This window comes from Panthera pardus, unplaced genomic scaffold (assembly GCF_024362965.1).
Source record: "Panthera pardus isolate Hobbes unplaced genomic scaffold, ASM2436296v1 HiC_scaffold_13, whole genome shotgun sequence".
Taxonomy (NCBI): Eukaryota; Metazoa; Chordata; class Mammalia; order Carnivora; family Felidae; genus Panthera; species Panthera pardus.
In genome coordinates, this window is record NW_026526688.1 from 169,772,200 (window position 1) to 169,828,865 (window position 56,666).

General features: G+C 38.9%; 1 protein-coding gene and 1 long non-coding RNA gene across 4 annotated transcripts; one reads left to right on the top strand and one right to left on the bottom strand.

The window, feature by feature from the left end:
- Positions 1 to 689: 689 nt before the first annotated feature.
- On the bottom strand, positions 690 to 21,336 carry TMEM33 (transmembrane protein 33). 3 transcript variants are annotated; one of them, XM_019413229.2, is made up of 8 exons: positions 21,212 to 21,336; positions 20,955 to 21,027; positions 17,315 to 17,409; positions 16,653 to 16,840; positions 13,029 to 13,096; positions 11,460 to 11,593; positions 7,240 to 7,323; positions 690 to 2,162 (listed from the first exon to the last, which is right to left on the bottom strand). In XM_019413229.2, exons 2-8 carry the CDS (start codon positions 20,997 to 20,999, stop codon positions 2,033 to 2,035), a joined length of 744 nt encoding a protein of 247 aa, XP_019268774.1. In that variant the 5' UTR covers positions 21,000 to 21,027; positions 21,212 to 21,336; the 3' UTR covers positions 690 to 2,032. The 3 variants fall into 3 exon arrangements, with proteins under 3 accessions (XP_019268774.1, XP_019268780.1, XP_019268790.1); XM_019413235.2 differs by having other exon boundaries at positions 21,137 to 21,251; XM_019413245.2 differs by lacking the exon at positions 21,212 to 21,336 and adding an exon at positions 18,549 to 18,705.
- On the top strand, positions 21,264 to 35,181 carry LOC109245761 (uncharacterized). The gene is made up of 3 exons (XR_008421791.1): positions 21,264 to 21,378; positions 29,696 to 29,789; positions 34,731 to 35,181. It is a non-coding gene; the product is annotated as an uncharacterized LOC109245761 (long non-coding RNA).
- The last annotated feature ends 21,485 nt before the right edge of the window (positions 35,182 to 56,666 follow it).

Below are 56,666 nucleotides of genomic sequence, written 5' to 3' on the forward strand. Positions count from 1 at the left end.
CATTTCCTTTAGAGAAATCTTTTTCACCAACAGTAATTTCCAAACTGAAGAGCAAAAACTCAAAGGCATACTTATTGGTCATTAAAAGTAAAAGACAATCAGAGTAAAAACAGCTCATTAAAAGAAAATTAATAAATGGAAAAAATAGTGAAATCTGATGAGTTCTATACTTTAATGGTATTGCTCCAAGGCTAATTTCTTAGTTCTGATAAATGTTGTAAGATTTAGGATAAGGGGAAGCTGAGTGAAAGGTAGACAAGAACTCTCTGTACTATTTTTTTAACTCTTCTATAAATCTAAAATTATCTCCAGATTAAAAAAAAATTGTAGACAAAAAACTAGTAACTTAAAAATAAATATACCTTCAGCTGCCAAAATTTCTTGATATAATTCAAGACTTAATTTTTAAAGACATCATTAGAAATCATAATATACTGTTTACTTAACATTATAGCCACTTTATTGCTCTAGAAAATTAGTTCTTAAAACCATCAGATTATATATATATAATGATAATGAGGCTAGCCACACACCCACCCACCCATCCACTCAATCAACTGTATTTCATGAGGCTGCTTTTCTAACTTAGTAGATAAATATTACAAAAATACAAAAAAAGTTGGCTACAGTTGAGCTATCAAGTAGATCTCACATTTCCAGAGATAGGAAAGCTGAAAAACTGAAAACTGTTACTGACAAGTTACTAATGAATTTATCTGAGAAATCCAATTACGTGCAGACAGAAGAAAACTGGTTACAAAAACCATTACATTACTGTGTACTAAAATTTTTGCAGTGTTTTAAACATTCCCAATCATGCAACAGTAATAAAGATCAGAATGAATTTTATAAAGAAGTTGACGGCAGCTCAACAAACAGGATTTAACATATTATACTCCCAATTTTACCTATGCGTTATGAAATTAAAATACACACTATTCCCTCCCCCCCCCCCCAAGTCCTCTCCAGCCCCATCCCCAACCAATTATCTTACCTATAAACCTCTCCATCTAACCTTTTAAATCAGATTTCATGGGTAAGTATGTAGTCTACAGGATAATCTTCATTATTATTTCAGAACAGACACCAGGCACAGGCATATGTTCAATCTCCAGTTACATTCCTTTCAAAACACATCTGAACTGCTGCCACTGCCTGTTAAATTCAAGCCTAAGAAACCGAGAGAACTGGCAGTCAAGAGTCTCATCTAGGTAATTCTAGAAACTATATCGATGCTAATATTCTACATGTCCACATTTGTAAAAGTGTTTCCTATTTGAGAAAGGTGACTTTACGGATCTCTGCAAGGAAAGCTGTGGAACTACTGCTTTCCAATGTAAAACAGTTGTGACCCCAGATATTTACCCAGTTGGCTAATAAGCTTAACAGTTCAGCCTTTCTAAAAAATATTCAAAGCCACATTAAGTAATTATGGAAATAAAATTCTGGAAGGTCAGAGCATAAGATGCATGCAGAATTTCTCTCATAATGGTACATCCAAAATAAACCCTAACAAAGCAGCACAAAATCAATTAGTAACAATTTGAAATTAAATACAGTGGTAAATGCTTCTTTTAAAATCATCAACCAAAATTACTGAATGGCAAAAGAATACTGTCTCAAAATATAATGAATTCATGTATGTTAATATTACCATGATGAAATCATGCCAGATATAAATTCAGGGTACCCATTAGGTTGAAAGAAATTTTAAAGCTACTTTTACAAGAGAAATAAATGTACTTCATGATAAAGGCACAGCAGCATTTAAAAAAATTTTTGATACATTTATCACACGATAGAAACTTCCTTAATCATTAACACAGAAGAGTAAAATTTTCTCAGGGAATTTTTTTCAAAGGCTTGATTTAACATGCCAGAAAAATGATTACTTTTCCATTGATATGCATTTATGTAAATTATGTAAATTGGACTGAGGTCAGTTTTACACCTGGAATTAACAACCCCTAGCAGAAGTACCAACTGCTAATAATGCTTATTTATATTATATATAACTTAGCTGGATGTTAGACTACGCAACTGTTGGTGCCAGTCTGCTTATAAAAGCAATACTCTGGAGACAAAGTCTTCTCACAAACAGTGGGCAAGCAGGTTTCATTATCACATGTTCAACAACAATCCTCAGTTCATTGAACAAGGTCCTGCAAGATAAAATAGTTTTCTTTCAGAAACCAAAGGAAAAAGAATACAAAGCAAATGCTGATGAAGGCATTTCCCACAGCCATTAAAGAATCTGAGGTAGGGGCACCTGGGTGGCTCAGGCTCAGGTCATGATCTCGTGGTGGTCTGTGAGTTCCAGCCCCGCCTCAGGCTCTGTGCTGACAGCTCGGAGCCTGGAGCCTGCTTTAGATTCTGTGTCTCCCTCTCTGACCCTCCCCCATTCGTGCTCTGTCTCTGTCTCAAAAATAAATAAAACATTAAAAAAAAAAAAAAATCTGAGGTAAAAGAATTAACTACAATGTGTAGGAAATACACAAAATAAAATTCTGAAAATCAACATTTGTGTCTTGTTTGTGTGTATGGGGGAGGGGGGTTGAGGGAGTTCATTTAACAAAAGCACCTAATAAATGGTTATCTCTGAGGGCTGGGATTAGGAGTGATTTATATCTTCTTAATAGTAGAGTCACATCATCTTCATATTACCTTAGGTAAATTCAACTAGTTCTAAAAAAAGAGAGCAAGGAAGTGAAAATTATATACCATGGGCAATCCCACCTACCATTTTCCTTAAACTACTGCCTTACACGTAATGCCTCTCAGAGCTTTCCCATCTATAAAATAGGAATATGTACTTGCTGAAGTCAGTCATGGTGTGATTATTTAAATGAGACAACACAGAAGATGTTCAATGAAGGCCATTTCCCAGTTGGATCACTCCACTCATCAAACCAGCTTATTTACCTTCAGATTGAAGTCCAACTCCTTAATATCTAATGCCCTCCTAGTCTTAATGTTTGTTTATTTTTGAGAGAGACAGAGAGAGAGAGCGCACGTGCAAGCAGGGGAGGGGCAGAGAGAGAGGGAGACACAGAATCTGAAGCAGACTCCAAGTTCCGGGCTGTCAGCACAGAGCCCAATGCGGCACTTGAACCCGCAAACTATGACATCATGACCTGAGCTGAAGTTGGACGCTTACCCAACTAAGCCACTCAGGTACCCCCGCCCTCCTGGTCTTAATTGAAATTTCTGCTTCGTCTCCTCCCACTCTCTGCCATGACTCCTATATCCCAGTTATGTTGTACATTTATTTCCAAAGAGGCTGTGGACTTTAAACTGTGCTTGCTGCCTCCAAAGGACCCCTTATCACATACTGGACACATCACACATGTATTGTACACGCTAGCAGACACAAAATCATGTATGTTGGCTGAACCGTAATTTTTAAGAGATTTTGAATCATCACAAGTAATTCTTGACTATTCATTTTTGAATTTTCACTTATGTGCTGACTCATTCTACATAAAGACAATTGTGTTCTACCTTTCTGTATCTTCAGGGTTATTTTGCTGGTTAGGAAAAAGTAAAAATTGTTTTAAAATAGGATGTAACATGCTCTTACACAAAAGCAGGAAGAAAATTTGGAAAGACGCACATTTATCCAAACACCTGTCCTTCTTGTGTCTATCTTTGGGACAGACCCATTACACACAACTCTCCTAGGTTCCCGGGCCAGAAACTTGAGGGCTTCCTTATCTTGGTCTTCTTCCCTAACCCCTAACTTCCTACCTCCTAAATATCTTTCAAATGTATCCCCTTTTTATTTTACCATGGAATTAGTTCAGGCTCTGGACTAATCAGTCTCCAAATCAGTCCTTTTGTCTTCTTGGGGAGCCTGTAATACATCTTCTGGAATATTTCTAAATCAGATTGTATCATGTTCCCAAACTCTCCACAATATGAACTTCAAATGCTCTTCCTCTCTTGAAATAAAATCCAAACCCTTTCATGCTCTAGTCCCTGTCTTACCCTTCTAGGCACAGATCTTCATGACTCCCCTATACACTTCTTAATTCAAGCAACATGCCCTCTCAGGCACCCACGTACCAGACTTCAAAAGACCTGACTTCTATTACCACCTCTTCAGTGAATTCTCAACTGCCTCCCTCAGTTTTCTGAGCTTTCACAGAGCCGTCATCATCACATTGACCTACTCAGCTGTGTAATTCACTCAGCTCCAAGTCTCTACAAAGCAGGTACTTTAATCCTACATAAAGTTGTTATCACCAACACACAATCACTGTCTTCTGAATAAATGACTCAAATAAAACTAGAAGACACCTTGAAAATACTCTAGTCAAACCTCTCAGATTACAGATGAGGCCTAAAGAGGTCATGGCTTGTTCTAGTCACAAGGCAAGTTCTTTCACTCCTGGCTCTATCTCTGGCATAATCTATACCAAGTCACAGAGCTCCTTTGGAGCAGCACTGACAACAGAAGTGTCCGCGATGATGAAATGTCCATCTGTGCTGTCCAATACAGTGACCATCAGCCACACTGGCTTTCAAGCACGTGAAACTGGTTAATATGACTCAGGAACAGAGTTATACATTTTATGGGTTTTAATTAATTTGTATTCATACAGTCAGATGTGGCTGGTGGCTGGCCAATCTACAAAGGACTGAAACCACTAACTTGAGAATGAATATCGTTAAGTGAATATGGTACAACTGGCAAATATAGTCTCAAAATCCCTAACAAAAAAAAGTGTAGCATAGAAAATATAGTTTTATAGGATGTTTATCAATGTTTATAAGCTCAAATATTTCCCATTACCTTTCTACTGTTTTGATTTGTTTTACGTGCTTATGGGAGATCTCTGAAAATGTTTACTAACACATATTTGCGTTACCTGGATCCTCTGCTATCCGTTCCTTTTTTATCCCACGGGACACTTCTAAATCTGTGTGTTAATCCAATTTAAGGCTATGCGGAGAAAATGGGAGATGAAGAGGGTATAAAGAAGCAGAGAAAAATCTGCTCATGAAAAGTGGATATTAGGGCAGGGAACTCGAAGATAGTATCTGAAATGAACACATGAACCAGAAAGAAAAAGGACAAACACTCATGGAATCAAGTAAAACTGAAGGTTTACTGGTGACTAGGGACTCATTAAGAATCTATGTCTGTGGGCACCTGGGTGGCTCAGTCGGTTAAGCATCCGACTCCTGATACCTGCTCAGGTCGTGATCTTGCAGTTGTGATCTCGCACTTGTAAGATCAATCTCCACACTGGGCTCCACACTGAGCACTGAGCCTGCTTGGGATGGTCTGTCTCCCTCTCTCTATCCACTCTTCCCCAACTCATGCCCTATCTCCCTCTCTCTCAAAATAAAGAAATAAACTTAAAAAAAAAAAAAAAAAAAAGAATCTGTGTCTGAAGTAAGCTCTGTTTTAGGAAGTACTGTAAGACATTGTCTAACAGAGCATAAAAGCCCCTCAAAGGACTATCAGAATCACAGAAAAAGGAAAATAAACTATGTATTAAGAACATAACAATCTTCCTGAAACCATTACTACACTATATGTTACCTAGCTTGGATTTAAATAAAATTAAACAATTAAAAAAATATATATAACAGAATCTAAGCTCTTTTAAAACATTACTTCATTTCACCCCCAGGAGCTGTTCTTCTCTACCAATGAAGAAATTAAAATTTAAACAACTTGCCTAAAGTTACACACCTGGAGAATGATGGAGACCAGCATTCAATTTCAGTTCTTTTTACTTCGCTTGTGAAAATACAATAGGGATTGTGCTAATACACTCATTGTATTTCTGATGAATTCTACTACACAATGATTTTATTTTTTAATGTTATTTTTGAGAGAGAGAGAGGAAAGAGAGAGAGAGCCGGAGTGGGGAGGGACAGAGAGAGAAGGAGACACAGAATCAGAAGCAGGCTCCACGCTCTGAGCTGTCAGCACAGAGCCCGACGTGGGGCTCAAACCCACGAACTGTGAGATCACGCCCTGAGCCAAAGTTGGAGGCTTAACTGACTGAGCCACCCAGGCACCCCACACAATAAATTTACTTTAAATTTAAAAACAAAAACTATGTTAACATTAGTCTCTAACAGATCTAACAAACTACTGAAGACAGATATTCATTTCAGATTTACTCTAATTTCTGAGATCGTCATGCATAACTTACTGTATCATTTAAGTCTCCATTCCTGAACATTACAGTGATTCATTAAAATATTTCCCCGCTTCCTCAATTTTTCCACTCTAAACTATTTTGCACAAATCTATCAGAAGAATACGATCATGCCCAAACCATCATTCCCATACATCTAAAAGATAAATTCCAAACTTGTTATCCTGAAATCCAAGAAGTTTTATGACATAGCTCCAATATACCTTTTTTTTTTTTAATGTTTGTTTATTTTTGAGAGAGACAGAGACAGAATGTGAGTGGGTTAGGGGCAGAGAGAGAGGGAGACACAGAATCCGAGGCAGGCTCCAGGCTCTGAGCTGTCAGCACAGAGCCCGATGCGGGGCTCGAACCCATGAGCTGCAAATCATGACCTGAGCCGAAGTTGGACGCTCACCCAACTGAGCCACCTGGGCACCCCTCCCTTTTTTTTTTTTTTTTATACCTTTTTAATCTTAGCTGCAACCACTCACCATTCAGAATCTCCATTATAGTCCAACAGGTCTATTCAATGCCCCTTAAACATGGCTTGTTCTTTCTTGTCTCTGAACTTGTGCTCTTACTCTCTTCCTACCTAAAATGCGTTTACCTATTATGACTATTCAAAGGTTTTAATTCTTCTTTAACACATTAAAATCTCTGTTTTGTGAAACTTTGATGGGCTGTTTTATCTTCTGGCTCATTGATTTCTCCTTACCTTGGACTATACTATTGATATGACAAAGCAAGCGTAACAATTCATCATAATGGTTTGTGAACACTGTATCCTGAACTAACGTTTCCTTATTATCTGATGCATGCTTTTGCTTCTTCAATTAGGAAAGTTCCTTGAGACTGGGACTCATGTCTTAAACATCTTCAAATTCCTTAAACTTGAATACTATTTTAGTGGAGGTCAAGGTAAATCCAGTCTACTTACCAACCCTACTAAGGCCTGGAACTTAAATTTACCAAAATAACACTTGCTTCTAAACATAAAAGCTAAATAACTCTTAAAAGTTATACATACTATATTTCACAGTACTCTCAACAAATAAAACATTTAAACTAATCACCAGCTTACCGACAATATGGATTTCTTCGAGACGAATACCGAAGAGTAAGAAATCTATAGTAGATAAAAGGCTGGAGCAAACTCCCTTGACCACTGAAATAAACAAATACAAGGGTAAGAAATATACATTATCAGTTCATATATATACTTTCAAAACTTAAAGGCAATTTAATTGAGGAATGTGTCTTCATTCATTAAATGGTCAAGATAATATCTATCATGTCTAAATCAAAGTTATTCTTAAAAAGGAAATAAAAGAATGGCGCCTGGCTAGCTCAGTCAGTAGAGGATACAACTCTTGATCTTGAAGGTGTGAGTTCAAGCCCCAGGTTGGGCACAGAGCTTACTTTAAAAAAAAAAAAAAAAAAAAAAAGGAAATACAAGAATGTAAATGATTGGTAAAAAATAAAATGTTATTGTTTAAATTTTTACAAACATGTATTTATGTATTACTCTTAAAAAATTTAAAAGCTATTAAACCAGAAAATGTATGCTTCCATAATTACCACTAATAATTGATCATCAAAGTGTGAAACTTTATAACATAGTAAATGAAAAGTGGTTCATTTTATACAAACAAAACAAAACAAAACAACCTGTAATTACACAGGTCTCTAGTAAATTTACATAGCCTATTCTAACTATTTTTCTTGGTTAAAAAGCACAATTACAATACCCAAGAGCCATATACTTATTTATGAAATTCTAAATCAAGAATTTTTTTCCCAGGAAAAACTATCTGAATTAAGACATTCACTGCAAATAACTACAAATTAAATGTATCAACAACCTAATGTGGGTAGTTAGGTAGCAAAGCTAAGTATATCATCTTTACTTGATGGAGTTAGGAAGCAACTACCTAAAATCTTGATTATGAGAACAATACAGCAACTTTGAAGACTGCAGAGTATAAAACTATACGTATTATTACAATGGTATTTTAAAACTTTTTTTGAGGAAATACATTAAAGATGCTAAATGTGGCTTTTTAAAGTTAATTTTTGTCTTTTCTTCTAAATTGTGATATTACTTTCATAGTACAAATTTACGTGATTACAAACTAAGCACTAAACTAAATGTGTTACGTCCATTTTCCCCAATAAATCCCGTGACAAATCTTTAACTCTTCAAATTGAAATAAACACGTACTATAAAAAATACAGAAAATTCAATGAAAAACAAATGTTCCATCATCCAAGTTAGCTTCTTCCTCAGAGTTACAGCTCAGTCTCTAAAACATCCTTCCAGAAATTTCCATGCACAAGTGTGTATAATGCCAACACTAATACAGTGCTCAGTTTACAATTCACTGAATCCACTTTACTGTAATATGGAAATGACATTATCATTCCCATTTTAAAGATGAAAAAAGTGAAGCAGAAAAAAACATACATATGCCCTTAAATACACACACCCCAAAATATAAAAAGGGGGACACCCTACACAATTCTTAACAAACTTTTAACTTATTATATCTTGGAGACCATCCCCTTTCATAACACATAAATTTACCTCATTCTTTTTACAGATTCAAGCAGTTCATCTTATGCATTACTACAATGTAACAAACTCTCTACTAACAAATAAATAAAGCTACAAGGACCTTCCTTTTATCTTTCTTTACACGCATATTTGTGTACATGAGGTAAACTCACAGACTTTTTACATTCATTTTTAAATACAAAGTTTGAAGCAATACTGTGAAAAAAGCAACTTAATGAAGCCTTCTAATATTTAGATTGTGCTTATATCATGAAGGGGTCATCTAAGAAATAATGATTTTAAATTATTTTTAATTTTATAGTTTGTGTTAAATGCAAGTGACATACTTAGAGCATCACTAGCTTTCCCTACTAGTGACTGAATAAAACCGTATAACCTACTTTAATTTTTTAGAAAAACAAAGTGATTCCTCTAATATTTCTGGTAAATTCTCATCTCTTTTACAACAATCTTAAAAATTAAAATCATTTTGTTTTAAAATTCAAGTGTTGTTAAAAATTTATTTAAAAAAAATTTTTTTAAAATGTTTATTTACTTTTGAGAAAGAGAGAGAGACAGTGCAAATGGAGGAGGGGCAGAGAGAGAAGGAGATGCAGAATCCTAAGCAGGTTCCAGGCTCTGAGCTCTCAGCACAGAGCCCGACGCGGGGCTCGAACCCATGGACCACGAGATCATGACCTGAACTGAAGTCAGATGCTTAACTGACTGAGCCACCCAGGCGCCCCAACTTTATTTATTTATTTTGAGAGACAGAAAGGGCATGCACATGTGCAAGCACGAGGCAGGGCAGACAGAGAGAAGAGAGAGAATCCCAAGCATGCTCTGTGCTGACACTGGGCTTGATCTCACAAACCATGAGATCATGATGACCTGAGCCGAAATCAAGAGTCAGAAACTTAACTGACTGAGCCACCCAGGCACCCCTAAAATTTAAGTTTTTTATATGTGCAAAATCAATGCTCAAAGGCTAAGTTAATGATTATATCAATTAGAGTCCAAATCCCCAACAATGAATAAGAAGTCTTCCCCTGTGCTATTCCAGACTTTACTTAGATTATATTATCTAGCTTGTGACCCTATAACCTGAGCAACATGTGGGATCCTGGAGTTTCCAGAGAAAAACATTACTTAAAAGAACAGATGTATTTATGAAGAAACCTGTAAAACTTTGTTTCTAGCTTATAGATTGCTAAAAAAAACAGACATGCAAAAATCTCACTAGTTAGTTAAAGGCAATGAACACTAAAATGAAGTATCTCATAAACAAAAGTAAGTTTTTTCAAATTAGTAAGATTATGGAAAACATAATACAGACATCTTAGATGACAATCTGGCATGGTCTAATAAATATAAAATGCACTTAGTGCAGCCTCAACAAAATCATTTCTGGTTTAGAGAAAACACTGGCACAAAAGTACAAGTAGAACAGTAAAAAAGAGAGGCGCCTGGCTGTCTCAGTTGTAGGAGCATGTGACTCTTGATCTCAGCATCATCAATTTGAGCCCCATGTTGGGGGTAGAGATTACTTAAATAAATAAAAATTAAAAAAAAAAAAAAGTAAGTTTACTGCATCAATATCTGGAAAAGCAAGTATTTGGAAACAAATGTTTCCCCATTAATAGGGGAAACAGGTAATAAAATGCAGTTTATTAATATGACCAAACACTACAAAGCCATTAAATGGAACAAACCAGAACTGTATCCATCAACATAAATAGGTCACGAAAAAAGCAAGATGCAGACAAATGAGGCATTATGGCACTTCTGGTGTAAAATAAAAACTAAACCCCACACCCATAATATGCATTTTCTATGTATCTGTAGAAACATTTAAAAGTACTACATGCATATACACATACCAGAAGGAGAGTACAGAACTGCAACAAGGATTCATAGTCAAATGATATTTTAGCATTTATCTATAATGTCCTGCTACTAGAGACTAAAAACTGAAAAAGCAACAATCCAGGCAGAAATGTAGTTTCATTTTTTCCCTAATTCAAATTATTTTTTTTTCCCAATTTGGCTTTGAAACTAGTCACTTTTTTCCACAACAAAGAAAAACACGTAACAGAGACAGAGAAAAACTTTTGACTTGGTAACCAAAGTTTATGTCATCCAAACTTATCCTCCCATTCATTCATTCATTCATTCATTATTTATTTATTATTGTGATTAGCCAGTGCTCATCACAAGTGCACTCCTCAATTCCCATCTACTTTACCCATTCCCCCACCCATCTCCCCAGAAATGTAGTTTTAAAACTTAAATGCAAGAATCTTGATAGGAAGGGTCAATATCAGTCTGATCTTCTAATTTTTAACAGGACAACTTTCTTTATTCATGCATTACTTGTACAATTAAAATACAAACAAAACACGGAAGTGACATTAGGCTACTATTACTACCAGACTAATTTTTCTGCAATCTTTCTAGAAGAAAAATCATCTAAATAATGGCAGAATGCACTAATCTAGGCTTCCCAAGACTCTTCCAAAGACAGTGGTTCTTAAATTCATTTTCAAAGTGTTAAGTGGTAAATCACAAGGAACGATAAGACAAATTCCTAAGTTTACCATAATGTCTCAGATTCTCTATAATAAAATGAGAAAAATGGTTGCTAATATTAATCTTGAACAGATTTAAGCAGGATAAAATTTGAGTTATTATATTTATTATGATCACTTAGTCATCTGCCTCCCAAACCAATGTATTTTTATTCTTACCTAAAAAGCATAAAAACTGTAGCAGGCATCAAGAATATTTCATTACAAGCAATGAATTTCAGAATATTCTGTTGATTAGCGCTTAGTTTATCCAAGATAGATCTCAGCAAAGGTAAACTATTTGAACCCTTCGCCTAAAACATAAGAAAACAAACATTAGAAATAATGAAGCATTTTTTTATGTAAAAAAAATTTTTTTAATGTTTATTTTTGAGAGAGAGAGAGACACACACACAGAGCGTGAGCAGGGGAAGGGCAGAGAAAGAGAGGATACCCAGAATCTGAAGCAGGCTCACAGCTTCTGAGCTGTCAGAACAGAACCTGATGCGAGACTCAAACCCACAAACCGCAAGATCATAACCTGAGCCGAAGTCGGATGCTCAACCGGCCTAGTCACCCATGCACCCCTCACAGCATTTTTGATTATTCAGTTATTTTCTTTCTTCAGATAAACAGTATAGCCAACAGGCAAAACAACTAAAAGAAAATTATTTTGGAAATAGTAATATGAAAGTTTGCAAAATAAGGTAAAAGTTAGTGTATTTTCCTGCATTGCTGTATTTTGTGTATTTGAAAAATTACAAAGACAACTTTAGTAGTAAGTCATTTTCATGCCTTATTTTTTGTAAAAAAGACTAGATTATTGCACACACACAAAAATGGTGGTTATTTCTATCTAACCAGTCTAACAAAATCTGACTACTTAGTAATACAGTTAAGGTATTTGTGACTCCTTAGCTAAATAAAGGTAGAAATTACAGAGCCCAATTAACACTATGACCAAAGAACTACAGGAATAAAGAAGACAGCTGGGACGCCTGGAGTGGCTCAGTCAGTTAAGTGTCCGACTTCGGCTCAGGTCATGATCTCACAATTCATCAAGCCCCACATCGGGCTCTGTGCTGACAGCTCAGAGCCTGGAGCCTGGTTCAGATCCCGTGTCTCCCTCTTTTTCTGCCCCTCACACTGTCTCTCTCTCTCAAAAATAACAAATAAAAAACATTAAAAAAATTTTTTTAAAAGAAAAAAAAGAAAACTGTCAACACAGGGCAAACATTTGTATATTTTAATTCAAATGTCAGTGCATATGCAGTCAATCTGCCTGGCACACTTAACTTGGGCTTAATGTTCCAATCCAGGAATAAGAAAATATTTTAGGAATATTTTAGTTCTGAATATTAACATAAAAGAAATTCAATACACTCTACTTACCTGGTATGTTAAAATTAAACAATGACAGAGGAGGAGATCTCTGACAACTTACCAAACCTAAAAGATAGATTTTTTTTTTTTTTTTTTTTTTTAAACAAAAAGGTCTATTTCAAACTTCAGAAATTCCTCTGGAAACTAGGGGGTAATCTGCAATACAATCCTTTATCTACAAAATGCATTTTGTGAAACTTAAATACAAAATTTCAAACTTAAAACTTTCAAATCACTAATAATTTACAAGTTTGTAGGGAATGGAGGAAACTTTTATGACAAATGCCAAAATGTCTTAGAACTCAAATTCATGCCAACCAACAGTCTGCAATCCAGAAGTCAAAAAAACACCACAGCTGTACTTACATCAAGGACCTTTTTCGTATATGTGGCAGCATGAAGCAAGGAGAATAGCAACACAGGAAAAATACTCACTGAAGAAAACAATTAAGGAAAAAATTTAATGTTTATTAAGTACTTTGGTATTATGCCCAATATAGATCTGAAATGGCATCTGCAAAAAGGACTTCAGCGGTGGCTTTTGTTTTACTGATACACTTTGCAAGCAAATGAAGCTTTTAATCTGTAAACAATTTGTTTCTAAAGCTAAGTTTTTTTATGAAAAAACTTAAAGTGATAAAAGTTTCCTTTTCTATTAGATAATAAAATATTGTAAACAATTAAATTGAAATCTAGGCCACCTCAAAGCCTTAAATATGACAGTTTTTAACTCCACAAAGGCCATCCTGGACAAAAGAATTTGCCTTCAAATTCGAAGACAGTCTTTGTACTGCTTTCCTCATCACAACTGCTTAGGAAAGAGTGTGGGGAACAGTTTAAAATGTACTTCCACAGGGGTGCCTGGCTGGCTCAGTCTGTACAACATGCAACTTGATCTCGGGGCGCTAAGTTTGAACCCCACGTTGGGGGTAGAATTCACGTAAAATAAAAATGAAAAATAAAACTTTAAAAAAGGACTTACCAATTTTCCTCAACTAAAGATCCTGCATTATCTCTTTCCTATAAGATCCCCATTATCTCTTTCCTACAAGATCCCTATTATTTCAAGATACCGTACCTATGAAGCTTGTACAGCCATGTGTTCTCAACCTGTACTGAATAAAAAGTGTGTATTTGGGGTTGTGTACAGTTAGTTCAAAGTCTCATCAGTTTAATTACAAACATATTTGAATTCAATTGTTTGGCTTTATGTCATGGATAAATATACAACTTTCATTCAGCTTTTTGAAAAATGAAAATTGCTCAAAAGATCCTATTTATTACCCAATTTCTGCCAGGTCAAGAAAAACGAGAGCAAAAACACTGTCAAGTATTTTCCTAAAATGACAGAGACTGTTCATCCATCATGAAGGGCAAAAACACTCAGCCTAAAAGTATCTGCAGTTTCTGGGATGCCTGACTGGCTTAGTCAGTACAGCATGTGACTTGATCTCAGGGTCATGAGTTCAAGTCCCACGTTGGGGGTAGTTTACTTTAAAAAAAAAAAAAAAAAAAAAAAATCAAAAAAATTTTTAAATTACCCTTATTTAAAAAAATTATTTGCAGTTTCTAGGAAATGAACCATTATATTTTTCTACATTAACTGAAAGCTTGGTGTGATGGGAAATTGTGATTACTGTAACACAAAGAGTACCAAATTCATTCATTATAACTGTAACTCATTAGATCCAAAGGTCCCTAATTTCCAACTGGCAAAGATGACAGTGATATACCCAAGGTTTACAAAAATCCTACCTCTCATCTAGTAGTTCTCCAAATTAACATCCTAACCAATTCTTCCCCAACACACACAAGAATTAAGTAAAATGCCAATTTCCTCAGTAGAGATCATGTATATACAGCTTTATACTTTTTTTTAAATTTTTTTTTTTTAACGTTTATTTATTTTTGAGACAGAGAGAGACAGAGCATGAACGGGGGAGGGGCAGAAAGAGGGAGACACAGAATCGGAAGCAGGCTCCAGGCTCTGAGCCATCAGCCCAGAGCCCGACGGGGGACTCAAACTCACGGACCGCGAGATCGTGACCTGAGCTAAAGTCGGAGGCTTAACCGACTGAGCCACCCAGGCGCCCCAATATAGCTTTATACTTTTTAATCAATCATAGATCATTTTGGAACTGATGAAAGCTACAACTCTCTTCTCTAAGGCCATTGCAAAATCTTGTTGCTTCTTAGTTAAATTTAAACTCTGACACATATCCTAACTTAAAGCCTGATTCTGCAGAAGCAATGCAAGTAATGAAAACAGAACCCTGAAGAGAGTCAAGACATGTGGGTTTTAATCATGGCTCTGACACTAACTTCATTTCCTAGGTCAAGTGTCATCAAAGCTACAGATTTTATTTTTTATTTTAAGAGAGAAACAGGCAGTGCATGTGAGCGGGGCAGGGGGCAGGGGGAGAGAGAGAATCTTAAGCAGACTCCACGCCCAGTGCAGAGCCCAACACGGGCTCCGTCCCACGACCCTGGGATCATGACTTGAGCCAAAATCAAGAGTCAGAGCCACCCAGGTGCCTCAAAGCTACAGATTTCTAACAAGTTTTTACTTCTAACATTCTATAATTCACAAATCCTTAGAAGAGATTCATAATCTTAGCTTTCAATGTAACTTTTAAACTATTCAGAAAATAAAAAGGGTGAAAAGTCTACAAGTTAAACCCTAAGTACCTATCATGGCTAGACATCAAGGACAGCATCACCCATGTAAATGCAAAGATCAGAACACAACTTTGTAATATGACTTTGGGCTCATCTTTATTTACTAACATAATACCCAACTACTTTTAAGAATCAGATTAGTATTGGGGTGCCTGGGTGGCTCAGTCGGTTAAATGTCTGACTTCAGCTCAGGCCATGATCTCGGGGTTCAGGAGCTATCTGTGCTGACAGCTCAGAACCTGGAGCCTGCTTCGGATTCTTTGTCTCCCTCTTTCTCTGCCCCTCCCCTACCCACCTCTGTCTCTCAAAAATAAATAAACATTGAAAAAAAAATTTTTTTTAAAATTCAGATTAGTATTGGGGCACCTGGATGGCTCAGTAAGTTAAGTATCTGACTCGATTTCAGCTTAGTTCATGATCTCACAGTTCATGTGTCCAAGTCCTGCACTGGACTCCGTGGTAACAGCATGGAGTGTACTTAGGATTCTCTCTCTCCCTCCCTTCCTCTCTCTCGCTCTCTCTCTCTCTCCCCCTCTCTGCCCTTCCCCCAACTCTTTCACCTCACAATGAACATTAGTAGATCAAAGGTCCTATGGTAAAGAAACCTACTGAAGGCCGTTTGATCCAGTGCTTCTCAAACATACTAAACTAAAGTCCTCCTCTCCAACCCTCCCCCATGTTTTTAGAAAACCACTTGTCACCCGACACACTTTTGAAATGTATAAACATACAATTCCAAATGAGTTCTGTAATCCTCATTAGCTCCAAATATTATCCATGTGTCCTTATTTTCTCCTCTATCCACAGTAAATACTAGTATTTTTATTGTATTTATTAATTATCCAATTCTCTCTTAAATAAGTTATTTCTTAATGAATTTCCATTTGTTTCTAGCTCACATGGAATTGAAAGAGCTGAGGATTCTTTTTTATGGCAAGATATATGGGCACTTTCCCAAAGAAGATTGAATCAAATAAAAAAACCTTAAATATTAAAATAAGTCCTCCACAGTCCTATGCTTTTAATCTGAACTTCACAATATCCATTGTGAACAGAGAGGCTTACAAGAGGCAGGAACAAAGACACAAAATTTAAAATCCCCACACCAGCTCTTCAAATTTAGACTTTACATTTTAGAGTCAGATATTCTTACACTAAATGTATCTTCATTCAAATTAAGTGCCAACAAACCAACCAACCCAGGCTTCATGGAACCCCTTACTGCCGAACCTTCCCTACTGCAAAAAATAATCAGAATCGTCTATATGCTTCATACGCGATTTCCTCATCAAAAAAGCACAAAAAGGATACTTGTAACCGGGTAGGAATTGACAAAGATGAGTGAGTACAGCAGGTAGTGGCAGCTGTCTTCCAATAAAGCCTGGGCCAGGAATGCTCTGCTTAACTGGAAATGCGGTAATCTCTGGTGCAGTCTCAGGGCACTAGTAAGAGCATTTGCCAGTAAAGCACGCTGGTAAAAGCTTGCAGCTTCGTGCAACCTGCAAATTACCAGAGGAGAGGTTATCATGAGACTTAACAACTACCATGTCTCTTCCTCCTTTGTGGATTGCATCATCATTGCACAACACCTAAATCTCTTCCATGTCAATAGAAAAAAATTACTTGAACCTACTATACCTTCTCAGAAGCATCACTTCATATACATACCCAACTGAATTTTATACAGCAGGCGTTCCTCCTATTAAGTGTCAAATAGGCAAAAAATATGAACTCCTCTCATCCCCACACATCCATTTTCTTTCTGATTTTCAACTTGATGTCAACTTTCACAAAGCACACGATATAAAATATTCCTTCAGTTGGTACTACTACTGGGTTATCAGTGCCTAAAGGAGACCTGCATTTTATTTGTCCTTGAAACTCTTGCAGTTTAACAAGTCTTCCACATAAAAGGTAGTCCATAAAAACCGACTGAACTGAGTATCAAAGGCAGAAATCTGTGTAATACATACCCAAGAAGTGGCAGAACAAACAAGGCAGAGCAGTAAACTGTGAACAATCGAGAAAGCCACATGGCCGTGTCCAGTTTATTGGTCATCATGAATTGCTAAATTTAAAAAGAAAAATATTGTAGTGAACTAAACCTGCAAATTATCTAAGAATGAAGATTACACAGTTTTACTCCTATTCAAAATGTCTTAACAGCCCTGTAGCAATTATTTAAAATCAAAATGAAAACTCTTAAGGCAGCTATTTCACATATACGCTCAGTAACACATCCAAACACCTTATGGCTTTGATGCAGAAAGCACCGAAGTACTTAAATAGAAAAAAAAAAATTTGTTATTTTTAAAAAATACAGACTAGTTAAGAAACCTTTGAACTGAAATTTAACTACAATTGTCTGTATTCCTTCAACACTTGTAATACTGGCTTCATCTTTTAAAAGAATGCTAAATAAGAACTAATTGCTCTCAAGAGAACCATAGTATCTGTTCTTAGAAAAACCTCAAATTCAAATAGGTAGGTTTAAGATTTGAGTAAAAAGGCATTACATAAAGCCACTTTGAATTAAATGAACCTTGCAAAAGGAGAAATGTAAAACCATGGTAATAGTCACTCACTACTGAACTTACTGGCCTGTGGATAATTTGCTTATGTATAAAGAAGGGCCTGAGATACTCTGTCCAAAATGTGGCTGTCAAATGTTAAATAGCACCTGCCTTTCCAATTTTATGACTTTCTTCATCCCCTGGAAACTGCCCCATACATCTTACCCTAGTTTCAATGGCCCTAGATTAAACTCCCATATACCACTTTACTCTCCATTTTTTCTCCATCTTTCTTTGCCCTTGCTGCATTTGCCAAAGATGTATCCATTATCACTAATGGGATAGCTTAAAATCTGATTTCTCATTAAAAATGTGTCTTGTATTCCAATTCTTAAGTGGCTTTTACATTTTTTTGATAGAATCTATGTTAATTTTTACATCAAGTTTCGACACAAACATACACAGATATACAAGTAAACAGAAGCTTCACAAAACATCATCCTTCCTATGTGTGACGGCTTTTGGTATTTTGTATTCTATTTAATGTTTAAGAAATACTTAGTGTTTCCACGATGCTGATTTCACAATTCATTTACGAATCTTAATGTGGAGTCTAAAAACACTACTCTAAGCAATCTAACTTAATTATCTTTTGAAATACTATATAAAAAGCTTTTGAAAAAAATGCAAGTACATTTTAAAATCCAAAGATGTTTTACTGCATGTCTTTATAACAATATGCAGGTAATTTCAGAAAAATCCCTGTTTTGGGGCACCTGGCTGGCTCAGTCGGTAGTGTCTGACTCTTGATCTCAGGGTCATGAGTTCCAGCCCCACGTTGAGTGTGGAGCCTACGAAAGAAAGAGGGAAGACAGAAAAAGAGGGAGAGATGGAAAGAAATAAAGAAGAAAAGAAAGATGTCTGTTTTATTCTAACCAAACCTACATTGTGACTCCTCTAAATTTAAATGATCACAAGTAGCCAAGTGGAAGAACGAACCTAGCTTACTGTACTCAGTTTCTCCACAAATATTCAGACTGAAACTTAATTTTACAACATGTTCTTTAAAATCTAGGGGCATGGGGCGCCTGGGTGGCTCAGTCGGTTAAGCGGCCGACTTCGGCTCAGGTCATGATCTCGTGGTCCGTGAGTTCAAGCCCCGCGTTGGGCTCTGTGATGACAGCTCAGAGCCTGGAGCCTGTTTCAGATTCTGTGTCTCCCTCTCTCTGACCCTCCCCCGTTCATGCTCTGTCTCTCTCTGTCTCAAAAATTAAAAAAAAAAACAAAAACCCCTTAAAAAAATAATAAAATAAAATCTAGGGGCGCCTGGGTGGCTCAGTCGGTTGGGTGTCCAACTTCGGCTCAGGTCATGACCTCACAGTTCATGAGTTCAAGCCCCGCATCGGGCTCTGTGCTGACAGCTCAGAGCCTGGAGCCTACCTTGGATTCTACAGCCTACCTCTGTCCCTGTCTCTCTCAAAAATAAACAAACATTAACAAAAAAAAATTTTTAATAAAAAAATAAAATCTATTTGTTTAGGGGCACCTGGCTCAGTCAATGGGGCATGCGACTCTTGATCTCCAGGTTGTGGATTCAAGCCCCTTGTTGAGTATAGAGATTGCTTAAAAATAAAATCTTTAAAAAAAATAAAACAAAACTGTTTAGGGTGTTTATTCTGTAATAAATCACTGGTCTCTGTGTTTCATTTTGAATACTTTATATATCTCTATTTTAGTACACAATAAAAAAGGTTTAAGAAAGTATTGGTTTATACTTTAAGAGGCAACAATCTAACCATGTTATAGTCAACAGATCTACTTAGGTGGAAAAACTATTCACACAGTCTCAAAGTATGCCACAGAATAGTTTTCAACTACAAAAGAAAAAAAAGTATTTTTACAGTGGAGAATCTGGTGGATACCACTTGAACCAAATAATCAAACTTAGTATCTGCAATGACGGAATAAATCAACATAAAATGCTTCTTGATATATATAGTGCACTGAAAAAGGCAGACTATCACTTATGTAACAACAATCGTGCCAGAATGTTCAACTTGAATCTAGTGACCAGGGGGAAAAAAAACCAGACAACTTCAATTTGAGAAGCATTCTGCAGAACAAGTCTGGACTCTTGAAAGTCAAAAATGGCAAGAGGAAGAAGGCAAGGGAACTATTCTGGACTAAAAGAGACTAAAGGCCAGTAAAAGCAATGCATGCTTTTAGATTGAATCCTGGATGAGGAGGAAGACACTTTAACACACAACTGAGGAAATCTGAATATGGATTTTAAATAAGGTAACAACATGTATCAGTGTTAAATTTCTCAAATTTAACTGCAAATATTGCCACAACGGCTGCACCGTGGTCATGTAAAAGAATACTTAAGTATGTATGAATTGGCCATCATTGTGTATGCAACTAATTCTTAAACGGCTCAGCAAAATCAAGAAAAAAGAAAATTTGTGTATATAAGTGGAAATGTTGCAAAATGTTTAAAAAGGAAAAAGAGACAAGCTCAATTCACACATTCATAGTGTTTAAAATTAGAGAGCAATACAAATAACTATTAAGCAGATCTGCATGCTAAGAATAAAACATTTACAGAAGCCTAAGATCTCTCTTCATTAAAAAAAAAAAAAAAAGGTACGGATAAAATGACGAAAAGAAAAAAAAAAGACCCCTCCCCCCTCACTGCGTAATTTCCATATAATGGCATAAAACGGGCAGAGAGACGTTCTCTCCCAGCACGCCTGTGCAGAATGAGGCCTGTGTCACGGCACCACCTCAGGTGGCATCTTCAACCTTGGAACCTAGGACAATTAGAGACCGAGAGGGGGGAAGAGGCAAGGCGGCCCAATTTCCTCGGCATACAGGTGAGGGTCACCTGCTCCAGGCCAGCCCACTGTCGCTACCAACAGAAAACCTGTAGCTTCCTCCACATCTTCGCTCAAGATCTCTTCTCTCTACGCTACCCCCACCTCACTCACTAAGCCCAGGCCCTTTAAGCGATGAGCTGAAACGCCTCGGAACTGAGCAACACTTCCTGCTCCTTCTAACTCCTATAAACCAACCCAGAAGACCCTGCTCGCTCACTTACCACTGCGCCCGCCCCTTGGGGGCCGTTCGGGGCCGTTTCTGCCATGGGGAGATTCGCACACGCGCCTCGGACGCTGCAATCGGTAAGGGAAGAAAAGGGATGTAAGCACGGGGCCACGACTCCGATAACCGGTTTCCCTGCACCGTGCAACGAGCCCGCCGCGCCCTAAGGGAACTCCGAACCTCAACAGAAGAAAAGTTTCGCCCGCTCCGGTGTAGCGAACTGCCTTGGGAGCACCCGAAGGGGCCGGAAAATACCTGTACGACACTGCCAAGAGCAAAGCCGGGCTTCTAGAAAAACCGGAGAGAAGGCGGAGCTTCGGAGCAAGACCCAACGGCGCCGATCTAACACCCCCGGCTCCAGGTTCTTGCCGAACCTGGAAGTGCTCCTTTTACTTCCGCGGGGAAGAGGCGGTGACAAAGAGGTGAAACCGATAGCGGTGTCTTGAGGCATGACGGGAAATGTAGTTTTTCTTATTTCAGTTTCGCCTGTCCTGTACTCTAGCTGTGGAAGCTAACAAGGGAGGGTGGCGAAGCAACTTTTCCCGCTTCTCCAGCTCCCAGACGGTCCTCTCTGTCCCTGTCCAAACCCCAAAATCTCTCTGCTCTTCTATGCAGAAGCCGTAGAAATGTCTTCTTTGCTGTTTTCCTCCGCAGGCTCGCTAAGCCCTGTGGTCCTAATTATAAAAATTTTCAACAAGTACTTAAGGAGGCCTGCTATGTGACAGGCCCCAATGCTTGGCATGGAGGGTAAAAAAATGAATATGACACAGATTGTGGGAAAGACAAACCGAAATCACAGCATAGTGCTTGTGTAATATGGACAGAGGGTACCTAAATCAGAAAGGGTCTGGGAAGGTTTCCTGGAAAAGGTAATTCTGGCCCTAAATTTTGAAGGACAAGGAGAAGTTGGCTAAACAGGGGAGGGAATTCCAGATAGAGCAACAGAAAGTTCATGAAGCAACAGGACAGAGTCAAGGAACTAGTTCAGTAGGACCACAATGAACGGATGTGTGTGTTGGGGGAGGGGTGGGACAGGGAGAGGTGGATTGTAAAAGATTTGAACCATCACTCTGGCAATAGGATAGAGGATGATCAGAGGAGCAAACTAAAACTCAGGGGATTAGTTGGAATGTTTCACATACTTACAGGAGAAATATCCAATATCCATGGGCAGTCCAGGTGCTAGGCAGTTAGCTGACAAGTCAAATGGTGCCCTATTGAAGCCATGTAAACTTGTTTTTCTTTTTTTTTAAGTTTATTTATTTATTTGAGAGAGACAGTGCAAGTGGAAAAGGGGCAGAGAGAGAGAGAGACAGAGGGAGGGAGGGAGGGAGAGAGAGAGAGAGAGAGAGAATATCCCAAGCAGGCTCTTCGCTGCCAGCACAGAGACAGATGTGGGGCTTGAATCCTTGAAGCTATGAGACCATGACCTGAACCAAAACCAAGAGTAGGACACTTAACCAGCTGAGTCACCCAGGCCCCTAAACTTCTGTTTTTCTAAGGTCACTTCCCAAGTTCAGGTTCTCATGATCTACAGCCTGGGTTATCTAAAGCACCGCCTTCACTGCACTCTTCATATATCATTTACTCCATATTTTTATAGCACTTATCATTCCCTAACAGTGCTTACAAATACTTAGGTACCTATCAGGAGTGTGTGTGTGTGTGTGTGTGTGTGTGTGTGTGTGTGTGTGTGTCTAAGCTTGGGCTGCCATAACAAAATACTGTACGCTTACAGAAAAGAAATTTATTTCTCACAGTTCTGGAGGCTGGAAAGTCCAGGACCAAGGTGCTGGCAGGAAGGTTTCATTCTGAAGCCTTTTTTCTTGACTTGTAAGTGGCTGCCATTTCATTGTGTGCTCACATGGCCTTTCCCTGGTAAGGAGAGGGAAAGGAGAGAACTCTTGCTTCCCCTTAGTTATTTATTTATCTAATTCTCAAGGTAGTTAACATACAGTGTAGTGTCTTCAGTAGAACTCAGTGATTCATCACTTACATGCAACACCCAGTGCTCATCCCAACAACTGCCCCTCTTAATACCCATCACCCATTTAGCCCATTCCCCACCCCCATCTACCTTCAGTTTGTTCTCTGTATTTAAGGGTCTCTTATGGTTTGCCTCCCTCTCAGTTTTTATCTTATTTTTCTCATCTGTCAAGTTTCTTAAATTCAACATATGAATGAAATCATATGATATCTGTTTTTCTCTGACTGACTTATTTCGCTTCCGTTTTTAATAAGGCCACCCAGTTTTATTGGTAGGGCCACACCCTTATACCTCATTTACACTTAATTACCTACTAAAGGTGTTATCTCCAAATCTACTCATATTGGGGTTAAGGTTCAACACATGAATGTTAGTCCATAGCAATATATATGTTTGGGAGCACCTGGGTGGCTTAGTCGGTCAAGCGTCCATCCCTTTCTCTCTCTCCCTCTCCCTCAAAATAAACATTATATATATATATTATTTATAAGCATATGTATGTAACATATATACATATATATACATATATATGTATATACACATATGTATATACGTATATAAAAGTATAAAAAATTATATATAAACATATATATAAATAAACATATATAAACATTAAATATATATTATATAATTATATATTATATATAAACATTACATATAAATAAACATTATATATTATTTATAAGCATATTTATGTAACATATATACATATATATGTATATGCACATATGTATATACATATATATAAACATATATAAAACATATATATATGAATATATGTTTTATTGATTTAAAAACTCCTCTTATGAGGCTCCTGGCTGGCTCATGGGGTAGAGCATATGACTCTCAGTATCAGGGCTTGGGGTCATGAGTTCACGCCCCACATTGGTCATGGAACCTACTTAAAAAAAATGCTCTTATGAAAAAAATATTAACCTCAAATGTTCTCTGCTTAAATTGCATATAACAATTGATTCTCACAAAGCACTTTTGTTGATTTTTACTGAACTTTTGTATCCAGAGCAACATGTTGTTGCTATTGATGAACCAACATAATTCTGTGAATGTTGTTTGATATTTTTGTTAAGGAATAAAATCAAAGTGAAACAACTAACACATATTGAAACTTCACTCTTTCAACAATGATGTGATCAACTTCTTTTCTGCAGTGAATAATGGTTTTTGAATACTGAAAGAATATTTACTCAATTTTTACTGCTGTTTACAATGTTAACAGCTACAGACATAACACACTTTTAAGTTTCATCCATATTAACAAGCTCTTCATAACTTTTTTTAAAGTTTATTTATTTTGAGAGAGAGAGAGAGAGAGAGAACACACATATGCACGGGGAGGGGCAGGGAGAGAGGGACAGAGAGAATCCCAAACAGGCTCCATGCACTGTCAGCACAGAGCCCAATTCAAGGACTTGCTCACACAAACCACAAGATCATGAGCTGAGCCGAAACCAAGAGTCAGATTCTTAACAGACTGAGCCACATAGGCACCCCATTCTTGACCATAACTTTTAAGTCTAGACAATCAACAAAATAATAAATAGCCTTGATTTGTCATGCTTGCTGGTGTTTCCATGTTGTAAATGCTGCCTCCATGACCTATTTGAAACTATTAGCCTAATGTCACTGAACATGAAACTGGAAAGAGATGTGCACAGCTCATTATCATATAACATTTCCATAATGCAGATACAATAGACATAAATAACCTCAAGGGCATAGATAATGGGAAAGTGTAGTAAAAATAATTACGAGTTTTGAATGTTTATTACCTTTCTTAAAAATATTTTTTGGGGCGCCTGGGTGGCTCAGTCGGTTAAGCGTCGGACTTCGGCTCAGGTCATGATCTCGCTGTTTGTGAGTTCAAGCCCCGCGTTGGGCTCTGTGCTGACAGCTCAGAGCCTGGAGCCTGTTTCGGATTCTGTGTCTCCCTCTCTCTCTCTGACCCTCCCCCGTTCATGCTCTGTCTCTCTCTGTCTCAAAAATAAGTAAATGTTAAAAAAAATTTTTTTTTAATATTTTTTAACATTTATTTATTTTTGAGAGATAGAGAGAGACAGAGCCTGAGCAGGGAGGGGCAGAGAGAGAGGCAGGCACAGAATCCGAAGCAGGCTCCAGGCTCTGAGCTGTCAGCACAGAGCCTGATGCACGGGGCTCAAATTCATAAACTGCAAGATCATGACCCCAGCCGAGCCCGAAGTCGACCCTTAACCGACTGAGCCCCCCTGGGGGCGCACCTATTACCTTTTTAAAAAAGTAATCTCTACTCCCAAAGTGGAACTTGAACTCACGACTATGAGATCCAGAGTTGCATGCTCTACTGACTAAGCCACCCATGTGCCCCTGTTATCTATTTTTAATATAACTCACTGTAAATTTATACACTTTAACTTTTAATTATGGCTGTGCATAACAACCAGCTCACGAAATTCTGAAAAATTTAACAATCAGCTCTTGCAAGCCAATATGTGCTGGGTCCAGCATACCACTATGTGCCTATTCCAATTCTACTCAATCATACTGCCCAGTGCCCCTGTCACCAGTCTCTCCTTTTCCCATCAGAAAATTCCCTCATTGAAACCCCTAAATATATTCCTATTCTATTAGAGAATTTATTTAATCTTCTCTTATAATTCAATGACTTTACATTCTGAAAGGACGTAAGTTTCAAGAAAGCAGACGTGATAAACTTAACAATGAGGAATAGAACAAGGTTGAGGACTTTTGGTTAATAGCCTTTTTTTTTTTTAAGGTTTTATTTTTAAGTAATCTCTACACCCAGTGTGGGGCTCAAACTTACAGCCCTGAGATCAAGAGTCTCATGCTCTACTGACTCAGGGACCCCAATAGTCTTAAAAATATTCTTAACTAAAATATAGTATACAACTATTCATTTTTAAAATGAAAACATTAATAACTGGTCAGGAAATAATACTAACAATAGTAAGACTGATCAGTGGATGCTGAACCCATTGGGTAAAATGTTGACAGGGGACACATTTCCAAAGCATTATACTAGAGATTTTTTTTAACCAATTACAAGAGGAAAGATGAATCTTTCCCAAGGAGCAACCTGGCAGTTAAAACCTAAGCTAGGGGATCAAATCTAGCATCACAAATATAGTGGGTTATCCTTACACTGTCTCTTGATATGATACAATACAATATTCACAACATTCCCTATAAGAAATTCTTGACAGAATATTTACTCTGAATCTAATCAAGCCCTTCTAGACCTAACTTTCACTTTATAGGAAATTCAAGGAGACAGAATAACACGTTAAACAACATTGTAAGACAAAAATAAAATGTGAGACCTTCTACAAAACAACTGGCCTGGCCTCTTCAAAAAGTGAGTATTGGGGCCCCTGGGTGGTTCAGTTGGTTAAGCATCCAACTCTTCATTTCAACTCTTGATTTCAGCTTAGGTCATGATCTCACAATTCATGAATTAGAGCCCCGCATCGGGCTCTGTGCTGACAGTGTGGAGCTTGCTTGGAATTTTCCCTCCCTTTCTCTCTGCCCCTATCCCACGTGCACTCTCTCTCTTTCTCAAAATAAATAAACTTAAAAAAAATGAGTATCATTATAAAAGATGGGAGAGCTATTTCAAATTAAAAGAATGTACAAAGTTAAAACAACCAAATGTTAGTTTGTGTAGATTCTAGATTGAAAAAGTGTAATAAAAGAAATCTGAGGGACATATAAACATTCGATTATGAGATGGATATTAGATGACATTACATGGTTATTGTTAATTTTTTGAGAGGTATGGGATTTACAAGTAAAGTTCCAGGGTGTCTGCAAATTACATTCAAAAGTTTCAGTGAAAGAGCAGTGTATCTAGGTGATGGACCAATAGAGATCATAAAAGCAAATGTAGCAAAATATCAATAATTATTTAATCTAGATGAAAGACATATGAATGTTTATTATTCTCTGATCTCATCTCTGTGTTAAAATTTTCCATATTAAAATGTTAAGAAAAGAATGTAGGGAATTTTGTTATAACAATGTAATACCTTCTGAGTTTTAATAAATTACTATATGATTTTTGGCTTATTACCTAAAATTATATTTAATGATCAATTGGAAATTCAATTTGGTCCTCCAATATTTTTAGAAACAATGAAAAAATCATTGGGAGCAAAATATGGCACTTTGATATACAGATTATTCTTTTTTACATTTTTTAATGTTTATTTATTTTTGAGAAAGAGAGAGACAGAACACAAGCAGGGGAGGGGCAGGGAGAGAGGGAGACACAGAATCCAAAGCAGGCTCCAGGCTCTGAGCTGTCAGCACAGAGCCCAATGTGGGGCTTGAACCCACAAACTGTGAGATTGTGACCTGAGCTAAAGTCGGACACTTAAATGACTGAACCACCCAGGCACCCCTGGTATAAGGATTATTTTAAGCTGAAGGCCTCTGAGAAGAAGCAGATAAAAAGGAAAGCTCTCTGCATTACTCCTATTGCCTAAAATAGGACATAAATTTATGAAGTTGTTCCCCCTCCTCTCTCTACTGGAAAGGACAAAAGTTACCTTAATCAGCCCAGAGATGGCAACAAGGAATCTACATAACATACTTTGCTAACTAGCCCTTATCTTTCATTAGATCTCCCATACATTCACCTTCCCCCAATTTGTCACCCTATAAACTCAAAGTCCTCTTCGTTTGGTCACTTCTCTAAAAATTTACTGTTCTTTTGGGAAGATACTCCATACGCCCAAGTTCTAACCATCTCTTTGAGTTACTCATTTCTGGGTATTCCCATTGTGTATGCTTCATTCACATGTTAATAAGCTGTTTCTTTTTCTCTTGTTAATCTGTCTTTTGTCAGTCTAATTTTCATGGGCACCAGCCAATGAACTTAAGATGGGTAAAGGGAAAAAAGAAATTTTTCCTCCTCTACAAACGTCAGATGAATTGCAAAAGTATTTGTTACAGAGAGTAATTTTTTCTCAACATCTAACCTGGTATTTCAAATTGTTCCTTTGTTTGGTGCCCTGGAAAAATCAACAGCTATTAAGATTTAGAAGATTGCAAGGGATGCCTTTCAAAATGTGGAGAGAACCAGTGTGACAAGTTCCCAAAAAGATAACTTTTTAGGAAAACAGATACATGGAAGTTTTGCTCTGTTTCATCTCATTAAAAATATTAAAGCCAGTACATCTTTCAGAAAATCTTTCTTGTGGGGCACCTGGCTGGCTTAGTCAGTATAGCACGTGACTCTTAATCTCAGGGTTGTACATTTGAGCCCCATGTTGGGTGTAGAGATTACTTAAAAGTAAAATCTTTAAAAAAAAAAAAAGAAAGAAAATCTTTTTTGTACTTCCAGGGGTACATGTATCACAGAAGTTAATTTTTTGCCATATTTATTTCAGATTTTTCTGTTTTATCAAACAGTACATACAGTTGAAACCCATCCCCATTCCATTATCCTAACTATCCAGAGCTACCTTTTCACTGAAATCACTGTATTCTTACTGTTCATGTTTTTATACTTTTGTTACATAGATTTATATTACCTCTGTACATGCGCAATAAGCAATATACAGTATAGTTTTCTATCCTTTTATATTTTTCACAGATGGTACCATACTTCATGTATGCTCTTAGAATCTACTTTTTTCAGTCAACAGTGTGTTTAGGATGTAACCATGGTACTACACCTGGGTTTAGTTCATTTATTCTAGCTATCTTATGGTATCCTATTTATGAATTACCAAAATGAATTTATTTGGCATCTTCATGAACATTTAGTCTTTTACCTTTAAAATCAATTCTGGGAGCACAAACAAAAATAAAAATAGATGTGGAATAGTTAGGCCAGAATATCTTCAACTTTGCATATTAAAATAGTTGCAAATTTACTTCTAGTGGTTGCACTTAGAGTATGAGAATATCCTTAATCCCTGCCAACATTTGTTATTTTTAGTTCCCACCAAATCTTATGTGTATGAAAATGGTATATCATATTTGTTCTAATGTACATTTTCCTTAGTAGCAGTGAGTTTGAGCACTCTTTCGCAATTTTATTGGCCATTCAGGTTTTCTCTTCAGTTGCCTTTTTCTACTGGATTGTTTGTCTCTGATACCATCTGCTATTATTAGTTTGTTAGAGTTTTTAATTATTTATTTATTTTTATTTTTGTTGGAGAGGAAAGAGGACGCAAGTGAGCAAGGGGCAGAAAGAGAGAGAGACAAGCAGGGTTCACCTGAAGTGGGGCCCAAGCTCACCCAATGTGGGACTTGAACTCAGGAACCATGAGATCATGACCTGAGCTGAAGTCAGATTTTAATGACTGAGCCACTCAGGCGCCCTTGTTAGAGTTTTTCAAAAAGTATGTTAAGATGTTAAAATTATGTTTTGATACTAGTCCTTTGATAGTGTTGAAATTTTTTCCTTTGCCTTTGAAACCTAAATAAAAATAGTAAGTGAATATATGGAGGAAGGATCTGTCCCACAACATTAGGCCCCAAGCTTAACCAGAGACTGCCTGGCCATGGCTCCATGAAGCTATCAAATTAAGATAAATGAAAAGGGCACAAACCAAGTTGCTTTCCAAATGGCTCATGGTTTGCTTGCCTGATTTATGAAGGATGATACTCCCCATTAAAACTCTTTTTAGTAGGTTGACTTCATTTTGCTGACTGAACCAACATAATCGTTTTATTCTAATAATCGAGTTCCTTTCATTACATGCTTTTTGCTTCTTGTGCATTCTCAGACAGGCTGAAGGTAGACGGAAATGGAACACAATGGAGGTTCTAGAAATGTTACCAAGAAGAAATCATTTATTTCAAATGGATGAAAATAAGGAGGTAACAACTTATCAGATTGTACTATGATTATTTTTACAAATGATGCTCACTTTTAGTAACTGCTAGATTTTCTTCTACTGCTGTTTCTCCCTAGAGCAGAAGCATCACAAAGACTATATTTTCTCCACTCCCGTGCTATTCTCTTGGGCTTCAAATGAAACTATAGATCCTGAAGTGGATTCCAGGACAGTGTTTCAGGCAACTTAGGGACAGTGTGAAATATACTGAAGTCATAGTGGAAGAAGCTGAAGCTACTGTGCCAAGATATATGAGCTTCCAGTGGTTAGTGTTGACTATTGAATGCAGTGACATCTATCATTTTCTCCTTTGTAAGGTATCATAAACCATTTTATGTTTTTTGAATAGTCTATTATTATTATTATTATTATTATTATTATTCACATATGACACTCTATTACTTTCAGGTATACAACATTGATTTGATACTTCTATACATTGGGCAATAATCACCACCATAAGTCTAGTTGTCTGTCACCATACAAATTTACAAATTTGTTTTTCTTATGATGAGAACTTTTAAGATTTACTCTTGGCAACTTTCAAGTATACAATACCAGTTTATTGACTATAGTCACCATTGCTGTACATTACATGCCCATTGCATATTTATTTTATATCTGGAAGTTTATATTTCTTGATCCCCGTCGCTCATTTTGCTTACCCCCATACCACCTCCCCTTTGGCAACCACCAATCTGTTTTCTTTGTGAGTTTTGTTTTGTTTGTTCATTTGCCTTTTTTGTTTTGTTTTGTTTTTGTTTTAGATTCCATTTAGCAAAATACCCACAAGGTCCATCCATGTTGATGCAAATGGCAAGATTTCCTTTTTTAATGGCTGAATAGTATTCCTGTGTGTGTGTGTGTGTGTGTGTGTGTGTGTGTGTGTGTGTGTGAGAGAGAGAGAGAGAGAGAGAGAGAGAGAGAGAGAGATAGACAGAGACAGAGACAGAGAAAGACAGAGAGAGACTTCCTCTTTATCCATTCATCCATTCATGGACACTTATGTTGCTTTTGTATTGTGGCTATTCTAAATAATCCTGCAGTGAGCATAGGGGTGCATATATCTTTTTGACTTAGTATTTTAGTTTTCCTTGGACATTTTATGTTTTACGTTATATACGGATGGTATTTAACACCCCTTCCTTTTCTTTTTGTTTAACAATTGGAATTTTCCCCGCTGGTGTATATCTTTACTTTCTTCCTTGATCAGTGTGTTTGCTAGTGTTAAATCAAGGAGGTCACTAGACTGAAGGTGATTCTAGTACCTTATCAGAATTAAGTGAGCAATCCAAAACCGAACCCTGTAAATGCCTCAAGGTTAAGAAAACAAAATCTAAGGATAATCAATCGCAAAGAGCCAACTTGACTTTCCAAATAAGGCAAATATTTAAGCTATAGCCAATCAAAATAATTTCCTTGCTTTGCTTCTGCCTTTACTCCATAAAAGTCTTTCTCCTAGCTCCTATCGTGGAGCACTTGTTACCACTTCTGGCTTGGTTGGCACTGCCTGATTCGAACTGATTTTTGCTCAAATAAGATCTTAACATTTTTAATGTGCCTTAGTTTTATCTTTAATAATAGTGAATAACTTACCAAATATACACGTTTGTCTTAGTCAGGACTCTGTTGACTGTAACAGAAATTAATCCCAAACAGACTTATGGGGAAATGGGGCCAAAGTAATTACTTTGAAAAGACCAGAGGGACCGTAATAATCCAAGCTTGATTCTCAGTGGGTTCAGTCTGGTCCCCTAAATTATTTTTTATTTATTCACTTTTTTTTTTAATTTATTTTTAAGTAAGTTCTATGCAACCCCAGAGATCAAGAATCACATGCTCTACCAACTAAGCCAGTCAGGTGCTCCCTCTTTTTTTGTTTAAAGAGTGTGCTTGAATATGAAGGGTTTTTTATTTTATTTTATTTTAATGTTTGTTTATTTATTTTGAGAGAGAGAAGGAAAGAGAGAGAGAGAATGCATGTGCATGCAAGTGGGGGTGGGGCAGAGAGAGAGAGAGAGAGAGAGAGAATCCTAAGCAGGTTCTGCACTATCAGGACATAGCCTGATGTAAGGCTTGATCCCATGAACTGTAAGATCATGACCTGAGCTGAAATCCAAGAGTGGGATGCCTAAGTGACTGAATCACCCAGGCGCTCCTAATTTATTTATTTATTTTTATTTAAAAAAACTTTTTTAAACATTTATTCATTTTTGAGAGTGAGAAAGACAGAGCATGAATGGGGGAGGGGCAGAGAGAGAGGGAGACAGAATCTGAAGCAGGCTCCAGGCTCTGAGCTGTCAGCACAGAGCCTGATGTGGAGCTCAAACCCACAAACTGTAAGATCATGACCTGAGCCGAAGTCAGACGCTTAACTGACTGAGCCACCCAGGCGCCCCTATTTTATTTTTAAAGTAAGCTCTACCCCCAGTGTGGGGCTTGACCTCAGGACCCCGAGATCAAGAGTCATATGCTCTCCCAGTTGATCTAGCCAGGCACCCCTGGTCTCATAAATTCTTAACCTATCGTTAAGATAGATGGTCCAGGCTTAGGTCATTCACCCACTCTTGTCTGAATGGAGTAGTAAGGGGAGGATGTATGGGATCAGCCTCATCTGAAACTCTATGCCTGTTGCTATGAAAAGAACAATGTATGGATGCCAGGAAAGCAAAAACAATATAGTTCCATTTCAATCATCCTTTTTTATCCAATGCTTTTTATATTTTTGCTTCTCCCCCTCCCCCAATGTCTGTCAATCAATTTTGACTTGATAAGAGTTACCTCAGGGTGGACATCAATTCCCGTTATCCAGCTTATTTTAATTGAACGAAGAAAATTTTGCTGTAACACACCCCCAAAGCTGAAGCAGTTGGCTACTAAAAGGCCATTACTCCTTTTGGATAGAAATTGGCTGATGGAGCAAGAATTGATTCCGGAGTTATTGATGATTTGGCTCTCCCCAGTTTTCGGGGGTGGGGGGGTTCTACTGAACCATCAAGTCATCAATTTGCTCATTTCTGCTTCCATCAGTGATTAATGATCCTGAGGTTGGATAGGGCATCTTTGCAATTGCTAAGTGCTGAGTCATTCATCTCATTAAGAATACATTCCTACCTTCATTTGCTGCCTGAAAAGTAAGCCCCAGAAGCTCTGCAGATATAGCATGACTATGAGATCTTAACTATGCATGAATGTATATGTAAGCGTGTTTTCCTTTGTTTTTGACTGAGCTGTTTTTATAATCCATAAATCATAGATAACTGATAGCAAGGCAACTAGTTTTTGTCTATTTTGTTAGTTTTCTATTGCTGCTTTTCTTTTCCTTTTTTATTATTTTTTTTAAGTAGGCTCCATGCCCAATGTGGGGCTTGAACTTATGACCCTGAGATCAAGAGTTGTATGCTCTACCAACTGAGCCACCCAGGTGCCCCTCTATTGCTGTTTCTAAAAACTGCCATGAATTTGGCATCTTAAAGCAACACAAATTTACTTTCTTACAGTTCTGGAAACTAGAAGTCCCACACAGGTTCCCCTGGGCTAAGATCAAGGTAACTGCAGAGCTCCATTACTTTCTGGAGGCTGTAGGGAGAATTATATTTGCTTGCCTTTTCTAGCTTTTAAAGGCCACCCCATTCCTGAGCTCTTGGATCCCTTTCTCTATCTTCTAAATCAGCAATGTTGCATCTTTCTGACCATCCTTCCGTAGTCACAGCTCCCTCTGACTCTCTCCTGCTTACCCTCTTCCACGTTTAAAGACCCTTGTGATTACATTGAACCCACCTGGATAATCCAAGATAATCTCTACAATTAGGTCATCTGATTAGCAATCTTAATTCCCTCTGTATCAACTCAATTCCCCTTCACTCCCTAACATATTGACAGGTTCTGAGGATTAGGCTGGGACATTTTGGAGGTGGGGGAAGTAGGCATTATTCTGCCTTCCACCATCTATAGACATGCAAATAAATTCTGCCAAATGGAGATTGCTTTGACATCTCTACCCACCCACTCCTGTAGCAAAATCCACTTTTCCTTCCATTTCAACATTCCTTTACTCTATAGGAAGTTGTAGATCTTTGACTTCACCTTTGAACCAATTTTAACAGATTTCCCAGTTCTCTCATTATTTAATGAGCTACATAAAATCTTCGACATGTGTTTATCTTATACATCATATGAAATAAATTATTAGCTTATAAATATTTATAGGTCATGATTGTACCTTATTTTGAAAATTTATCAGAGGCTTAGGTACTAGAGATTGAAAAAATAGAAATGTATACACTAGAGATACATCGTAGGGCTTCAGGAAATGATGGTATACCTCAATCTCTTCCATCTTCTTATAGATTTCAACGTGATCAGGAGATAGACTTGGCTGGGACTCCAACAGCTACTGGTTGAAAGTCAGAGATCAGGTTACTTCCTTCTGACATTTGAAACTCAAGTTTGAATCCTAGTCCATTCAAGGGAATTGTCTAAGATCATCTATCTGTTCATTACTCTACCTGGACTTCAGAAGTTTTACAATCTACTTTTTAAAAAGAAAGCTGGGGCTTCTGGGTGGCTCAGTCAGTTGATCGTCCAACTCTTGATTTCGGCTCAGGTCTTAATCTCACAGTTCTTGAGATCAAGCCCGGAGTCTGGCTCTGCGCTGACAGCATGGATTCTCTCTCTCCCTCTCTCTCAGCTTAGGATTCTCTCTCTCCCTCTCTCTCTGGCCCTCCCCCCACTCTCTTTCTCAAAATAAATAAATAATGAAAACATTAAAAATTTTTTTAAAAAGTAAAAATTAAAAGGAAAGTTAACAATGAACTAACCCCTACCTCCAGTCATTGACCCACAAATAGTGATTTTGCGAGATGAAGTGAAAATGTTAAGCATTTTTGCTTAAAAGCGTAAAGCATCTGGTTCATCTTCACAGGGAAGTTGGAGTATTCTGGTCTGATACAGCAACCACCCTGGCTCTGTTTCCTTTCCCTTGGAGCACTCAACCAGCTCTGACAGAACAGCTTCCGGTAAACTTGTTACCCTACCTATTGAATCCAGAAGGTCAACATTTCCAGTAGTCTAGAAGAAACAGAGAGAGAGAAGACAAGAAGCTTCCTTATTACAAATCCAAATCCTTTTCATTTGCTATTTCATCACAGAGTAGCTGGCCACTAACTCTATAGATCAAAATTGTGCTATCCAGCTATGCTTTAAATATAATAAAATTTCAGTAAAATAAAAATGTGAATAATAATAAAATAAATAATGGGATTTGGTAGGGATTGCATTGGGTAATATAGACATTTTAACAATATTTCTTCTTCTAATCCATAAGCCTGGAATGTTTTTCCATTTTTTTTGGTGTCCTCTTCAATTTCTTTCATCCGTGCTCTATACTTTTTAGAGTACAGATCTTTTACCTCTTTGGTTAGGTTTATTCGTAGATATCTAATGTGTTTGGTGTAATTATGAATGGGATTGATTCCTTGATTTCTCCTTCTGTTTCTTCATTATCGGTGTATAGAAATGCAATAGATTTCTGTATATTGATTTTGTACTCTCTGACTTTACTTATTTTGTGTATCAGTTCTAGCAGTTTTTTGGTGGAGTCTTTTGGGTTTTCTTTCTCTCTCTCTCTCTCTCTCTTTTTTTTTTAATGTTTATTTATTTTCAAGAGAGAGAGAATGAGAGTTCATGTGTTACTGGGGGGAAGGCAGAGAGAGGGAAACAGGGGGGCTCAAACTCATGAGCCATGAGATCATGACCTGAGACGAAGGCAAATGCTTAACCGACTGAGCCACCCAGGCGCCCCAGAATGTTTTGGGTTTTCTATATAGAGAGTATCCTGTCCTCTGCAAATAGTGAAAGTTTGACTACTTCCTTGCCAGTTTGAATGCCTTTTATTTCTTTTTGTTGCCTGATTACTGAGGCCAGGATTTCCAGCACTATGATGAACAGTGGTGAGAGTGGACATCCCTGTCTTGTTCCTGACTGTAGAGGAAAAGTTTTCAGGTTTTCCCCACTGAGGACATTAACTGTGGATTTTTCATGTAATGGGATTTGTAAGCTCAGTAGAAGCCTGAAAAAGTCAGTTTTGGGTGCTATATTTATCCTTTTTTTTTTTAAGTTTATTTATTTATTTTGAGAGAGAGAGAGTGCACACGTGTGTGCAAGTGGGCAAGAGATAGAGAGAGAGAGAGAGAGAGAGAGAGAGAGAATCCCAAGCAGGCTCCATGCTGTTAGCTCAGAGCTTGACTCAGGGCTTGAATTCACAAACTGTGAGATCATGATCTGAGCTGAACCAAGAATCTGACACTTAACTGACTGAGACACCCAGGCATCCCTATATTTATCCTTTTGATCAAAGTCCTAAAGAGTAATTTTACATTTATTTGTCTGTGGCCTATATATTTTTTTCCTTTTGTGAAGAAAATTATTTGTATTTTCTTTTATTTTTAAAAATTTTTTAATGTTTATTTTTGAGAGAGAGAGAGGGACAGAGACAGAGCATGAGCAGAGGAGGGGCAGAGAGAGAGGGAGACACAGAATCTGAAGCAGGCTCTAGGCTCTGAGCTGTCAACACAGAGCCCAATGTGGGACTCGAACTCACAAGAACCGTGAGATCATGACCTAGGCCAAAGTTGGACGTTTAACTCACTGAGCCACAAAGCACCCCAAAATTATTTATATTTTATATATTTTTAAAAATTTAATTGTTTTTATTTTTTTAAATTTATATCCAAATCAATTAGCATATAGTGCAACAACGATTTCAGGAGTAGATTCCTTTGTACCCCTTACCCATTTAGCCCATCCCCCCTCCCACAACCCCTCCAGTAACCCTCAGGGTGTTCTCCATATTTATGAGTCTCTTCTGTTTTGTCCCCCTCCCTGTTTTTATATTATTTTTGTTTCCCTTCCCTTATGTTCATCTGTTTTGTCTCTTAATGTCCTCATATGAGTGAAGTCAAATGATTTTTGTCTTTCTCTGACTAATTTCACTTAGCATAATACCCTCCAGTTCCATCCACGTAGTTGCAAATGGCAAGATTTCATTCTTTTTGATTTCTGAGTAATACTCCATTATATATATATATATATATATATATATATATATATATATATATATATACACCACATCTTCTTTATCCATTCATCCATCGATGGACATTTGGGCTCTTTCCATACTTTGGCTGTTATTGATAATGCTGCTATAAACATGGGGGTGCATGTGTCCCTTCAAAACAGCACACCTGTATCCCTAGGATAAATGCCTAGTAGTGCAATTGCTGGATCATAGGGAAGTTCTATTTTTAGTTTTTTGAGGAACCTCCATACTATTTTGCAGAGTGGCTGCACCAGCTTGCATTCCCACCCACAATGAAAAAGATCCTCTTTCTCCGCATCCTTGCCAACATCTGTTGTTGCCTGAGTTGTTAATGTTAGCAATTCTGACAGGTGTAAGGTGGTATCTCATTGTGGTTTTGATTTGTATTTCCCTAATGATGAGTGATGTTGAGCATTTTTTCATGTGTCGATTGGCCATCTGGATGTCTTCTTTGGAGAAGTGTCTATTCATGTCTTTTGCCCATTTCTTCACTGGATTATTTGTTTTTTGGGTGTTGAGTTTGATAAATTCTTTATAGATTTTGTATACTAACCCTTTATCTGATATGTCATTTGCAAATATCTTCTTCCATTCTGTCAGTTGCCTTGTAGTTTTGCTGATTGTTTCCTTTGCTGTGAAGAAGCTTTTTATTTTGATGAGGTCCCAGTAGTTCATTTTTGCTTTTGTTTCCCTTGCCTCTGGAGATGTGTTGAGTAAGAAGTTGCTGGGGCCAAGATCAAAGAGGTTTTTGCCTGCTATCTCCTCGAGGATTTTGATGGTTTCCTGTCTTACATTGAGGTCTTTCATCCATTTTGAATTTATTTTTGTGTCTGGTGTAAGAAAGTGGCCCAGGTTCATTCTTATGCACGTTGCTGTCCAGTTTTCCCAGCACCACTTGCTGAAGAGACTGTCTTTATTCCATTGGATATTCTTTTCTGCTTTGTCAAAGATTAGTTGGCCATACGTTTGTAGGTCCATTTCTGGGTTCTCTATTCTGTTCCATTGATCCGAGTGTCTGTTTTTGTGCCAGTACCATACTGTCTTGATGATTACAGCTTTGTAGTATAGCTTGAAGTCTGGGATTGTGATGCCTCCTGCTTTGGTTTTCTTTTTCAAGATTGCTTTGGCTGTTCGGGGTCTTTTCTGGTTCCATACACATTTTAGGATTATGTGTTCTAGCTCTGTGAAGAATGCTGGTGTTATTTTGATAGGGATTGCATTGAATATGTAGATTGCTTTGGGTAGTATTGACATTTTAACAATATTTGTTCTTCCCATCCAGGAACATGGAATCTTTTTCCATATTTTTGTGTCTTCAATTTTTTCATAAGCTTTCAAAATTATTTGTATTTTAAAGGGTAGATTTCCTACACTTTAATGTTCTTCATTATAAAAATAATATATGCTTATATTAGAAAATTTGGAAAAACATTTTATTATTTTATTTTTTTAATGTTTATTTATTTTTTGAGAGAAAGAGAAAGCAAGAGAGATCCTGTGTGCATGAGAAGGGGAGGGGCAGAGAGAGTGAAATCCCAAGCAGGCTCCATGCAGACGGCACAGAGCCTCACTTGGGGCCCAAACTCATGAAGCTGTGTGATCATTACATGAGCTGAAACCAAGAGTCGGACATTCAATCGACCAAGCCACACAGGCGCCCCTGGAAAAACACTTTAAAAATAAGAAAAAAAGTTATTCACAACACAACCATCCAGATTGCTATTGGCTTTTATTACTGCCTAAGTTTTTGTTGGATTTTTTTCTTACATTGTAATAATCTTTCATACATAAAATGTTTATATTGTCTTTTCACTCAATATAATCAGCAATTCCTATGTCATTGTTACATAATTTTTTGGCTACATAATTTTTCACCAGCTTGATATTCTGTAGTTTAAGTGACATTTGCATATTTGTTATCTTTATGTCTATGATAAGGTTTGTCTTTTATGGTAGCTGCAAATTTATTTATTCAATTTTTTATTACTGCTTCTTGTTAATTAAGCTATTTATATAAGTTTATTAAGAACAAAATTCAGTAGTTATATTAACAACATCAAAATACAGAATTCAGATTCTTTAAATTTCTCCAGTAGAAGCTTAAAAAAAAACCCATAAAACTCAATACAGATCACAAGAAGTCCAGCTAGTTTTAAAGGCAATCAGAAATTTGCCTTTCCATCAAAATCATTGTTATCCATAGTACATAGCAATAAACATTTTGATCACTAACCACAAGCTTAGTAAGAACAACTTGTAAAAGTAGACAGCGAGCATATAATACAAAAATAAAATGGAAGTCAGTGTTAAGCACTATTCTCTTTGGTTTTATTCAGAGCTGTTTTTTCAGTATTTGTTCATTTATTCATTAAATATTGAAGGAGCACTAACTAGATACTAGACATTGGAGAGAGGACAGTTAATAAGAAATACTTTTTAGCATTCATTCTGGGGCTGACTGGATCATCTTCAAATTCTTTTTTTTTCTTTTAATGTTTATTTATATTTGAAAGAGGCGGAGGGGATAGGGAGAGAGAAAGAGAGAGAGAGACTGAGAGCAAGCAGAGGAAGGGCAGAGAGAAAGGGAGACACAGAATCTGAAGCAGGCTCCAAGCTCCGAGCTGTCAGCACAGAGCCCGATGTAGGGCTTGAACCCACAGGCCGTGAGATCATGACCTAAGCCGAAGTTGGACACTTAACCGACTGAGCCATCCAGGCGCCCCAATCATCTTCAAATTCTTTTGCATGCTATAAAATGTTTCCTGGGCTCTGTCTGCTAATGTTGAAGAATCAGAACCGTGTGCTGGGTTATTCAAAAGGCACTGCCCCTCTCTTGGTGCTCATGTCTTCAGTGGTAGCTGGTTAATGTGACTGTGACAACACCTAGGCTTGTTGTTATAAAGGGAGGGATATTTGTGGTCTCTCAGAAAAAGGAAGTCCTGTGGAGAGGGCAGCTTGCTGTGGGAAGCAGCCATTCTGCAGCACCCATAGGAGGAGGAAGCTGGGGATTAAAACAAAAACAAAAACAAAACAACCAAACTCTCTTTTCCTACCTACCTCGGATCTTCTCCCCGATCTAATCTCCAGGGATCCCCACTGGCAAAATCCAAATGGAAGCCGAAGAGCAAGGAAGTTTATCGATGCAGTCGGTAAAGCTCAGATTCCCAGAGCCGGGAACAGAGCAGAGCAGAGCAGTGGATCTGGAGGAACAAACAAAATCTTCAGTACGAATAGTATAAAATGAGTAGTATTGCTGTGCCCATGTTGCAGGTGTGGAAACTGAGGGTACAGAGAGGTTAATTAATGCGCCCATAGACAATAGGGGGACAAAATTGGCATTTACATCAAGCGTTTATGTTTAATTACTATATATACTGCCATTTTTTCTCCATGATATCTCCTAAATAGTGCCACACACAGTAGAGTTCCTCAGGAAATACTTTTTTTGCAAAGGAAGGAAAAGGAAAAGTGGAGAGAAAACTATTTAGAAAGAATTTAAGTTAGCTCTGTGAAAGAATGTCTTGGGTTAGCAAAGTCAACAGAGGTACTTCTAGCAAATTTTCATGAACCTGATAAATCCTTGTTTTTAAGAATTGCTCAGATGTACTCTACCTGAGGTGGTAACTAGACTTAGCATTTTCTTATGTAAAAAAATAGTAAGTCACTATGATGTACACCTGAAACTACTAAACTGTTGTATGTTAATTACACTTCAATTAAAAGTATAATTTTCATTATACTCTGCCTGAAGGTGAGGGGTGTGAATCAGAAAGTTTAGATCCAAGGCCCTATGTCTCCACCATTCTGTCCAGTCAAACTTTTTTGTATTGTGGCAAAAACACGTAACATAAAATTTACCATTTTAACCATTTCTAAGTGTATGGTTCAGTGACATTAAGTACGTTTACATCGTCCTGTAACCATCTATCTCTAGGAATTTTTCACCTTCCCAAAATGAAACTCTGCATCCATTAAACAGTATGTCTGTACATATTTGGAATAATAATACTGTCTAACTCATAAGCCCTCTCAGGTTGATTAGAGGGAAAGATATTTGGAATATTTGTAAGATACATCTGCAGAATATTGGCTTTCAAATATCCATTTGTAGGGTGAAATTAAAGCTAACAAACACGGGGTGCCTGGGTGGCACAGTGGGTTAAGCATCTGACTTTGGCTCAGGTCAAGGTCTCACAGTTTGTGAGTTCAAGCTCCATATCAGGCTGTCAGTGCAGAGCCTGCTTCAGATCTTCTGTCCCCTTTGCTCTCTGCCCCTTCCCGGCTCATGCTCTCTCTCTTTCTCAAAAATAAATAAACATTAAAAACTTAAAAAAAACCCAACGAACACATAATGTGGGGCGCCTGGCTGCCCCAATCAAGAGAGCCTGTGACTCTTGATCTCGGGATTGTAAGTTCAAGCCCCATGTTGGGATTACTTAAAAATGAAATCTTTAGAAAACAAACAAGCACATAATGTAAAAAAAACAAAAACAAAAACAAACAAAAACAAAAAAACAAGCACATAATGTAATCATATTGTTTTTACTGAAGTGCCTTACAGTAGGTTATAAATCAGAGTTGTCCAACAGACATGCAGGCTGTATATGGAATTTAAAATTTTCTACTAAAGTGAAATGTAACACATGAAGTTAATTTTAGCATATTTATCTAACCAATATATCCAAAACACTATCATTTCATTGTGTAATCAATATTACAAAATTTTAATCAGATATTTTACATTCTTTTTTTCATATAAACCTTCAAACTCCGATGTATACTAGAGCACAGCTTAGTTTGTATTAGTCACATTTTAATTGTTCACCAGCTGCATATAATAGTGACTACTAAATGAGATAGCACATATCTATCCTATCCAACCTGTTTGTTCTTTTTTAAAAAATTTTTTTCGTTTGCTTATTTTTGAGAGACAGAGCACGAGTGGGGGAGGGGAGAGAGAGAGGGAGACACAGAATCCGAAGCAGGCTCCAGGCTCTGAGCTGTCAGCACACAGCCTGATACGGAGTTCAAACCCACGAATTGTGAGATCATGACCTGAACCGAAGTCAGACACCTAACTGACTGAGCCACCCAGGAACCCCTAACCTGTTTATTCTCATAGAAACAGACCGATTAGTAGCTAGACAGATGCTTAGAACTAGAGATCCTTCTTTGTGAAGTGTAGGTTCAGTACCTTTCAGAAGGGGCTCAGGGGTCACTCAGTTGAGCATCTGACTCTTGATTTCAGCTCAGGTCCTGGTCCCAGGATCATGGGATCAAGCCCCACATCGAGCTCCACACTTGGGGTGCTTGAGATTCTCTCCTTTCCCTCTGCGCCTCTCCCTTCCTTGTGCTCTCTCTCTTTAAAATAAAAAAATCTTAAGTGTTAAAACATTATGTGTTTTATTTGCAGATTCAAAAGAAATTTCTCTTGGTCTGGTCTTGACCTAGCAGTGATTTTAGTACTATCTCTTTCAGATGCCTAATGTCTTCAGAAGCAGCCCAACAATGTGAAATACTTGATATACGTCCCCGGCAGGGACACAAACTACTCCACCAGCTGCCCTCCTTCATGTCAGGAAAAACAGTCCAGTATATTTCTGGTCTACTACAAAATCTCAGAGGGTTGAAACAACCCAACACAGAAAAAAAGAAAATGAGCTAGGATTCAACCACTTGCTCTCATGAAAAGCATCAATAGTTAATAATGTTTAAAATTCACAGGATGCTAGATAGGGCGCCTGGGTGGCTCAGTCGGTTGAGTGTCCGACTTCGGCTCAGGTCATGATCTCGCGGTTCGTGAGTTTGAGCCCTGCGTGGGGCTCTGTGCTGACAGCTCAGAGCCTGGAGCCTGCTTCGGATTCTGTGTCTCCCTCTCTCTCTCTCCCCCTCCCCTGCTTGTGCTCTGTCTCTCTCTATCTCTCAAGAATAAATAAATTTTTAAAAAGTTTTTAAATTCACAGGATGCTAGAGACAAAAGAGTCCTCAAACATCATCTAGCATAATCCCTTTCCTTTTACAACTGGGACAACTATGGACAAGAGAAGTAGGGTGAGTCAAGCTTTCAGTCTCACAATGTGATGTGACAGTAATCTTACAGCTCATTGTCCAGAAAGTCCTTCCAAGCCATCGGTGCTCCCTGACTCTGTAAGGCGGACACATTCTTTTTATTTGTATTTTTATTTATTAGCTACAACATTGAGTGTGTTTATACCACTACCAAAAAGAACCGTGTTACTGAGGAAAAGCATTGTTGCTTAGAGATTAGTGGTTTGATTCTTGAATATGGAACTTTTCTATACGGTAACATAGAGTGATTAAGAGGTCTCAGGATCTCATCTAAACCTAAGTACCTCCCAAAGGCCCCATCTCAAAATACTATCACAGGGTGGGTAGGGTTCAACTTAATGAATTTTGGGGCAGGACAAAATTCAGCCTATAGCAATCAGGAAACTCACACGTACCAGATTTTTCTTTCTTCCAAATATTTGTAACTGATGGCATGGTCATGAACAGAGAAGAGAGAACTATATCCACCTGTTCCCTAAACCTCACTCTTCTTGATATATTTTGACTAACAGGATACTGACTTTTCTTGGGATTTTGCTTAACCATATGCAAGCTTTCCTCTCAAATTGCTAGACCAAAATTTTCTTCTAAGAAATATTTTTAATAATAAATTGGCATTAACAAAGCTATACAAATATCCATGAATTTTTAATAGCAAAGTACTTAGTATTATAGATTGGATTATGTTCCCCACCCCAAAAAAGAGACATTGAAGTCCTAACCCCCCAGTATTTCAGAATGTGACCTTATTTAGAAAGAGGGTTGGTGCAGATGTAATTAGTTAGCTAAGGTCATACTGAATGGGATGACCCCTAATCCAATACGACTGGCCTTATAAGAAAATGACAATGCAAAAAACACAAACATAGGGAGAATGCCACGTAAAGACAGAAGATTGGAAAAATGCATCTATAAGCCAAGGGACACCAAAGATCTGCCAAACTGCTAGATGCTAGGAAGAGGTGAAGAAGTATTCTCCTATTTAGAGGAAGCATAGTCTGGCCTGGATTTCAGACTGGCTTCCAAAAGTATGAGGCAGTAAATGCCCGCCGTTTTAAGCCACCTAGTTTGAAATACTTTGTTACGAAAGCCCTGCAATATGAATACAATGGTCTGTCTTCTGCAATTGTAACAGACTAGTTAGAGGCAGTTTATTTTCTTATTTTAAGTTTGTATTTATCCTTTTTTTTTTCTTTTTCAGATACGGTGAGAAAACAGGAGGTGACCAGAATTTATGCTTCCTTTTTAAAATTCAGAGCTAGCAAAGTGCATCACAGGGAGCAAAAACCAAACCAAGAAGAAAGTAAATATGTTGTTTTATTTAATCCCAGAAAATGAAGAGAATATTTGCTGCATGGAGTGGCTTATTGCCAGAGCAGTTGTTGGGGAAACAGCTATTCATACATTAAAAATGACATTTACAGAATCAACTATCAAATTATTCGCAGAAAACATTTAAAATGAAATTTTTGTTTTCATTTAAGACATTTAAAATGAAATTTAATTCCCAACTCCAATATCAAAGAAGGTTATGAACATTGTTTACAATATTAATTATGCAGAGTAGGGGGAGGGTTGCAGACTCACAAATGAGTTGCCAGTTTAGATGGAAACCACTCACTCTGAAAAGTCTAAGAGATTTCTTTGAAGTACCACGTGCTTCAAACGCTGGGAGAATATTGGAGACTCATGGAGGTTTCTAAGACCTTATACTTTACCGGAATCATTTTTAATTTTTTTTTTTAACGTTTATTTATTTTTGAGACAGAGAGAGACAGAGCATGAACAGGGGAGGAGCAGACAGAGAGGGAGACACAGAATCTGAAAGAGGCTCCAGGCTCTGAGCTGTCAGCACAGAGCCCGACGCGGGGCTCGAACTCACGGACCGTGAGATCATGACCTGAGCCGAAGTCAGACGCTTAACCGACCAAGCCACCCAGGCGCCCCCAGAATCATTTTTGAAGTTAAAACATTTCTTCACATCCTGTCACATCATAAAATAGAATATGCCCTCTACTGATGTTTATGAAAATCCAAGAATGCCCAAGTCAAGTTCTTTTGTGTACAAATAACCTCTCTGTTCAATACTGAAAACAGGCAGGGGACACCTGGCTGGCTAGGTCGGTGGAGCAGGCAACTCTCGATCTCAGGGTTGGAAATTCGAGCTCCGCGTTGGGTGTAGAGATTACTTAAAAAAAAAAAAAAAAAAATTACAAAATACCGAAATCAGGAAGTCCTAAAAGGAGAAGTGATGTACAGAGTAAGGAATACCTAACTGAGGTATGACTTATTGGTGAGCACTCATTTACCAGGAAATGGAAGGGAACGGAGACTATAATGTAGCATGCTTCATCCTCAGGGCACTTCTGTGCTCAGCTGTTTGGACCTCTGGCTCTTGACTTTGACTCAGGTCATGATCTCGTGGTTCATGGGTTTGAGCCCCACATCGGGCTCTGAGCTAACAGTGCGGAGCCTACTTCAGAATTTCTCTCTCTCCCTCTTTCTCTGCCCCTCCGCTTGCATGTGCTCTCTCTCTCTCTCTCTCTCAAAATAAATAAATAAACTTAAAAAAAAAGCCTCATCCCCTAAAAATATTCATTAACAAGAATATGTTGCAAAGGTATGGTTAATATAATAAATGATATGTAATATACACATATGGTCTCTCTTCTTCACAAATTCTTTTTTCTTTAAATTTTTTAAATGTTTTTATTTATTTTTGAGACAGGGAGAGACAGAGCATGAGCAGGGGAGGGGCAGAGAGAAAGGGAGACACAGAATCTGAAGCAGGCTCTAGGCTCTGAGCTGTCAGCACACAGCCCGATGCAGGGCTCGACCTCACAAACTCTGCGATCATGACCTGAGCCAAAGTCGGACACTTAACCAACTGAGCCACCCAGGTGCCCCTCTTCTTCACAAATTCTAACGGGGTATGATCTTTTCTTCTTGCTGGACAATTTGATCTAGTGTCTACCATGTGCTGGGACACACGTGCTTTGAAACAATTCAAAGACCTTACTTTCATGGAGCTTGCGTTACAGTAGAGGGGACAGAAGTAAATATATGTTGCTCTAAGATATGTTCTATCAAGTTGCTTGAAGACTTCACCTTTGCAACTGAAGTTATGAATTGCATCACATGAGGAAGCGAATTCGATGGTTCCATCCAGTTTGTAAATCTATAGCCATATTTTGGAGTCTGTCCCTTCTGGAATCATGATGGCAATAACAGGGTGGTATTTCCTGCCAGTGTGGTTCAATTGGCAGCTTAACTTAAAAGAAACAGTCATGGATGTTCTTGAGAATTCTTTGTTGTCACACTGAAGTTCTTCCCACCTCCAGCAAATGTAAACACATACTTTTTGTTTTGTGCCTCTTTCGTTCCCACCAGTCCATACCATTCTGCTGATGTAAAGAAATTTTGAGCTTAAAAAAGTACTAAATGTATATACAAATTCAACAATCAATTTTCCCTTAACTGAACAAAAGAGTCTGGGCCCTTTGTCTACCTTGTACAGTTCCATCAAAGGCCGTGGGAGAAAACACCTTGGATTTCAGTCATTTCATACAGGGATCCCCTCATTTTCTGCATATTTCTTACTGCTGTTATCATAGGCTCCCAAACTTTGGTCCCTATGCCCTCCCTTCAATCTACAAACATTGTCATCAAATGACTCGGGAAATCAACATAATAACTAAATTTTCAGTCTACGCAAGATTACTTGGTCTTTACGTAAAGGGAAAGACTCAGTTCTGAAATTCTTTTTTTTTGCAAATCTATTTATTTTTTTTAGTAATCTCTACTCCCAGTGTGGGGCTCGACCTCATGACTCTGAGATCAAGAGTCACATGCTCCTCTGAGCCAGCCAGGGGCCCCATCGGTTCTGAAATTCTTGAGTCATGCCCTTCTTCATCCAACATACCAGAAGTGTCAGGATTCTTAGCTGCGAGAAAGAGAAATCAAATGTGGCTCTTTTAAGGAGAAAAGAAATTGATTAAAGGATACTGAACAGTTCACCTGAAGAACAAGCCTTGGAGGTCACACGGCTAGAACAATGCCCCAGATCATGTCCTGGAACTGGTCCCATGAAGCCACCACTGCTGCCATACTGGGCCCAGATACCACAACCTTGAACCACCCCCACCTCCCACACAGGACACGGAACACTTGTGCTAAAAGCAGACACCACGGCTCTTCTCCCCCTGCCCCGGGTATCTGGCATTTGTGCTGTGACACCTTCTGTAGGATTCTCCCCAGGTTCTGCTGCTTTCGGTACCAGCTTCTGGAGTGACAGGCCATGGCATGCCCGGCCTAGCTGTGAGAGAGGCTGCAAAAGTGAGTAACTGACATTTTCAGTTTCCAGGGTAGCTGCCTCCTCAAAATGTAGGAGAGGCCTCCAACCAAGGAAGGGGGTTTCTGTGTGGTGGTAAATATCTCCCTCCCTGGCTAAACTGAAAACTGACTTACCGCCCTAGGGAAACAAGCACCCGAGCTAGGAATGGGCTGGAGACATTTGCTCTCTTTATTACATGGCACAGCAAAAGGAGCCTGAGAGGGTAACTGGTCCCTGCCCTTGACCCTCCAAGCAGCTAAGCACAAGCCAGCACCTCAGCTGGGACGTAGAGTGGCCAGTCCCTTGCCTCCTCGTGCTGTGCCCACTGCCCGGAAGGCCTTCTGCCCCTCAGCGATCGGTAGGACCCACACGGCCTGCCTCAAGGGCTGCTTCCTCCAAGAAGCCTGGAAATTACTTCGCAAAGGAGATTCGTTTGTCCCTAACTGCCTCACAGGCACTGCTACTCTCTTGGCTCCCAAGGCGCCCACAGTGCTCTGCTTTTACCGTTTGTGGCACTTGCCCGCCTCGCACTTTTTGGCTTGTAAATGCACCCGGTGGTCCGTGGAAACCCCGGAACCTCCTTCCGGGAGGAGTTAGTGCAGAGGTCAGAGCAGGGGTGGGGGCTTGGAGGCTGGAACAGTATCTGCTTTACACTTCACATGAGACGGAGACTTTGTCAACTTCATTACGAAGATGGGGGTGTTGCTGGAGCTCAGTGTCCCCTCATTTCCTCAGCAATCGCCTCTCAGCTCTGTTGCCTTTTCCTTTGCGCGGCCCTCAGTCCCCTCCCAGCTGCGTGGTCTTCCTAGTTGTGCAGCACTTGGCGAGTGACTTCCCACACACTCCTCGGGGTGGTGTGGAGACTGTGTTAATACTCACAAGTCTTCTAGAGGCAGAGGCTTTCCGGGTTCTCCTTTGCATTCGCCTCTGCCCAGCCCCTCTCCCAGGGCTTTGCTTATAGGAGAGGCTGGTGGAGTCTGTTGAAGTGCCTTCTAGCCTCTGGAGGGCTTTGCGGGGAGGCTAGCGAGGCAGAGTAGCTCAGTGTGGTAAAATCCCGCCACAGTGATAAAAGTCTGTTGGGAGGTGGAGGTCAGGTTGACCGTTTGCGATAATGTCAAGTAAGTGATCCTGGAAGAAGAAGCAAAATGTCCACCTAGTGCATAGAACTTACTTAGTCATCCTGATAAGGCATTTTCTGGAGCATGCTTAATTTTGCTGCCATGAAATCCATACCCACCCGTGTATTCATTTCCAAAACTGGGTGTTCATCATAGGCACTTGTCACGTGCACGGGGGTCACCGAGGATCTTGATCAAAGGCAGAATTTAATTCCACAGGTCTGGATGGGACACAAGATCCTAACTCCCAGGGGACGCCAATCAATGCTGCACGTCCCTGGACCACGCTTTCAGTAGCAAGGGTATACAACATGGATGAAGGGTGTGGGGGGGATGCATATATCTTTTTCCTAGATCTAAACAGACGTCTAGGCCTAGGAAAACCCACTCTGACTTGAATTGCTTTGAGGCACGTGTGGCTGTGGTTGAATTTCGGTGTATCCTCTTAGCCTCCCCCACCAGATGACAGTGGAGTGGCCATTTATGACTATATTACTATGTGGGAAGAAAATTTAAAAAAATATTTATCTAAACCTTGAGACAAATTAATAACAAGATGAGTAAAAGCACTTCAACAGGTGGGGACAATCTGCAGGTTCAGGTTAGGTGACTATTAAAAGTGGACTAAAAAAGGGTTAAATACTAATTCTTTAAGTCTACCTGAGGAATCATCTGGGATGTTGGCTCAAATGCTGGCTCCCGGGGTCCACCCCGGATACAATGAGTCATGATCTTTGTGGGGGGCCTGAGCATCTGAATGTCACCCAGGAAATTGTTACTCACATTAAAATTCAAGCAGCACAAGCGTAGAACCTTTGAGGTCATTGAAAAGACTTTGTATCATCTGATGATCTCACAATATACAATGAATTGATAACGATGTGAGTGATGGTAGCCCCAATCCTTATCTTGCCCTAAAATAGTCTGTGATTTTGACGTTGGTTTCTTACCTAGGTCTTGAAGGAATATTGGAGTTTCTGGAAATGTCATTAGACTCCAATGACAATCTGGTCCTATTCCAAGTATTTTTTCTTGATATTCAGTAAGTACTACAGGTACATATAAAATATAGCCAGGTCAATGTTATTTCCACAATCTGTACACATAATGGAGTACCGTGTAATTTCCTACTCTTTATAGCAAATACAGAGTCAGCTAGATGAAGTCAATTTCCACCAAAACCTATGATTTACTTGGCACTATTTCCTCCCCCAAATCCATGGAAAAATAAGAGCATCTAACAGAGAAGGGAAAATAAATGCATGATACCGCCGGGATGAATACCATCCTTGACTAAGGAACTGTGGAGGGAGAACAATAGCCATTTGGGGGTGTTTTTCAGGCTGAATAAGGTTGTAGTCTCTCCGGCACCCACACCACTGGGCTACAATTGTACGCATAATTGTGTGGTATCTTAAAGGCATTTTCTGCGTAGTTTTTATCGGAGAACAGCAGAAGTTTACCAGAACCAAAAATACTTTTCTTCACATTGTTAAGAGGACTTTCATGCTTTTCATCTATTCTTTAGAAAATGAAAAGCTAATGCCATGTAATCACAATTTCCTGGGATTCTGAAAAACCATTAAAGAGGCACATTGATGCCCTCTGAATGGAAAGACTGTGGCACGTTTTGGATTGGCTCTGTTGTGGAGGCTCTTAACACTCATATGCCCCAATCAGAGTTTTCAAAGGTTTCTTTTGTGTCCAAAACACCCAGACAGTCTGATTTCAACCACTAATGTGCTTCTGGGTGAATGCAGATGATAAGTTTTTTTTTTCTTTGGGGGGAAAAAAAAGAAAATTAAAGTCTATATTAATTACATCAATACTTCAAGCTCGGCAGTTATTAGAATTTCTTTTTTTTTGTATGTGCATTAAATGTAATCTTTAAAAGTTTTACTGCCTACTGGAATGTTTTCTCTTTCTAGATTTACTACAAACCAACCAAATACCATGTAGAATAAGCTTTATCAGGAGCAGGGATAAGCAGGAAATTTTCTGGCTCCTTTAATACTTAGTCTAAAGACAAAGTAACATGCCTGTGTTAGTAGATACAATAGACCATGTTTTGAAACCATCTTATTCTTCTTAGGCCACTGAGGTAGACTTCTTCTCCTCCTTTCTTTGAAAGTATCTTTCAAGTAATATGATTATATACAGGGTCCTAAAGCAGTTTCCAAGAGCCTCATTGATTCCGGGGAGAATGGTTGTGTAGAAACACAATTGGTTTGTGGAGTACTCCCAGGTATGTGCAACAGCCATCATCCTTTAGCAATGCCTGTTGCATACTGAGTGGTGTCAGTATGACAGACATGACAGTGATTAAACAGTGTGGCATTGGAAAAGTCCACATTTCTGGGCCAGGGGACATGTTTTCAGTTCTCTGAATAGGAAGTGGCACTTGCTACCAACAAAAGGGGCATCACACTTCTTGAAAGATCAAGGCCATGAAACCATCAATGGAAGAGATAAAGAGCTGTAGCCCCAGCCACCATGCTCTAGGTGGGCAAGCAAGTCCATAAGAGCCCAAAGCCAGAAGCAAGTATTTCAACAGGAATAACATGGCTCACATGGAAAAGGAGTGCTTCAGGCCTGAAACACTTGGGAGGGTGCTTAGCCCACAGGATACTAAAGTTGGTTGTATGGATCTCATACGGGAATTCAGTAATTTTCAATAAATAAATGTATCAAAGATCCCTTTTGAGGTATTACGTATAAAAATGCAGATCTGGGGGCGCCTGGGTGGCTCGGTCGGTTGAGCGGCCGACTTCGGCTCAGGTCACGATCTCGCGGTCCATGAGTTCGAGCCCCGCGTCGGGCTCTGTGCTGACAGCTCGGAGCCTGGAGCCTGTTTCCGATTCTGGGTCTCCTTCTCTCTCTGACCCTCCCCTATTCATGCTCTGTCTCTCTCTGTCCCAAAAATAAATAAAACTTAAAAAAAAAAAATGCAGATCTGTTCAACTGACTTGAACAAGAGAAATTGCCTTGAAAGGATGAAACTTCCTGGCCAAATTAAGATGAGGCCTGTTTTGGTCTGGACGTGCTGTATGTGACGCGAGTATGTGTGAAGAATTTAATATGTTATCCTGAACTGGACAGCCAAATGACCAGGTTTTGTTTATATAGGATCCACCAGGATTGTGTGAAAGAGAAACGAGTGACAAATAAACCAAGAGCTGAGAATTTTGAAAGAAGACTTTGAATCATCTAAGCTCACTGATAAGAGATATTTATTGCACCCCTTAGTGTGTACGATGCTTTGAGAGGTGTCACAGGGGTGAAGGTGGTAGAAAGTGCAGGAAGGGAAAAGGGATGGGTCTGCCACAGGCTGATTTTAATCTCCTACAATGTCTGCAGTGACAGCACAGTCTGATGAGCGACAATGCTCAGAAGAGAGATCCTGTGGCACCTTGCAGTGTGCCGTGACTCGTTAGCAAGGCCGTTCGGCACAGGTTTAAGAGCATGTTCTCTGGAGCCCAATTACCAGGGTTTAAACTCCATCTCTGTCACTTCCTGGCCGTGTGGCAGCTCCATTTCTTCACTTGCACGGAAGAGATAACACACATACCTGTCCCATAGGAAAGGAGCTTACCTAAAGCCCTTGGTTTAAGTTATCAAAGTATCATCATGCAACACGACTGAAATTGTCATTTAGCAGTCCATGTATTCCACAACATACTATGTACCAAGCTTTTGCAAATGGTTAATCTATGAAAGCTATAACAGGCTGTGAGATAACCTGCTAATTAGAATTCACAACTCCCCAGTCACTCCAGAAAAATGGAAATTTACCATGGAAAGATTAAGATCCCATCCTTGTACTCGAGGATGTTCCAAGACTACCTAGAAGAATCTTAGAATTCTGTATTTTATTGAATTTGACATATTATGAATTCAGTTCCCACTGTTTATGTGAACATAATTCATATTAACTGAAGGAAAATAATTCAGACATCTGAAATAGCAAAAGCACTAGTTTTCAAGTGAGCTAACTGTTCTTGTCCACCAGGGGGCAGTCCGTTCATTAAAACCAAGGACAGAAATAAGAACAAATACAATTCGTAATTTAAAAAGAAATCTCCTTTTAAATTAGTTTCAGTTTCAATAAATCTTTTACCAGGGCTACAACCACATAGCAATCCTGGTCCTTGTTCCTTGTCTTTGATAGATGGATCAAGAGACAGGAGAAAGCAAGAGGAAGTATCAGTCATAATCCAGCCTTAAAACCAGGCAGATACATGTGGGGCCAGTGTACCCCAGGAAGTGAAATGGACCAAGGTGGAATTCACTGTACAGAACAGGATTTAAGTGCAAGAAAACTAGTGATAATTAGTGGGACAACTAAGGCTTTAAGTACACAGTACATACATAATAACCAAGAGTGGTTTTTTTTAAATGTTTATTTTTGAGAGAGAGAATGCACACACACACACACACACACACACACACACACACACACACAAGTCGGGAGGGGCAGAGAGTGAGGAAGACAGAAAATCCTCTGCCCTGACAGCAGAGGGCCTGATACAGGGCTCAAACCCACAAACTGTGAGATCATGACCTGAGTCAAAGACAGATACTTAACCAACTGAGCCATCTAGGTGCCATCTCCTGCCTCCTCTAAAATGTGGTAAGAGAGGGGCGCCTGGGTGGCTCAGTCGGTTGAGCGTCCGACTTCGGCTCAGGTCATGATCTCACGGCTCATGAGTTCGAGCCCCGCGTTGGGCTCTGTGCTGACAGCTCAGAGCCTGGAGCCTGCTTCTGCTTCTGTGTCTCCCTCTCTCTCTGCCCCTAACCCACTCGCATTCTGCCCCTGTCTCTGTCTCTGTCTCTGTCAAAGATAAACATTAAGAAAAAATTTAAAAAAATAAAATAAAAAGTAAAATGTGGTGAGAGAACGAGTACCTGTAAAAGCAGAACAACTCTCAGCTTCTTGGTTAAGAAAATACGTCTCTAAATTCAGAATTACTGCTACCCAATTGGGCGAGCCTGAAGGACTTCACATTCAGATAAATGGTCCTGTTTCATATACCCCAAATTGGTATTTAGACTTAGAATAGATGTGCACCACTGCCAGAATATAGAAACCATATTTAGTGACAGAATGAATAAAACATTGTAAACTTTGAAACTTCTCTGGATTTTAGATCCTAGCTGCAAATCCAGGGATCACACTTTGTGTAACAAGCAATTGAGGGACCGTTGGGTTCAAGCATGCGATGCTTTGCAATTTACCAGGAGCTAGTCAGGTATAACAACAGAAAGATCAATGATCTCAGTGTTAAAAGAGTCAAATGCAAATTCTAGTATCTCTACTTTCCAGTTACGTAGCCTTGGGAAATATGTATGTAAGAGAGTTTTGGAAAACTGTGAATGGCTAATAATTTAGGGCATAAGGAAGAAACAAAGTCAAATCAGACGTATATGTATTTCTACCATGTGCAACATAATCGTACCATATATTCATAAAGCTTTTCCAATTACAAAGCACTTTACAATGCACTGTCTCCCCAGAAGACTTTCTTCAGATGGGATCTTGGAAGACATAAATGAGATAGTTCACACAAAGTACTCGGAGGTTGTTGAGCTCCAGGGACAGAGACAATGGATGGCAGCTGTTATTATTATAACTTGATTCTCCAACAATCTTGTGCGGTAGAGATCACCATCTTCCCATTGCTGGATTTCGAAAATCTGAGGTCCAGGAGAAATAAAATGATTTCTCCGAGGTCACAAAACTGAAATGTCAGGGGCGCCTGGGTGGCGCAGTCGGTTAAGCGTCCGACTTCAGCCAGGTCACGATCTCGCGGTCCGTGAGTTCGAGCCCCGCGTCAGGCTCTGGGCTGACGGCTCGGAGCCTGGAGCCTCTTTCCGACTCTGTGTCTCCCGCTCTCTCTGCCCCTCCCCCGTTCATGCTCTGTCTCTCTCTGTCCCAAAAATAAATAAAAAAACGTTGATAAAAAAAATTTAAAAATAAAAAAAATTAAAAAAAACACTGAAATGTCAGAGCCTGGATTTGAGCTCACACATCTTCACATCTTTTCTCCTCTTTTAGCGCATGCTCCTAGACACTATTCACAATAAACATGAATGGGACCATAAAGAGGGTTTGGGTTGGGGGCGCCTGGGTGGCGCAGTCGGTTAAGCGTCCGACTTCAGCCAGGTCACGATCTCGCGGTCCGTGAGTTCGAGCCCCGCGTCAGGCTCTGGGCTGACAGGGCTCGGAGCCTGGAGCCTGTTTCCGGTTCTGTGTCTCCCTCTCTCTCTGCCCCGCCCCCGTTCATGCTCTGTCTCTCTCTGTCCCAACAATAAATAAAAAACGTTGAAAAAAAAAAAAAAAAAAGAAGAAGAGGGTTTGGGTTGTTTTTTTGTTTTTTTTTTTTTTGAAGAATATAACAAAGTGAGAGCCCAAGTCAGATGATTCACCACTGGCCTTCCCACCCTCCTGGTCCTGGCCTTGTGGCTTCATATACCCCAAGTACACTGTCAACGCATCAGCATAGAGCAGAGGTTCTTTTTCCTCTTCTTCCAGCTTTATTGAGATATAATTGACATATAACACTGTGTAAGTTTAAGGTGTGGGCAGAGGTTTTTATTCTATTTTTTTTTTAAGTAGGCTCCACACCCAACGTGGGGCTTGAACTCACCACCCCAAGATCAAGAGTCACACGCCAGCTCCAAGGACTGAGCCAGCCAGGCACCCCGACGAGCAGATATTTTTAACTTTGCTGCACGCCAGCATGCCTGGTGAGTTGTAAAAAGGACTGAGGCACAGATTGGAAACCAGTCAAATTAAATCAGGGTGTCACATAAGAGATTTCTTCCTCTTCTCTATCCATGGTGAGAATGTGTGAAGCTGAAACTCAAAGCCAATTCCTCCAACTGTTGATGCTCCCACGTGCGAAAACTCTCAGTCTCAAGAGGTGAGGCCACGGTTACAACTGGGCACTGACTGCACAAGTAAAGACTTTAAATTAAAAGGTGGAAGATGGTCAAAGAGGTGGATGGCTAGGAAAGCGTGAAGAGTGTAGGAGGCAAGTTACCTGGGGAGGGGTCAAACTGCAGAGAACCAATACGAATGCACGTGCTGGCTCACTTTTCCGGACACGGGGGCACTATTCCAGCACGAAGCACCCCTTTGAGGGAATGCCAAGAAAGACCGGGCCCACAGAGCACTGCCTGGCTACACTGTGTCCCCGAAGAACAAAATCAATCAGCATGGCAGGCAGCTCTCAGATAAAATTTCCCTGATGATAATTACCATTGGACAGAGATATGTGCCTCTGAGGCCGAGAATGGTTTTGTAAAAAAATTTTTTTGTACTTAATAAGGGTGTAATATGGAATGAGGAATAAATCTAAATTAGAATGTCTTGTAGAATCCATTAACTAAAACATTTTACTAGTCAAGCTAATGGATATCCCCTTAGCTCTAAATTCACCTACGAGAAAATGACATGTCACTAATGTCAAGTAATCCTGAGAAGTGAAGATCGGCTTCTCTAGATGATCATAAAATATGGAGGTCCCTTTTCATGATCTTCCAGCAACAATTTCCCAAGCCCCTTCCTTCTCCCTCGTGCCCAAATGCAACGGTCACCGCACCTATGGGCAGTGGGATCCGAACCACCGCCTAGAGGTGGGATTGGAAACCCAGGTCAGAACTGACAAGGCAAGTCTGGATAGCGAGAAGTAAATCTTCCAGATGTTCTGGCCACCAATGCTGGAGCCATTACTGCTTCTTCTCAGGGCTGACATTGGAGATAGAATCTCCCTCCTCAACAGACTTCCTCTCCCAGATTTGGTAACAAGTTCTCAGATTTGTTGCAAGGGCTAAAGTACAAGTTATTTATCATCCCCTTGCAAAACCCCAAGAAAATTCCACTCTGTAAACTCCTGGATACATTTTCTTGAACTTTGCCAGACCTCAGACGCATCAGTCCTTTTTTCTGGTTGGTGTGTAGCCCCAGCTTGGCTTCTGGGATCTGAAAGCTTCTCTGTCCTGGGTGAACCATTGCCTTTTACGTAGAATGCTGCCTTGTATGGAATCAGCCCAAGAAATCTTAAAGAAAAAAAAAAAAAAAAAGATGGGCATTGCATTCCCATTTTGGGGGATAAAGACAAAAAGAACAAAAGTTTTTGGCAGACAACAATGGATCCTGTCAGTTAGACTAGGTGAAGCTAAAGAAAGTGAATGCTTTTACTCAGGAAGATGGAACACGGCGAGGGAGGGAACCGAGGC

Coding starts and splice junctions, on each gene's coding strand:
- TMEM33 (XM_019413229.2), bottom strand. CDS start 20,999: ATGGCAGAAACGGCCCCGAACGGCCCCCAAGGGGCGGGCGCAGTG. Junction 13,097..16,652: donor CAATTCCTACCCGGTTACAA/GTATCCTTTTTG, acceptor TGTTTTCTTCAG/TGAGTATTTTTCCTGTGTTG. Junction 7,324..11,459: donor ACAGTTTTTATGCTTTTTAG/GTAAGAATAAAA, acceptor TGTTTATTTCAG/TGGTCAAGGGAGTTTGCTCC.